Below are 72,089 nucleotides of genomic sequence, written 5' to 3' on the forward strand. Positions count from 1 at the left end.
TTTTTATCAAATTGTCCGTAAGGTAACAGACGAAAATTTATTTTCTTTCATCTGTAGAATATTGGGCTCCTCATTAATATTATTGAGAACATTTTTTAAATGCTTTGAAGTGTAAGAGATCTCTAGTTAAATAAATTTATAGAACATTAGCGTTGTTTTTGATTATCCACAATTTTGATAATGATTATAGACGATAAAATGTAAAAAAAAAAATGAAGACTGATCGGTGTTAAAAATATTCTCTTTTTGCACACACTTATTAAAATTCTTCCAATTATTAGATCCTTTTATCTACTTTGTTATTTATAATTTTTAGTTTTTTTCCAAAAACTAGGTGGCAACATTAAAATTATTCATTGGTTTATATTTAAATAAAATTTTATAAAATGATGGGATATTTTGCAATTTTATGCAAATTTAATTTATCTTCGATTTAAAAAATGTCACATTGCCAAACCGAGTCCACTTTACACAATGACACGTTTTTGATTTGATATTGATACTTTTCGAAAATATATAAAAGTCCGAATAAAATTAATTTTGCGGTGTTGATTCACAGATTTGTGCCGAGTCTTGCTATTGAAACATAAAAATGAGCAACAAAAATTTACAAGGAAAAATTTCCAAAAATTCCAAAATTTATTTGAAATAAAGGAACTTGAAATATAAATATTTGAAATAAAAGAATTTTTAAAATTGTTTTCACTCATTACAATGTCGTTTTTATTAAAAATATTTTTCTTTCTAAACTTAAATATAAAATTACTAAAACTAATTCAGTACAATTGGCTGTGATGCTTATGTTCCTTAACTGTTATTGGCAATTTACAAAACACTAAAAATTTAAAAAAACATAAATTTTCAATTCCTAACTTAAACTTTTATGGTGAAGTGCGATTTTAAAAAGTGTGAAATTAAAACTAATCTAACCCTGAAATGTTAAATATCTAATTCACGCGAACAACACTTTTTCTTCCATTGCAATCGAAATTTTGCACTTAAAATTTAATACAATAAAATATTTGAACTGTTAATTGTTGGCCCCCACATTAAAAGCTCGTAGTACCCCCCTGACTGTTTAGCTGTATATTTTATGGTATGAAGCCGTGATCTTGTTTAATCATATCTGCTGCCTTTTCTGCTATCATAAAAACTGGTCCATTCGGATGTCCTGACATAATTTCTGGCATTATGCTCGCATCAGCCACACGTAAATTCTTAATGCCATGCACACGTAAACGTGGATCTACTACTGCTGCGCGATCACTTCTTGGACCCATTTTAGCTGTGCCAGAATAATGATAAATAGTGAACGTAAAATGTTTAACATAGCACTCCCAGTAAGCTTGCGTTTTGTAGGGATATTTTTTGCATGTCGGTACTTTACGATCCCATAGTTTTGCATTAATTTTCTTGAAGCCTGGCTGGTCCATAAGACTAACTGCTTTTAATAAACCACGCACTGAGATATCAACATCGTATGGATGTGCAAAGTAGTTGGCAAAAATCAGTGGATACTTAAAAGGATCTGAACTCTTTAACATAATGCGACCACGACTTTTTGGACGTAAAATCATAGGAAAGATCATAAAAGCATCCAAATTTTTCTCCTCAATTTCGGCAAACATTGAATCATAAATAGATTTTTTCAAACCAAAAGCACGAGAAATTGCTGGATTCGAGGACATAGAGCCGCCAACTAAGAACAATTCAATATCAGGCCAGCCATCTTCTAAATGTGGATGGTCTAAGTCCCAGAATGCAATAGCTTCACAGCCACCAGGTGAACCGTAAGGACCTTCCTGACGATTGAAACGATTAACCCAAGTAGGTTCGGCAAAATCTTCAAAGTGCAAAGAGGTAGCATTTGTAGTAAAACTTACAGCGGGTGCTGTGTGATCTTGAAGATTGTAACCAACTGCTAAATCTATAATAGGCTTGATACCAACTTCACGCAAATGTTTTGCTGGTCCCACACCCGATAACATCAGTAGTTGTGGTGTGTTTATAGCGCCCGCTGTAACAATAACTTCACGTCTGGCTAAAATTTTATGTTCGCTACCATCAGTATTAACGATGATGCCATAAGCAGATTTTGTTGTGGGATCAATAAGCACTTTAGTCACTAAAGCATTTTTCTTAACATGCAAATTTGGACGTTTGCCTTTTAATGGATACAAGTATGCGCGATTGGAGCTCCAACGTGTAGAATTTCTTGTTGTAGTATGTAAGTAAGCAACACCATTTTGTATATGTCCATTGTAATCGCGATATTTCAAGCCATCCTGTTGTGCTGCTTCTATGAAAGCTTCTGCAATTTTTGATCGCCAATTTACATAAGATACTTTAACTGGTCCATTACGACCAACAAAATCAGCCTCAGCATCAGGTACACTAGAACCTTCATACTTTTTAAAGTATGGCAAAACATCTTTGAAACTCCAACCTTCATTTCCTAAAGCCGCCCAACGATCATAATCTTTACGATTGCCACGTGTGTACATCATATAATTGAGTACTGACGAACCACCCATAACTTTACCGCGCGGCCAATTACAACGATTATTGTTCATGGCGAGACAAGCGTGATCAGAGGGTTGTGTACGATATTTCCAATTCATTTCACCGAGTTGCAAGAAATGCGCTACAATTGGTATATCCATAATCAGTCGTTCAGGACCACCAGCTTCGAGTAGCAACACTTGCCATTTTGGATTTTCGGACAAACGGGCTGCCAATGTGCAACCTGCTGTACCAGCTCCTACGACAATGAAATCATACTCCCCTTCCATTTCGATGTAATTATCAAAGTTTTCTAAATTGACGTCATTTTGACCGCGACGCAAAAAATCCAATGCTTCAAGGATAACATTGCGTTCCTGTGCAAATGCTAAGGTGCATAGACCAAAAATCACTAAAGCGAGTATTTTGTAGTTTATTTGTTTAAATGCAAACATTTTTTTGACAGTTAATTAAAAGTACATAACACACGTTTCTATACACAATTTGATCGTATCTTACTTTGTGTATTTTTTACAACTTCAACTAGTATTTTATTTAAATTTTATTAAGAAATTTATATGCTATACACACTTTTTATTTGTCGTTATAAAACTTTTTTAATAAATTTTTTTTTCAAATTCGATTTTTTAATATTAAATTCAAATTAATTTTTTTTAACGCTGCCGCGATATAAAGTTCTTTAACGCGAGCCCGTCCGTTAGTTCGTCTTGACTAATCGAATACGTAACTATAAATGCTGACTTTTGGTCTATTCAAGTTCACTTTAATATTAAGTAAAAACGTATTGCCTAGCGCTTGTGTCATTCTCCTTCTTTGCCGATTTGCTAGTATCTTTATACTTGATAGTTCATGCGAATAAGTATCTCAGAGATCACGCTTACAATCAAACAGGTTGTTTTGAGTGTCTGCTCATAGTTTAATTTTTGTCTCTGCTGTGTTTGTTGTTGTGCCGTCTATGAAGCAGCGGTTTTTGGTAACGGCGATAAAGTGTTGATGACGACGTTCACGCTGAACTTGCAGATATTTTTTCGCTTTTGTTTTGCTACTTAAGTTAGTTTTTCAGTTACTAATTTTATTGCTTGTAGATGCAATGTTTTAGTGTTGGCGTTGGCAAGGGGGTAGCTTAGAATAGAGTTAGTAAATTTTGTATAAAATAAAATAAAAATAATGCGAATAACTTTGATATTCTACTTCACTGAAAATTGTTTGAATTTTCTGCTTATAGTCTTGCATGTCAATAACCACGTAAACCACAATTTAATGTCAGCAACGATCAATGCAACACAATATATTGTTTTTAACTTCGATTACTATGCGCCATCCATATCAAAAATTTGGCATTGGCATGGCTCTTGAACTATACACACGCAGTACTTAAGCATAACTTCCCTAAATAAAAAATTTAAATTCGCGAATTTTTTAACCTGCTATGTAATTGTGATCCTGTTTGATCATGTCAGCCGCCTTCTCTGCTATCATAAACACCGGACCATTTGGATGACCTGCTATTAATTCTGGCATTATACTAGCATCAGCTACTCTTAGATTTTTTATACCATAAACGCGCAGTCTTGGATCCACTACTGCTGAACGATCTGTGTAAGGCCCCATTTTAGCTGTTCCCGAGTAATGATAAATAGTTAAAGTGAAATGACGTGCATAACATTCCCAATAAGCTCTTGTTTTATAACCATATTTTTTACAAGTCGGTAATACTTTCTCTAGTAATCTCCCATTGATTGCCTTAAATGCTGGTTGATCCATTAAACTTATAGCTTTTAACATACCACGCACAGCTATATCCAAATCGTAAGGATGTGCAAAATAATTTGCATATATAAGTGGATATTTTAATGGGTCTTTACTCTTGAGCATTATACGTCCACGACTTTTTGGTCTAAGTATCATTGGAAATATCATAAACGCATCCAAATTATCACGCTCAATATCCTCATATAAAGCGTGATACAAATTTTGTTTTAAACCAAATGCATTCATTATAGCAGGATTAGAATTTAAAGCTCCACCAACAAAAAATAACTCAATATCAGCCCAACCATCTTGTTTTGTGGGATGATCGAGATCCCAAAAAGCAATTGCTTCACATCCGCCAGGTAATCCAAAAGGACCCTCACCGCTCATAAATTGATTTATTCTTCTACTTTCGAAAAAAGCCTCAAAATGCAATGATGTAGCATTCGTTAGAAAAGTCAGTGCTGGTGCTATGTGATCTTGTAAATTATAACCAACAGCTAAATCTGCTAATGGTTTTATACCCATTTCCCGTAAATGTTTTGCAGGTCCTACACCCGATAACATTAACAATTGTGGTGTATTAATAGCACCAGCGCTTAAAATAACTTCACGTTTTGCTAACACTTTGTACGACCTTCCACCAGTACTCATTATAATGCCATAAGCAGTTTTTGTATCTGGATCGATTAAAACTTTAGTGACTAAAGCAAATTTTTTTATATGCAAATTTGGACGTTTTCCTTTTAATGGATATAAATATGCACGGTTTGAACTCCAACGTAAAGCATTATATGTTGTTGTTTGTAAGTAGGACACTCCCGTTTGTATATGTCCATTATAGTCACGATATTTCAAACCATCTTGTTGTGCTGCCGCAACGAAAGCATCTGCTATAGCGGTACGCCATTTAAGATAGGAAATTTTGACTGGACCATTGCGGCCAACATAATCTGGTTCCGCATCTGGTACCGTTGAGCCTTCATATTTTTGAAAATATGGTAACACATCTCGATAACTCCAACCTTCATTACCTAATTCCGCCCAACGATCATAATCCTTACGATTACCACGTGTGTACATCATATAATTGAGTACCGACGATCCACCCATAACCTTACCGCGCGGCCAGTTACAACGATTATTATTCATGGCGAGACAAGCCGTATTTGTCGCTTGTGTACGATACTTCCAATTCATTTCACCGAGTTGTAAGAAATGCGCTACGATGGGCACATCCATAACTAGATTTTCGGGACCGCCCGCTTCTAACAATAGAACACGCCATTTTGGATTTTCGGACAAACGTGCGGCTATTGTACAACCTGCCGTACCTGCACCCACTACTATAAAATCATATTCTGCTAATAAATTGTAAATGTTATCACGATTTTCGAGATTAACTTCAGTCTGACCGCGTTGTAGAAATTCCAGAAATGAAAGTATAACGTTACGTTCTTGTGCTTTGATAGCACAAAATATTTGTGTTAACAATAAAATAATTAAAACGAATTTTTTTCTGTTAAATTGCATTTTGTTTTTAATTTCCAAACACTTGTAGAATATTTTTATACATATAGATTTTGCATATATTTATAAAAATATAAATTTTTTTATTGGAAATGCTATCTCCGCCGTTTTGTTATGAGATCATTTCAGAACCGCGCTTTCAACTGAACTGTTTGTTCTGTGGAAATTATATTCAGTCTGATCCTATCTCAAAGCGATGTATTTACAAATTTTTTATAGTTCTAAAACAATTAAAAAAGTCATAACAATAACACACAATAGCATTTTAATTTTATTAGACACGGTGCGTCCTCTCTCTCACACACAGATTCTAGTTCTGCTTCATTGACTGCTGGTTCTGTTGGACAGCGAATAAAGATGCTTACAGTCGCTGTTGCTTGTAAGGTGCTAATATGTGTAAAATGCAAATTTCGTTGTAAAAAGCTTTTTTGCAAAATTATCGCCTCGAAGAGAAAATTATTTATATCACGAGAGAGAGAGGAAAGCGTTAGTGCTTAAGAAAGCTCTTGCGTCAACACCGGGAGGGTATTGAACCTTTCATCTGTAAAAATTTACACAGGATTTTATATTTTCATGTGTAACAGTTTTTTTGATATATTTTAATTTATTTATTATTTAAGAATGTATAGTCCACACATATTCTCATAAGCTCTTTCTCTATTTCTCTTTCTTAAAATTTCTCTTGATCTCATTTCAAGTTTGTTGCTTAAGTCTTTAGATTTTTAATTTCTCAAGCAAAATCATATTGTTCAGATACAATTAAAAAATTTAAGCACATTTTTAAGATTGTGTTTTCTTTGGGTTTACTTTGCTTTTGAATTTGAATATTCAAAGTCAATGTCATTGTCGTTGTCGTTGTCGTTGTCGTTGTCTTGACTGAAAATGATTTAAGTATTAAGTATAGTATATGCTTAGTTCGCTTTAAATTAAGCAAAACTATCTTGAAATTTGTCGTGTCAAATGCTAATCCATTTAACGCATTTTAAGTTAAGGAAGTTAAATTTGTTTAGGCCAAATACACACAAATTTGTTCTCGCCAAATGCCATTCGCAAATAAACATTTTTTAAACAAATGTGTTCATAATTGCTTCATTGCGATCGCTTTATGGGCAATTATTTAACTAATTTAAATATTCTATGGGTTAAAAGGTTTTTATACTAATTAAACTTTAATTTTTTTATAAATACTGGTTTATTGTAAACAGTGAAATATAATTATTGTGAGGTACTACTGTCAGAGGTGTAATGAGTTGTTATATTTGTTTATACTGAATTGGAACGCCATTTTCATTATTTCCTTATTTTACTAATTTTAAAAAAAAAAAACAAATTTTCATATACTATGAAAATTGAGATATAAAATCTTTTTAATTATTATTGCTTTAAGTAAAAGATATTTGGCGTTTTTTGCGTGTGTTAAACTTTAAACTGTTATAATTTTGATATGGCTATCTGGCAACTGACTTATCTGAAAAAGCAAATATCAGTACTTTTCTTATTATTCTTTAATAAATGATAGCTTATTATGGAAAAATATATTACAGCAAAATGATTCCCATTTAAAGTTATTACACAGTAAATATAAGTGCTTCAATAATAAAATACAAATTGTAGCATTTCCTAATGCAATAACTACTCTGCGTTATTGAATACATATCACCAAAAAATTCAACGAAATTATAGTCCTTCTCTATATCCTATACATTTTTCTAATAACCATTTGAAATTTTGTAATAATCATATAAAATTTTTTTTTCTCCTTCTTTGTTAAGTCCTTTGAACGCACTAGTAATTCTGATTAACAGATCTTATAATGAATTACAACAACCTTAACTATATAAAATAATAAGAATAAGATTTAAAAAAATCTGCATAATAGTTGTTAAGATATGGATAACAAACTCAAAGTCTAACAAACAAAAAACACAGTTCCGAACAGTTCAGTTGGTTATAAGAGAAATTTATATATACCAGTATTTTAAGAACTTGCATGAAGAGGCGCGGCTTCAATAATGATAGGTACAGAAGCTTTTTGCGATGTAGGCAAAGGAACTCTATCTCTTCTAATGAACAGCGAAGAGGAAAGGAAAAGAGAACTATATTGAGAAGAACTGCCAAGACTATCACAATCTAAAATGCTTTAAGATACTTACAACCTAAAACGGTAGTCCTTGAACAAAGAACTAACAAAGAACAGCCTAAGAATTATTACCAGAATACTAACCGGTAACTGTAGATTGAATAATCACCTAACAAAGTTAGGAATCCAGACCAACTTAAACTGCAGATACTGCAAAGAAGAGAGAGTGAGAGAAACCGCATACTATGTGCTAAGAGAATGCTTGATACTGGTGCACAAGTGGAAGAAACAGCTAGAAAGGTCTTTCATGAAACATAAGGATTCAAGGCTAGAAAATATAGGCTCTATACATACTATATTTCATTACAAAAATCAGACTTGGAGAAACAATAAGACTTGGGGCACAATAAATATGTTAGGTCTCAGTGTCCCTTTTTCTAATAATGAAATTGTATTAATAAAAACTTAAGAATTTCTATATTAAAAATAAATTTATATGATTTTAATAATTAGTTATAGAAAAAAATGTGATATTTTGATGCATCGTGAATTGTACCAAATTTCTATATGTAAATAGCTATCATTACAAAAGTGTGAAATAACATAATAACATAATATAGATTACATATAATGTTGGAAGATAATAATATTTGACAAAAAAGTCTATTTTCATGTATAATAGGAAACTATTACCTACAGGGTATATATTCCACAAAGCTGTATATATTTTAAAGCGTCTAAAATAAAAGATATGTAACACTTCTTTAACATTTAAATGCTTGATTTAAGTTGCCAAATAAATAACTTTATCTAAAACTTACACAATAACGTTGGGACACAATAAATCGTTAGTAAAGTATGTCTTTTCTTTCATTTGAATCTATGGTGAAAGTCCATTGAAATTATCTATGCAGTTAATTAATAGTTTCTGTACAGCTTAATACCAATAGGAAAGCTTCAACCTTTATTTATAGTATTGTTGGTCGATATAGTTGATGTGATTAAACGGCATGAATAGAGAAAAATGAGCACAATATTAAATGTTTTATCTTAGATAAAATCAAAAATTTTAATTATGTATGAAAACTATATTTTTTATTATTACTTTATAAAAATCTGTCTCAGTTTTATTTTGCTAAAACTAAGCAAATCTATTTGATATTTGATACTACAATAATAATTTAGTAAGTGTTTTGATGATATTTTGTCATATAATATCCTTAATATAATATTTACTATTTAGTGTTAAAAAAAATGTTGAAAATAGCATAAGTGTTGAACTCTACAAAAGCAGTACGAAACCATTATTTTCTTGTCCAAACCTATTCAAAAACTTAACTTGCTACATATTTATAGTCCTCTTTGATCATGTCAGCCGCCTTCTCTGCTATCATAAACACCGGACCATTTATATGACCTGCTATTATTTCTGGCATTATACTAGCATCAGCTATTCTTAGATTTTTTATACCATAAACGCGTAGTCTTGGATTCACTACTGCCGAACGATCTGTATGTGGTCCCATTTTAGCTGTTCCGGAGTAATGATATATATTATAAGTAAAATGTCGTGCATAACATTCCCAGTAAGCTCTTGTTTTATAACCGTATTTTTTACAAGTCGGCAGTACTTTCTCCAGTAATCTACCATTAACTACCTTAAATGCTGGTTGATCCACTAAACTTATAGCTTTTAAAATACCCCGCACAGCGATATCCAAATCGTAAGGATGTGCTAAATAATTTGCATATATAAGTGGATATTTTAATGGGTCTTTACTCTTGAGCATTATACGTCCACGACTTTTTGGTCTAAGAATCATTGGAAATATCATAAACGCATTTAAATTATCACGCTCAATATCCTCATATAAAGCGTGATACAAATTTTGTTTCACACCAAAAACATTTACTAAAACTGGAAACGCATTTAAAGCTCCACCAACCAAAAATAATTCAATATCAGGCCAACCATCTTGTTTCGTTGGATGATCGAGATCCCAAAAAGCAATTGCTTGAGATCCGCCAGGTAATCCTAAAGGACCCTCACCGCTCATAAATTGATTTATTATTTTAATATCAAAGAAAGCCTTAAAATACAATGATGTAGAATTTGTTAGAAAAGTTAGTGCTGGTGCTATATGATCTTGTAAATTATAACCAACAGCTAAATCTGCTAATGGTTTTATACCCATTTCCCGTAAATGTTTTGCAGGTCCTACACCCGATAACATTAACAATTGTGGTGTATTAATAGCACCAGCGCTTAAAATAACTTCACGTTTTGCTAACACTTTGTACGACCTTCCACCAGTACTCATTATAACGCCATAAGCAGTTTTTGTATCTGGATCGATTAAAACTTTAGTGACTAAAGCAAATTTTTTTATATGCAAATTTGGACGTTTTCCTTTTAATGGATATAAATATGCACGGTTTGAACTCCAACGTATAGCATTATGTATTGTTGTTTGTAAGTAGGATACTCCCGTTTGTATATGTCCATTATAGTCACGATATTTTAAACCATCTTGTTGTGCAGCTGCAACGAAAGCATCTGCTATAGCGGATCGCCATTTAACGTACGAAATTTTTACCGGACCTTTTCGCCCAACATATTCTGGTTCCGCATCTGGTACCGTTGAGCCTTCATACTTTTGAAAATATGGTAACACATCTCGATAACTCCAGCCTTCATTACCTAACTCTGCCCAACGATCATAATCCTTACGATTGCCACGTGTATACATCATATAATTGAGTACCGATGAACCACCCATAACCTTACCGCGCGGCCAGTTACAACGATTATTGTTCATGGCGAGACAAGCCGTATTCGATGGTTGTGTACGATACTTCCAGTTAATTTCACTAAGTTGTAAAAAATGCGCTAACATTGGCACATCCATTGCTAAATTTTCAGGACCGCCCGCTTCTAACAATAGAACACGCCATTTTGGATTTTCAGATAAACGTGCGGCTATTGTACAACCTGCCGTACCTGCACCAACGACTATAAAATCATATTCTGTCAATAAATTGTAAATGTTATCACGATTTTCGAGATTAACTTCAGTCTGACCACGTTGTAGAAATTCCAGGAATGAAAGTATAACGTTACGTTCCTGTGCTTTGAGAGCACAAAATATTTGTGTTAACAATAATATAACTATGACGAATTTATTTTTCTGAAACAGCATAGTTTTTAATTTATATATTTAACCAAATATATATTAAAAATTTTGTGTGTTTAGTAATATTATATCTAGGTATAACATATTTATCAGTTTTAATTTTGTTTTCGTTTTTGAGCTGTTCTATCTTTACGACATTTTAGCACCGATCTTTCAACTATACTGTTTGTGCTATGAGAATTGTGTTCTATATGATTCTTACTTTATAGGGATATATATTTTTTAGCTCTAAAAGGTAAAAAAATTAATAGCACTAAATTGTTTAATTGCTGTACGTTTTTATATGCCTTGAAATATCAATTAAGTGAGGTATAGTTGAATATTTCATTAAACTATATTACAACCAATACCATTTAATTTTTTATATTTTATTTTTTTTTTTAAATGGTTGGAATTTTTAATAGTGGCAATTTATGTTAATTGTATTGAGATGACAATTTATGTGTAATATTTCACTGCTATTAAGAGATAGTAATTCAATTGATCAACATTAATAGAATTATGGTTCAATGTCCCACTAAGGAAAACGGACACTAAGAAGAAGAATGGACTATATATTTGTCAAATTTCAAAAAAATGAAAAAAATGAATTTCTAGTGAAAGTATAGTTGAATATATTTAGATACTAATTGTGTGACTTTAGGTAGTTTTTGGGGTCTATATTAACCTCAAATTATATTATATAGAGAGTTTGCAATTGGGAAACGATGAAGTTAGCGCTAGGCGCTATAAGCAAATAGATGCGACATCTTCCCAAGTTTGTAAAATCTGCCGTATACTAACCCCATGCAGTACCAATAAATAAATATATATAACATGCCAAATTTCTTTCTAATATACAGATAAATACTAAAGTTGAACAAATACAAATACAATAATATCACACCTACAAAAATTTTCATACTTACAAAAATTTACAGAGTAATTTGATTATTTTATTTTATTTTCAATAAATTTATTATCTTGAAATATGCGGAAAAATTCCTGAAGCAATTTATTCATACATATAGCTGTGGATTGTATCTATTTTTATAAATCAATATTAATTAAATAATAATTAAACTAATTAAACTTTTAATTTAATTAAAAGTTCTAACTTTTAATTATAATTGTTCAAAAATACTGCCTATAAACTGATCTCAATTAAGTGATTAAGTGATTCCAATCGAATAGTTTAAATTATATTCACTTACAAATGTATAAATGTAAACTTTTTATCAAATTCCATTAGTTAAAGTTATTAACATAATTAATATACGTTAAAAGCAAAATTTTTATTTATAATATGATGAATATATTATATATAAGTACAATGAGTACTCATTTGAAGTCGGTACTCATTTGAAAGTAATAACTTTTCCATACCAAGTTTCTCTATATCAAACTCACGTAAACTTATGGCAAACAGCGACATTATATACTTAAACGTCATACCTACCTATTATAATTTCTAGTCATCGTAATCTTTGTTTCTTGTTAAATCGATAATTTTGTTGCTCTGTAGAGTTCCGGTTGGTACATCTTATGACTAGCGTCTCATTAGGTGCTGTAATTTATTTTTTGTGAGTTTTATAAAATTTACACAACAAAACATCTTCAAGTAGTTGCATTATCTCATATTTATACTATTTTTTTTCTGTTGATATTCCTATAGTTTTCCAATTAAATTCTGCATAATTCGGAAGCTAGCATTAACACTGTGTTATATTAATGTCGTACCTTCTTATGTTATTCATAGAGCACATTAAATTGAATATATCGTATCAGATATAACAATGAAGTTAACCAACTATACAGATATACGGCATACAAAGAACACAGTCGGAGTAGAATATAGGTATATACAAAAAACACACTTTGAATAAACTATATTATACTTATGCCTAATGACAGGGCGATATAAAGATTATTGGGAGGCAAATTTAGAACAAAAAGAAAGAGAGGGAAGATATTAGAAAATATTATAGAATGTATTATACTTATGTCTAATGATAGGGCAATATTAAGATTATTGAAGGGTAAATTTAGAACAAAAAGAAAGAGAGAGAGAAGAGATCAAGAAAAATATGGGGTGACATTATGTGGCAAGAGCTTAGAGAGATCAGCAACTGAAAAGCAGAGGCAAAAAGCAGAAGAATGAGAGAAACTTTAGAAATAGGTTTATATTCTAAATGGATTGTAAGGTTATAATAATTATGATAATAGCATAGGTATAACATGTTCCATTTCTACAGAAATTATGTTATATTTTTCTATTATTTTCTATTATTGTATAGTTTCTACACTCTGTCATGTGTCGGTATAAAAGACTTAGCTTAATATAACAAATAGATCTCCGTTATTCATATTGTTGACAGTGAAACTAATCTTCACAATGTAAGTTATATATAACATAAATGATTTCATAATTATGTTCTTCAATTCGAGAATTGGCTGTCAAATCACTTACCATATTCAATTAGGTTAAAAATTATTTTATTTTTGAATAAACTTCTTAATGTATTTACCGTACAGTTTTCTTTAATAATGTTCTCCATTCATATTAACTTGATGTGAATTGAATGGAGCAATTAATTTTTAGTATGTATATTTAGAATAAATAATCTAGAAGTAAATAATTGTGCTTTAACGAATTTAATTATGAACCAACTTAGAATCTATAGACAGTATTAATACCTATAATAATGAATGTGTACTGAACTTTAAAGCTAATCACTTAAGTGTTAAATTCATTAAATTTTTTTTTAATAGTTTATAGTAATTAAATATTTTATAATATTTCTGTTTTTTTTTTTTAATTTTCTTCTTATCTGTACATGTACTATATACATGTACCTATAATTTAAGAATCATGATGATATACCAATCAATATGATTCGATGTTAGTACCAGGAAACTCTTGTGGAAACCTGAGTATATATATCACGTAGATTATACGTTATTATAAAACTGGTTTTCTCAACGTTCGTATAAAATTGTAGTTCTCATAAATTGCTAGTTAATTAATTGAAATGAACTATATATTATTTTTATTGATTGGCTAGACGAGTGAACTTTAAAGGTTTTTACATTAATATTAATTTTTATCTCCTCATATATAATAATCTAATCTAAACCAATTTATACCGTTTATACTATATTATGACAATAAAATTGTGACTAAATACGAGTATAAACGCTGTTTACATTTATATTCTTTTCTTTGATAAACTTTTTATCCATTTTTTCACTTTAACAAACTTGTTATCCTCAGTATTATTCTTTCATTAAAAATAATCTGTTGCCTCTCGCATAGAATGGACGTGTGGCGTATTAATACACGGAAATGCGGCGTTACAAAGACTCATAATATCGCAAGTCATGCAACAGGCAATAATACTCCTTTCTGTTTTTCCATATTTCAGTTAATTTATCAACATCAAATATTCTCTTATTTACTTAATGCAAATGTGTCAAAACTTATATCGAAAAAAAATTCGAAGACGAAGAAGAAATGTTATGAATTAAAGCGAAATGAATTATTTATGAAGAAGTCAATTTTAGACAACAAGATACATATAAGTATATTCTGTTTTATTATATTACATAGTCCTCTTTAAGCTATAAAAAGCATCAAAAATAATAATATAAAGAGTTTATAAAAAGAGGTTTAAAAGGTGTACATAAAATAGGTTGTCAAAATTGTTTTCTTGTAGTTTTTTCAATAAGTCCAATAATAAGTATTATGTTCTTCTCAGTACTTTAAAAGTTTTAATACAGCAGACGTATGTCCATTTTATTAAATGCTCAAGTTGACAGCATAATTTTAATATTTAATTATTTAATTTTAAATTAAAAAAGAATTTAAAACTAAAATAAAAAGGGTGAACTGCTTTAAGTAGTAAAAAGTTTCGGTAACGGTGATAATATGGTTACGCTACCATAGGTTACTATAGTAAGTAACATTCACATAGCCAGGTTACTTCCCCAGCAGCAAAAACCCATAATAAAAACTTTGTTCTACTGAAGAAATTAATAAAGAACTTAAAGTTACCCCTAGACAAACTTTACTTTGTCTATGCCTATGTATAGTACCTATAGTATATTAATAAGAGTTATTTGAGCTATGGGTACTTAAAATTTGTCTGATAGTTTTTGGAAACTAAATATTTTTGGTTGTTTTTTTATAACATTTTTGTTATAATTATTTTATTTACTATTAATTTATTAATTTTATTTACTATTAATTTTAATAGTAATAAGGTAATGTAATTAGTTTAAATGCTAAGTAATAATAGATACGTTAGCTTAAAATTTGTGTAAATGTTTTTAGAAATAAAATTAATTTGTTTTGTCTTTTTTCAAAGCATATAATTAAATACAACTTAAATATTTAATATAATAAGTTTAACATACTGAATACATAATTCAACGATCAGATATACTATAAGAGTTCTTATACTAAAATATTATTACCTTTCACGCTTCACTGTACATTGTTCTGGTGTTTCATTTTCAATATGCCTTACTCTTTCAATTTTAATTCGTTTATATAGATATATAGATTTTTGTTTATAGATTTATTTGTAGCTAATTGAATTGAATACGACTTGAATTATACCGCTATCTAAATGTTTAAATCTTTGTTCTTCAATATTAATTTCCCTTTACAAAAAATTTTCTCAACAGAAAATTTATTCTTAATAATAAATGGAGAGGTTTCGAAAAGTAAATAATTAATGCTTCTACAAAAAAAGAATATTCAGGCCTATTCTGAATCGCAAGGGAATGGGAGTTTGTTCCCTGTTCCCAATTCCCCTATTCTGAATAAATTTGGTATGTTCCCTGTTCCCAATTCCCCTATTCTGAATCGCATGGGAATGGGAGTTTTTTCCTAATTTTGCACAATTGTTGTTGTTCACGAAACTGCTGTCTCCCTAGCGATTCAGAATAAGGGAGCTGTGTGTTCGGGAACAGCGTGGGAATAGGGAGTTTTTTCTCTGGGAGTATTCAGAATAGGCCTGATTATTAAAAATAAACCATTAAAAAATATATATAATTAATTAACTCAATTATATAAGTGAATTTGTTAATGAACTTTCACAGCAAATTAACAAAACTCAACGTTGAAACATATAGTTCAAGTACGGTTTTGAGTCAGTTCACTAATGAACACTAAATCTGAGCTTCACGAGTTACTTGGTACTTGCAGTGTCGAATAATTATTTACGAATAACTAAATACAAGAAATAATTCCAAGACCACTGATGATGGGTATTTGGCAATATTCGAAACAGTTGTATGGTGAGTTAAGAATTCAATTAATTAAAATAATATAAAAAAAATTTGTTGTTATAGTTCATTACTTTTGAAAACCTCTCTATAAAATGCCACATTTTCTATTAAAGTAAAAATAGTCATTACTGTCTTATTAACGTTAAGATTAAATTTTATTTATCATAAATAATAATAATAAATTATTCACAAAAGTTGATACGTTGCTCAACCCCGCCCTAACAAACCTAAAGTCCATCTCAGGACGCACAGGAAGATATGCTGATCTACGGTCCTTCGTCAGTAAAGAGATAAAAAAAATGATAATGATTCTAGTATAGTTAAAGTTTAGTGTGGGCAGGGATAAGAAAATTTAAATTAACTGTTATTAATATTTTAAATTTACGATATCTATCTTAAGTCGCATTTTGCAATATTTCTACAAATTACTAAAACTGGTATTATTTATATACCAATTCGTATGTGCTTACGACATTATTTCTAATTTAACTATAAAAAAAATATATATAAAGTGCACATTTGCATAATATACAATAAATCTTATAATACATGGAATTTTATTTATAATCAATTACCAAATTTTTTAATAGGCATGAAATAAAATCTCAAGTAAAAAATTAGCAATTACAACACACCACAAAAAGTCAAAATTTTTGTAAACGAACTTCTCTGAAACTCGGTCAAAGACAACAGCTTTGCATTTAAATAATTTTCAAATAAACTTCTATTAGAATTTTATATCCCATACACTAGAAGCCAATAAACCCACAAGCTACAAAAGTAGTATGAAAAACTAATTACTATTTTAATTCAGCAAAATGCCGTTAATAAATTTAGTTAGTTACAGCGAACGACTGGCTCAACAGCGCTCAGACAACATTATAAAATGCAGTCAAAATCATATGAATAATGTTCTAAAAATCACTTACTAACCAAAAAGTAGAAACCTACAAAATTTTGCAATTTATTCAAGTAGCTGTGAAGCCGAAGCCTTGGCAACTGTTGTAATTAACTATATGGAAGTTTCTTTTGTAGCTTAAGCTTAAGATACGGCTCTGAGTCAGTGAACGCCAAATAGTCATGGTTAAATTGCCATTTGAAAAAAACACTACGAGAATGAAAAGATTACAATTATGTCATTCAAATTGTAGATTTATCTGAAGTTAATGTTCTCAAGTTACACAAAAACAAAAACAAAAAAATATCTAAACATATTAAATACTTCCCCGATTTCGTTCGGAAGCCGTTCACTGAACTGATGCCAAAGTTGTTTATTTTATTTGTAAATGTTCTAGTTTTGCCTTTCCTATACAACTTTTAATTTTTTATATTTATATGTTTATATTTTTTTTTTATTAAATAGCTTTGAATATCAGAAATCTTGTCTACACTTTTCCGATTCTATCCGTCCTTGGAATTCAGTTACACATATGTTGGTTTTATTTAGTTCGTTAGTATGTACCTTTCACACATTTTGCTCAGAATTCGGATTAAAAAGCATAATAAAAATTTGTAATCAAGGAATTTTAATGAATCAAGTCATTGTTAATTTGTGGCGCAAAGAAGGTTCTTCTTTTTTTCTTATTTAAGAATTATTTTTACGAAGTTATTAAAATGTAAACACGCAATAACTTATTGGCATAATTGAATTTACACTGAGAAAAATAATGCTTAAATTATTTCATTATTTTAAAAATTTAATTATTGAGAATTTTAAAAATTGCAAAAACAATATTTTTTTTAGTAAAAATGAATAAATGAATGTTAATGAAAATTCTTTATTGATTTACTGAAGTAATTAAGTTGGTATTTAAATACTTGATTTAAGTATTAAAGTAATTAAACGTTCCTATAATGAAATAAACTTACTACCATGTAAATATATTTATTCTTATATATGTAACTTATGATATGTAACGTAAGAAAAAATAATCTTAAAAAAGAAAGATAGAATAAAATAAAAAAAAATTAAATAATAAAATTTAATTACTCGTAATAGGATATCGAAATTGGATAAAAATTCGACAAAGCATTAAAAGTGGTCTCAGATAAGAATGCCATCTAAAACTTTATAGTAAATACTTTATTTTTAGTTTTATTTTGTAATTATTTTTTAAATTAATTTTTTATTTATTTTTTATTTATTTTTTTATTTATTTGCTTTTTTTTTTATTTATTTGTTTTTTTATTTATTTATTTTTGATTTATTTATTTAGTAATTATTTTTTATGTATTTTTTATTTATTTTTTATTTATTTTTTTATTAATTTTTTTATTTTATAAAGAGGTTTTTCGAAGCGTAGTGAACTATAACAACAAAAATTAATTTTATATTATTTTAATTAATTGAAATTTTGACTGACCATACCGCTGTTTCGAGTATTACCCATCATCAGTGGTCTTGGAAAAAATTGTTGTATTTAATTATTCGTAAATAATTTTTTAAGACTGCAAGTACCAGGAATGAAAGTCGGGTTCTGCCAAATTTGTAGCTCAGAGTCAGCGCATCTGACCCAACTGACCCAAAAAATCATAAACCAGCATTATTCTACATAATTGAATTAATTAATTATATTTTTAGTTTTAATTGTTAAATTTCAATATTATTCTGTATTTGTTGCATGATTTATATATTCTTTCTTATGTATAGAAACTAATCTAGGAACGTAATACTGAGAAGTCCATGCTAATGTTACTCAAACCGTCGCACGGACGAGATCAATATTTTGTGAATATAAGTTGTAATTAAATGTCAAATTTTTCAGAAAGAAGTGACTATTATATTTAATAGAAATTTAGTATATTTCATAAAGAGGTTTCTCGAACAGTAGCTACAGCTATATACAGCTGTATGGGGTAAGCCAAAAATTCAGTTAATTCAATTAATATAAAATAAATTTTTATTGTTGCAGTTCACTATTGTTTGAAAAATGACTTTATGAAATATACTAAGTTTCTATTTAATATAATAGAAACTTTATTAATTTATTTTTTAATTATTTAATTCTTTTACTTAACTTAAAAAATATTAAAATAAAAAGCTTATAAAAATCATAAGTAAAATTATATTAAATAATATATCTATATATATATACTAATATAATAATAGGGAGATTAATATAAAAGCAATGAATTTTGAATAGTAGCTCTACTGGGAGATGGGGATGACAGAGAAAAAGTTAATTAATGCCCAATCCATACTATCTACTTAAGGTTTCTTATGGAAAGAATCTTAAATTATGCATTCACATTACATTCAATGACAAATTAAAAATTATATCTGTTATAGATAAGATGTAGATAAGATCTTTGGCTCGACTTGGTAAAGCAAAGTCAGCATTCGGACAGGTAAACAATGTGTGGAAATCAAACCTAGTAAGTACCGGTAATAAGCATTGAATATTTAACTCAAACGTCAATTTAACGTTGTTTTCGGGTGCCAAACGTCGACAAAACATGGATTCTATACAATCTCGCATCCAAGTATTTATAAACAAATGCTTAAGAAGAATACTAAAAATATGGTGACCGGAGCGCATATCCAATGGCGATCGAAAGAAAAGTACGCAACAAATACAAGATGCTACTAAGATCAAAGGAAGAAAATAGAAGTGGATTACCTACACGCTTAGAAAATCAGCATCCTGTACAATAAGTCCTATACTGGAATCACAAGAACACCGCCGGCTTGCAGCGTAAATTAAGACATAGCGAAAAATCGTGGACCAAGAGCTTAAAGACGCCCGGTACTCCTGAAATCAAATTACGAAAGAAACAAGCGTAAACAAGAGTAAGATTTGGAGGAATTGTTGAAGCCTTATGCTCCACTAGGAGAGAAGGACTGCAGTAAGTAAATTAGTAAGATAATAAAAAAAAACGTATGAGAACACGCGAATTTTTGTAAAAATTCTACTATAGTATGAGTTATTGAATAATCATGAAACTTATGAGGAATACATAAATTAGTCAGTGAGATGGGTGGAACTCTGCGAAAACCCCCCAGCTATCAGAGACGAAAAGTGCCCAGATACACTAACTCGGAAAAGGCTCAACATAATAATAACAGAGGGAAAAAAAAACAAGAGGGATACCGGATTCCAAGTCATCAAAAAGTCAAGTCATCGAGAATGACATCATAAGGACTCAGTACTGTAAGATGTTTCGTGAAGGACACTTAGAATATGTTATATTTCAAATCTAATTTCAAGATCCAACCGATTTATAAATATAAAAATTGCATGGTTAACTAAATTATAAGTGTATTTTTATTTACTTTCGCTTTCCGAATTACCAAGTGGATATCCCTCTATAGTTTTATAATTATTCGGATTTATATGGAATTTAAATAATTGTGACAATTCAATAGAATTTTTTGATTTTATTGGTCTAACAAAAGTCCAGTAATGAGTAAAACCTGAAATATCTTCAATATATCAGAGACAGCATTACACCATACCTGTCTTTATAAGTTGGTAATGAAGTTTGTGATGTCAGATTATATTCCGGCAAGTCAGATTATATTATGAAAAAACATTTACAGCTGCTGAAATAGTTTTCTCCTTTTTTATACTATTTTAAACTTATTGTTATCCAACTAAAATTTCTATAGATGAAGTACAGAAATTCTCTGAAATTATTCTAGTGTATTATAGCATTGAATAGATTGCAATGTGAAATTTTAATGATTTTATGTTATAATAATAACCAAACTGCCTCTAAGTTTTACAATATCATTTATCTGATAAAAAAAAACTTACATTTATTTCATTAACAATAAGGTTTAAAGCCGGTTTTTGATATTTTTTATTTGATGGCAAATAACTCGTCTCATAATGACTAGTTACACATTTTATTGAAACTAAAGTTTATTTTTAGTACAATATAAAGTTTAAAGCTTATAAAAAATTAATTTTTATTATTATTATATTTTCTTACTAATATTTGCCTCACACTTAATATTGAATTTCTGTTAGCGCTAAAATCAATTTTAAAATAATTACTTTCAATGTGAAGCATTACTTTAAAACGACAAGTGTTAATTAAATAATTTATTTAATATTTTAAATAGTTTTCAACCAAGTAAATTACTGAATAAAATATTTTAATATACATAAAAAATACTATGAAATTGGTTAAAAAATCATAAACATTTAACGACCATAAAAAAGCACCCACTACAAATTTAATTTATTGAAAAAGCACTGAAAAGTGATAATAATATATTGTAATTATACAATATTGCATTTTTTATAAAAAATTGTTTAAAATAATAAACAAAAGTTTTTTTTATTTAATTTTAAATTGTATTATTTAGATTTTACTATGTACGAAAGTTCATTAACTTTTTAAGTAACACGTTTATGCTTAATTAGGTAAATATTGTCTTTTCACTATTAAATATTTAATAAATTTTATTAAAAATTTATGAAAATAAATTATAATTTTTTAACATACAACTTAATATAAAGAAAAAATTGTATTTTATCTTTTAAGATAAATACTTAAATCGTAATTGTTATTATAATAAATAATTGCACAAGGAAGTAAAATGTTCTAAGCAATAATTTAATTAGAGATTGTGTTGTGTATAAAGAAGATGCAGAATTATTTTTTTAATATATGCAATTATTTAATTATATACACATACATTATAGACAAAAATATTTTTACTTCAATAGTAGTTTGGCTTTAATGGCCTCAAGCCAATGATATTGACATTAACCGATGCTCTTTGACTACTGAATATGCGATTAAATAATATAAGTATTTTAACTAAAATATTTCAGCAGATTACTGCTGTATATACAGCAGTATATACTATATATTCCACAAACTGTTGACGTCACCTAATGAAAATACGTGCTTCTCGACAGTTGCATTAGTTGTTCATGTTTTTATATTACAATTACGTTTCGGTTCATTGATTTTGTTAAAAATATTTTTTTTTCAAAGTAATATCAACAGAAGGCAGAAAGTGCTATAAACAAATTGCGACAAACATTTAAAATATACTATATATATAAGGGGACTTTTCATAGCTTTAGACAATAAATTAAAAAAACCTGTAGTTTTGCTCTTTCTGTTACTTATTTGAGTTGTTCTTATATTATAGAATAATTACTAATACTATCCGTAAGTGATTACTTAATAAATAACCGCAATGACACAAATTTAGAGAATTCAAAGGCCTTTGGAAAAAAACAATAGCATTTAAAAATTTAGCAGAATTCTGTACTCTGTATTGCCATTACAATAGCCTTTAGAACGGCCTAGATTTAACTACATTTCTTTCATTAACTTTGCTATACATATAACTAAGAGAATATATTCTTAGAAATATAATTAAATAAATTTTAAAGCGTAAGAAGTAAGAAATATTAAGGTAATAGTTGTACTTATATTGCAATATTTATTGAATATTTTTATATTTTATTTTGGAGAGCCGCCAATATCGTCCAAGCAACTAAGTAAAATTTTTCAACGCCTGTTTATAAAGGTTTTCTTATTGTAGGGCTGTGAAACATGGCATATAAAAAAAATGCCATAACTAAATGCAATTATTTAAACGATGTTAACATCACTTTTAATATATTCTGGCCCGTACTATCACTGATAATAGGAGTACCCGAATCTAAGAAAAGATAAACGCAGCATATCTCTTTCAGCCTTAGAATGGAACCCGGTTGGATGAGGAAGAAGAGAACGATGTCTCTTCTTCCTGTTCTTCCTGATCTTTTCTTCTTCCTCTTGATGTCAAGGGGAGAAAAAATGTATGGCTCGGGCACATCCTAAGGCAAGATAAACGCAGCATACCTCTTTCAGCCTAAGAATGCAGCCCGGTTGGATCAAAAAGAAGAGGACGTCCAAAGACAACATGGCGACGAACATTATTCACCGAAACATTCGAATTGTTTAACAAGCTCAGATATATGACACGGAATAGAGAAAACTGGAAACTTTTTGTAGAAAGACAATTTCTAATTGTATGTACTTTTTGAGCATGTCATAATAATAATAATGAGTATATTTATTAGGTACATATAAGTAATTGATAGTGAATAGTGAATCTCTTTCATTTTATTTTAAATAATAAGTTTCTTGTCAACATCTTTAATAAATGGAATAGTAAAATATTGTTTCTATTGCTTATATATATTATATAAAGCAATGTCTATAATAAAATTTAAAATTGGATATTCAATTTTTTTCGTGACACAAACATAGGTACAAATTTATTTATTATTTCAAACTTTTCCATAATAAAAATTATTTAAATTATGGAGAAAGAATATTTTTTCGTCAATACTGCAATTTGTATCAAGTGCATGATACACTATTAATTATATGAAACCAGGTAATTACTTTTATTTTCAAATAAATCCAATGGAAATTTATTTAATTACTAACTGCAGTTAATTGTTTTATTTTTTGATAGCATATTTTGATTTGTTGACTATACACTATACATTATAAAGGAAACATTTGTGCATTGGAATATATGTGAAAAATTTGTGAAATAATTAGAATGCATGTATTTACGTGTAGTTCTGCCATAAAATAAGTGTACTTTTTATAAATGCACTTAGCAAATAAAGTTAAAATCGATTAAAATGAACTTTATATCCTATTTGCACACGCAAATATAATGTTTTTCCTTTTTAAAATGTCAACAGTGTACTGTCATGTCATGGTAAATATTACCTATATTATACATTATATTTAAAAAGGAGTAGGAGTTATTAAATAGAATAACACGAACCATTTTAAGTGAATCATCAATATTTACTTGAAGCCCCATCTAATGAAACTTACATGTGTCGATATATTTCCTAGTCAACAAAACTATTTTATTGATTTTATTCCGACTTTTCATAGATTTGTTTTATCAGTTCTATGTGATATCACTACACAACTATGGAAAAACTAATATTTTTACCACATTTAACCAGTTTTTGCTTTTGTTCCTAACATAAAATTTAATTTGGTATTTTCGGACACTGGTTTTACCTCAATTATGAACAGGCAATTAAACCTAAGGCCACTGATAGTGAACATACAGTTCCCGAAACAGTTGTATGCTCAACCCAAAAATTCTTTAAGTTAAGAAATTTTAAATTTAAAAATATACAATATTTTTTATTATCATATAACTAAGTTTACAATCTATTAGCGCTAGATATTTAATAAATCGACTCAGTTATCATTTTACAAAACCAGTCATGTATGTATGATTAGCTATGTAATATGATACCCCAATGATACTACTTATAATGTTTATCTTATCTATAAAAAATATATAAAAACTGGATAAGAAAAATGAATTAAGAAGTAAAAAAATTATTTTAGACATATTCAGCTAGCAAAGAAAAGACAAGAACAAAAATTTAGTTAATGTATTGAAATTTTCGTTCTTAGTTTTTCTTTACTATTTAAATCCGTCTAACTTTTAAATAGTTTCTTTTCGTCAAAAAAACATCATTCCCGACAAGAAAATTAACATTAAAATTATTTTATTTAAATTACTTTATATTAGTGTGCTAAATCTTAGTGTGTTATAGAATATGTACCATAGATATGTGGCATATACTGAATTAAAGTTAAAACCAAAGCGATTAAAATAAACTCCACAAGTAACACAGACTGTGCAATAGGAAACAACATGGTTGAAACAATGGATTCTTTTTCCTATCTGGGTAATATTATATTCGGAGAGGATAGCACCAAAAAGAATATACTTGGTCGCATAAACAAAGCGAAGAGCAGGGCGCATAGACACACCCGAAACACAGAATTTTCAAAGCAAACGTCATCTCAGTGCTAGTATATAGTTGTGAAACATGTTTCACAACAGAAACAATAATACAAAAAATACAAATTATTAGAATTATAACAGTTTGGTGGTCAAATGTTATAACCAATGAAGAACCCAACTGATAATGCAACATCGAACCAATCGCAAACTTTATAAAAAGACGTAAATTACGCTAGATTGGCTATACGTTTCGTAAGGATTCAATCGAAATATGTCGTCAAGCACTGGATTGGAATCCGAAGATAGATAAAAGATATGACATGCCAAAATTTGTTCAGCGTTAGTGAAATTAGACACTTCGGTTGATAAACGTACTCGTATCTAATCATTTTCAAAATTTAACTAAATAATTTCTCTTAAGTATGTTCTCATGCATTCTGTATTTTGTTAGTAAAATTATATTATAGTAATTTTATTATTAAAAAAATAATCCATATAAAAAATTTTTAATTCATTCAATATATATATATATATATACATGCAATATATTACGTCAACTACAATGAATGTAATTAGCTTAATAATTCATGTCTACAAAGAACGTATCAAGAATAAAAACATTAAATAATTGCTTACACAAAACAATTAATAAAGACCTTTAACGTTAGCAGTAATTAACCTATAAGAAAATTTAACATTTTATAAAATAAATTTAAAATTATAAAATTTAATTAATTAAAAAATTTGAAATATTAAAATATAACTTAATAGCTTATTGTATGACATTAAGTGCACTATAGTTTAATATTCATTATAGTAATGGCACTGCATATATAATTACTTAAGAGCATTGTGTATTTATTTGATAAATATTTTATTTTATAACTTCAACACATTTACCTAATTATTATGTGAATGCAATTTTATAAATAATTTAATCGATTTTTAGAGCAGTAAGTATTCTAACATAAAATCAGAGAAGTTGATGAATTATCCATGACTTCGAAATTGGCCCCAATAGCTTTACAAGTATTGGAAAAGAAAATTATTAATTAAAATATAATTATTTTGTCAGTTATATGTTTAAAATATGTTTTTCAAAAGCTATACTTTAATTTTAAACTTATTTAATTATATACTACTAAACTATATGATTTTCATTTTAATGCTTAGAATTCATTATATATGCGTTAACCTTGTCAATACTCATGTGTACTGAATTTTTTACAAGCAATTTTTAAAGTATTTTTATTATTAAAATAAATTAATTTACCTATAACCTTTAACAAAACAATCATTTTTACATGCATTACGAATAACTTAATTACGTTTGTATTATTAAGTAAATATTAAGAAAAATAAAAAAATGTCATATATTATTAAGATTATTTAATTTTTATTAATTAATTTTTATCTCCCACATAAATTAATATTTATTTTAACTATTTGTTATTTAAACACTATATCTGTATTATAATAGAACCATGAAAGTTCTAAATTCTCTACAAAAAAGTAGTAGTGATTTTAGTCAGTAGTTCTACTTTAATATATTATATATATTAATATATTATATTTGATAAAAGAAACGGTAATATCTATTTAACAGAATTTTCTTAGTAAAAATAACAGCTATTAGTTAATAAATTTAGTTTTAAAATATAAGTACAATATTTTTACCTTACTATCGAAATGGAGTATCTAAAATCTTCCCGCTGCATGTAAAATCGACAGGTCATATATAGACGAGAAAAAAAGAGAACCAGAATAAAAAGAAATACTGGCATAATATCCCAGGATTAACACAATTCAAATCACTTCTTAGTACCTATAACTATAACAGATACCAGGATTGTATGAACTTATCAAAAGAAAAACTTAGAATCATCACAGGAATCCTAACAAGGCACTGTAAACTAAAATACCATCTTACAGGATTGCGTATACTTAAGGATGCAAACTGTAGATTCTGTGAAGATAATGAGGAGTCACCACACATGTGCTGTTAGAATGCCCTGCGCTAATGCAGGAATAGGCTCCTCAAAATGTATATTCTTACGGAAGAGGCAATAAAACTCCGTAAATTACGTTCTATACTACTTTTTATTGGCGCAACAGGGCTTATAAACCTACTCTAAACAATAGACCCGACGGTTGCAGTGCCTTAACAATAATAGTAATATTTGGACGAGTGTAGTATGTAAGATTAAAAGGCTTTGCCAAATTCTTAGCTTTTAAATGGAAAAATGTCAAATGTTCTTTTCAGAATGTTATGTAAAAACTTTATTCACGCAATTTAAGATATGCAAAAAAATTATATATAAAAAAAATTATAAACTTACATATGATTCTAATTTAGCTAGCAATACAGAGAGTAAGGTAATTGTTTAAATATGCAGATAGATGTTTTAAAAAATTAAAGTAAATCTTGATGCTGATCTTAATACATATAAACCTATAATATAACTACAAACCTATAAAACTATACCTAATATAAAATACTTTATAGTTATGATCAAGTACAATCTGATGTATAAGCATAAAATTACTTAGTTAAATAAATAAATAAATTCAATGCAATATAACTATCCATTTGCGCTAATAATTGGATTAAAAATATTAATAATTATTTAACAGAATTTACGCTGAACATTTAATTTCTGAAAAAGGTTCCAGACATTGCTAATAATAAACTTCGTCCTATCTTTCATAACAAAAATTGCTAATTTAACACCACCTACTTCACTATAGTGCGGTTCTAGTTCTGATATTGTCAATAATACACATTATTTACGCATACAATTATAAGAGTAGATATATGTATATTTCAATATTATTTATATATAATATATATAACTGAAACTTGTTTAAAGCAAAAAATAAGATTTTTAATCCCGCTTATAAAATAGAATAGCATGTGATTCACTTTTAGTAAAATTTTAAAATTTCCACTTAACTTATTTTTTAACTTATTTTCATTATGAAATTTAAATTAGACAGACTTTAGACGGAAGCAAACTCTATAAAATAGGCATAGTGGTTTTTTAACCTAACACCCATTATTACTGGAATTAAGCATTTTGCATTAATCAAAGAAAAAGTTACAAGTCAGCACTACAAGACAAGATTTGTCTCCAAGTCACTCTGCATAATGGATTTTTTTTATTATTCTAATACGACCTTAAATTTTCTTAGTCATTATGCAAATCCATTCAAGTTATTTAGAACTTAATTGTGTCAAATTGTTGTTGTTTAATTTTTTTTAAGCTAAAATATACTTCACAGTTTGTGAATTAATTAATAATTTTTTTAAGAATAGAAGAATAGAAATTATTATTTTGAATATCTAAATATTTTTAAGAATTTTATAATAAAATTTATTTGCGAAATATTTTTCTAGCTGGGAGCGTATATGTATTTGGCTATGGTATTTAAAATTATATCAACTCGACATCAAAGACGGTATTGAGACTGTCAAAGTAAATTGATCAAAATACATTTATATATATTTATTTATAAATTTTTATCTAATATACATTAAATGTGCTTCTACAGAACATACAGTACTTGCACAGTATATCCACTATACGACTATCTCTATATCTACTACCACTCTACATCTCAAATATGTCCACTGTACATCTCATGTAAATCTAGTGTGCATTCAATGTACATTCAATATGGAATCAATATTTATCCGCTGTAAATCTAATGTACATCCTCCACTGGAAATTCGATTTTCGTCTACTATACATTTCCAGTACATCTACTATATATCTACTATACATCTGTATACATCTATGTTACTATACATCCACCGTAGATCTACTAGAAATCATCGCTGTACATCATTGTGAATATGTACTATATACCAAGTACATATTTTAAAACAGTAATATATATAATATCCATAATACATAATATCAATAATGTATAATATATATACCATAATATCAATAATATATAATTTATATATAACATCAATAATATGTATATTTATAAAGTATATATATATAGTTAAACTGCGTTTACTAATAGTTAATAACTTTATTTCTAATATCATTGTTTTTAATTTATTTTAGTTAAATGAATCCGTTATATTCAAATCAGCATTTTTATATTATATATTTTTGATTTAATTTTTATTAAAATTCCCCTTTTAAGTTGTCTATAATGAAAGAATATATCACATTCTAGCATGCGATAATTTCATGCTTATTAAATACATTTAACTTTTTCGGAAATTGTCGCATGTTATATATTTTTATGAACTCATTCTCATTATCATATATATGTATGCAAATACTTACCGCAGTTTTAAAGTAAAATATATAAATTCTGCATAACTAATAGTTTTATAAACAATTTATTTTGAAACAGCATAAATCAAGATATTTATTAGTTCTAAATAAAAGTATAATCAGAATTTTAAATAAATTTAAAATAATATTTACAATATTTGCTTTGATTGCATGAAATCATCCAATCACGCATAGCATTTTAAATACATTTTTAATGTTTAAATGACTTAACTATATATGTATATATAATATATATGCACAATAAATAAAAATGTGGAAATTTTATATTCTAAAGCACTTAAAAATAAAATAACGAAAACTTAATACAATTAATAATGACTCGAATTTGTAACATTTTGCTGAATACAAAATATTTTTTTTTATTTAAAACTAACGTAGCGAATTTGTTGATGCCTCATTTATATTTGTGTAAATCCCATTGTTAGATAAATAAATTCTAATATATATTTATTTTCAACAAAATTAATATATTTCATACGCTTTCGTAATTTAGGGAATTTTTTATAAGGCTTAGAATGATGGCACCAATTTTATTTTTATTTTCTCACTAATAAAGCTTACAGTCCTGACTTTTTATATATACATATGATTTATGATTTACATATTTCAATATATGATTTATAAATTATATGTTATACTATATGATTTATAAATTATTTATTTTATTATATGATTTATGATATATTCGATTTTCTATTATATACTGCTAACTTGTATTTTTAACTTGATATTCTGGATTTTTAAGCCAATCTTCTTTAATTAAATCGGCTCCCTTTTCAGCTATCATAATAACAGGCGCATTCGTATTACCACTACTAATAGTTGGCATTATACTAGCATCAATTACACGCAAACCACGTATGCCATACACGCGTAATCTTGGATCGACAACGGCTTCAGGATCCCAAGCAGGTCCCATTTTTGTTGTACCGCAAGGATGATATATTGTCATTGATATCGTGCGTACCTGACATTCTAAATAAGCATCCGATAAGAATTTGTGCTTTTTACAATTTGGTAGCGGTTTACGATGAACACGTGATCCAAATTGTTTAAAAACTTTTGCAGCTGCAACTCTTAGCGCAATTTTTGCACCTTCAACAAGTACTTTTGCATCGATTGGATCATCAAAATAATTTGCATTAATTATTGGATAATGAAATGGGTTTGCGGAGCGTAAACGCACCCAGCCACGTGAACGTGGTCTTAGAAGTAAAGGCATAATAGTCCAAGTATCTTTATTTGCAATAGGTTTATATACTTCTTGAAATACCGATTCTTTTAAGCCGAGTACCTTCTTCACACGTGCACCGTTATCGGAATTTATCGACGCTGGTGCCATATGGAATTGTATATCAGGCCAATCTATACTACTATTTGAATATGGTGTGTGCACAAATGCTAAGCCTTCAACACCACCTAAAGTCGTCATAGGCCCACGTTCGCGTAGGACATATTGAAATGTGATTGCAGTAGGATTGAAACGATCTTGTACTATAGCCACAGGTTTATCGACTAGAAAAGACATGCCACCCATGCCAACATGATCTTGCATATTTTCGCCAACTGGCAAGTCTTGCATAACTCGTATGCCATGTTTTTCTAAGTGTTGTTTCGGTCCAATACCGGAAAGCATCATAATTTGTGGCGTGTTAATAGCACCAGCTGATAGTATTATCTCTCGGCGTGCTTTTATGCGTATTACTTTGCCATTTTTAACAAACTCCACCGATTTGGCGCGCATTGTATCTGGTTCTATATGAATTTTAGTAACATGAGAATTCATTGATAAATGAAAATTTTTACGCAATCTAATTGGACGTAAAAAAGCCTTAGCTGTGCTACATCTAGAACCACGTCTAATGGTACCTTGCGCTATCATAAAACCAGCCTGTTTTTCTCCATTAATATCACGATTCTCATAACCAATTTCAGTACCTGCTTCTACAAAAGCGGCTACTAATGGTGAGTGCCATGGTGATTCTTGTACTGTGAGTAAACCGCCACGTCCATGATATTGATTTTTTGCTAAATAAGGATTACGATTGTCTTCAGACTTTTTGAAGTAATGCAAAACATTATCATAACCCCAACCTGGATTACCTAAAGACTCCCAATGATCATAATCATATCTATTGCCACGTACATACAACATATAGTTTAGTACACTTGATCCGCCTAGCACTTTACCACGTGGCCAATTGCAACGATTATTTACCATACCCAAACATGCTTTATTTGATGGTTCAGTTTTATATTGCCAATCCAGTTTACTTAATTGCAAGTAAGCTGCTAATGATGGCACATCAGAAATTTCATTCTCATCAGGTCCTGCTTCAATTAATAACACTTTCCATTTTCTAATTTCGGTTAAGCGATTTGCCACTACTGCACCGGCTGACCCACCACCTATTATTATAAAATCATATTCAGGATAAAATTGTTGTTGATCGATGGGCCTAGATTCGGGATCTACGGCATCATATTTATAATATGTAATTGCTGCTAACATTAATGGTATAAGCCAAAGTCCTGTTGTTACCACACCAAATGTGGATTTTATCACAGTAGTTATGAAAAGAAGATTAAGTACCATGTTCTTTGGTTGCTTTTATGAAATTGATTTTCGTGAAATGATTTAGATTTGTTGGTTCCTTAGTACTTCGGTTTCTCTATGGTCTATAGAAATTTTTTTCGTTTACTCATTGTATGCTTCTACCAGTTACAGCAGTCGATACTGAAATTAAATAAAATTTAATATTAGAATTCTAGCATATATATTAGAATAAATATTATATATTAATAATATTATTTATATTTACTTTGACGGGATTAATATAATATATATAAATGTGGAACATATTTTTTATTAAATTTAATTAATTATTTTTTAAATAATATATTTATATGCTGTAATATTAAATATTAATTAATATTTTTGTACTTTTTCAGGTAAGAACTGTGAACTTTGACTTCTGAATTACAATCAGAGTAATGAGGTAATTCTATCAATCTTTTTCTGGTAATTAATGCATTATATACATATATTGTTTAGTTTGTTTTTGTTTCTTTATATACTTTATTATTTTATTGTATACCTTTATTATTTTAATTTCCATATATATATATTGCTTCCTAATAATATAATGTAAATAAAAAAATATGTCCTTAGAGAAAGAAGGACATATTTGTGGGATTTTATTTTAAATATTAACGTGAAAGGAGGGTTTCATAAAAATATCAAACCCAAAATTATCTGTAGTAAAACACTCTATATCTAAAAAGTACTTCTTGAATTAGTTTATATTAGCTGTAATTTTTTCTTTTAGAGTTGTAAAAAAATAGCATTAACTCTGTTTGAAACAAAGTGACAACATTTTTAAAATATATTAAATGCTTATTTTTGACATATGTTTTTTGTTGTGTATATTTATATGAAATATAAGAAGTGTAAACACTAAAAATGAATTAATTTAAATAAAAAAACAAAATGAATATTTATTTAGAATATTTATTTAAATTTTATATATTTCAATTAATTTATATATTTGAATTTATTAGTAAGTTACTCATATGATTTTAAAGGGTGACTGGAATTTTGCAACGTATTTCCAGTGAACATTCACAATAGAATAAGTTTTGAATTTGGCTGCACTAAAATTTAAAACGTGAAAATTTTTGCGAGTAAAACCTAACTCTGAAGATTTTAAGATCATTGTTGTTGCTTAATATGTTTTCTTTCGTAAGTTGCGAGTATTTTTTTGCTACTCTGAAAGGAAAAATCACGGCTATTATAGATCAGTTTTTAGTTCGTTAAATACTCTTACATTTGACAACTAATATATTTTTATACTTAAATAAGTTTAAAAATTAGTAAGAAATCAGGAAGAAAACTGCATTGATTATTTTTATATCACTATAATGCACCTAACACTGTTAAAGAAACGAAGAACTTCAATTATTATTCGCAAGAGTTGAAGAAATTTTTTCAGCACTATATTCCTTAAACCCAGCACCTTGTATATGTGTACAGGTATATGTGAAAAATAATATTCTTATAATTTTTATCATTCTTACTCTTATTATTTTTTATAATTAATTTTTTTTTTCATTATTATTATCTATTATTATTACTTTCTATCATTATTATTTTTCGTAGTTTTTTTCTAAGTCGAAAAGTTTTTGAATGTTTCTAACATTTTAATTTCTAGTTATTTCTAGAATTTCTAGTTAATATTAGTACTAAACTATAAACACGAATATATATCGGAGTTGTATAGTTTTTTTTTCCAGACTATATTCTCAAGAGTGAATTTATCGACTTGTTCTCTCCTCCTAAATACGCCACTGGCGTTAGGCAACTAAACATAAATTGTCTGAGCTTATAATATAGCAAGTTTTTTATTTTAATTTCACATGTTTTAAAATTAATTGTCATAATATGTATTCACACTAGATTGTGTTTTAAATGTAAAGTGACATGTTTGACATAATATCGTTAAGCAAATTATTTGTTTCTCAAATGATATACTTACAGTACTTATAGCAATTAAACACAATATTTTTTTAATTATTATTTTTATTTAAAACTCGTTTAAATTGCTTTTAAATTACTGCACTTGATTTCATTATAATGAGTTTTTTGAAATTATTAGAAATATTTAAAATGTATACTCAGCAGTACACCACACAGAGTGCAATTAAAATAATCATACGCCCCGTGGCACGATTTAACAATTCAGTAACTGGAATTAAGAAAACTTTTTGAACTCCGAAATTCTAAAGTAACACAAACGTTATTATAAGTAATTATCACCTTTCACTTTTAGCTACATTTTGATTGAATTTAATTCTTGATAATGCAAATTAAATTTGCGTTTCAATGCGAAGTTTTGCTTAAGCCTCATTGCAAAACATTGAAAATTCTGAAATCAAATCATCGAATTCAATTTGAAATTCAAGTTTATTAGGTCTGGGTCAGGTGAATTATAATGCTAACTTATGTATGCAAAGAATTATTTTTATAAATAAAATGTGCAAAAAATCTTTGCGAATTTCAAGAATAAACTTTATGTAAATTTTCTTAATTGGTATTCGAATTGTTGCTAAAATTTTTCAGTTAGACTTAGACCGACATAATAAGTAATTAACTAGCTGAAATCAGAGGCAACGAATCTGACCATGTCAAAAGGCGTCAGCTGTGCGTTGATAGCAAATTTGAATTAATTCAAATAAATTTGAAGTGATTCAAGCATTTTATTAAAGACAAAATTGAGTTTATTCACCTTTTGATTTCTATTGAAATGGAAATCGCAGACCTAACTACAAACTGCTCAAATCAAATTCAACTAAACTCGACTAGTAACTCGTAAGTCGGAAGTGTTAAAGTGACTTTTTGTTCATATGTTAGATTATTTGAAAATTATTTCCGTCAGCCATTGACCCAGTTTATTAAATTATTGTATTTATTTATATAATTGCTCATAGCGAGAAGTTGATTCGTTGTTTCGCATAAAAACGGAATTTTCGTCATTGTACGAAATGTTGTGAATTCCTTTTAATGTTTTGATTTATATTTCGTTTTGATATCAAATTTCGTTGCTAAAATCACGTACGCGTTGATAGATACTTATACCACACTATATATCATACATAATTGATTATTTATAAATAAACTTAATATTTACCCAATAATTTACCCAACAATGATGAAGTACAAATTTTATTACGTTAGCAATGAATCAACACATTTTTATATACTCAAAAGTGCTTTGCTCTTTTGACTTTCATGACTCGAATAAATCATATAAATTATGGTGAATGAATTTTTGGAAATTTTTGGAACAAGAACCTTAATGAATTTTCGCATTCTTTATAAATAAAAAAGTGCTACTACTCAGTACTTTATTTATCAAAACAACACTCCTCAACACTGTTCAGATGAGACTTTATAACTACATAAAATAATAATTTATTATAACAAAAAACCAAAGTTTAAAATATTTAAAAAAATCTATTAACTAAACTATGTATAATTATATTAACTATATAAAAAATAAACATATTAAATAAATATGTGATTCTAGAATTTTTAGTGCTTGGCACGAAATTTATTGTAGACTAGGTCGCGAGAAATAAATTTAAAAAAAAACCAAAAAGACGATTAAGTTAATTTGTGTCCATTCCCGCAACACTAGAAAATATTACTCGTATCTTATATATGAGTGCTTTTTTCCAGCACTATTTAAACATGTGGCACTACGAGTAGAAAACTATTGATATTGGTTTAACTAGTAAAAGTTCATAAAACATTTATACATAATTAAATTATTGAGTGATTTGGGTGGAATATCTTTGTTGAGCCAATAAGTGTTAATCATATTTAAAAGCTAAACAAATTTGAGTTTTTGCCTATATGTTTCTTTAGAAAATTGTAAAAATATTTTTATATCGTTTTTCAAGGGGGACATGGAGTTCATTTAATATATTGTTTCATCGTTTCAAGAAAAATAAAGTTGGTTTATAAAAGTGAAAAATAGTAAAGACATATTTCGCGAATTGAAATAGTCGATGTTATCCGAATTATGCTTTTTGATAATATGAAGCTTTGTCCAAACTTATATTGGACATATTTATTGTTTTGAACAAATTGCCAAACAAATAATAAAAAAAAATTATATTAAAAATGTTATATTATTAAAATTTTACAAAAATGCTTTATGTTATTTTGTAGAGTTAGTTAAATTTATATCCATATCTGATGTTGTTTATGTTTACGTTGTGTATAGCACTTTGTTATTCATGGAATGCAATTTTTTAGTAATACTAAAAATTAACATAGTAATACATACGTAACATAGTAATACTATGTTAATTTCGCACAAATCTTAATTTCATCTTCGTTTCAACGAAATTAAGTTTTTTTCCAAACAAAATTCAGTTTTAAGGTTAGAATGAAATTAAGGAAAATTAATCAAAATTATATTGTAATCAGCTCTTCGTTTTATATAAATAAAAAAAATAAATAAATAAATATATATATATATCAAAATATTTATTGATATAATTGAATAGTTTTGATGGATGGTTTGCAAGTTCAAAAATATAATTATATTTCTTTAGAAAAATCATAGAAATTAACAAACAAATGAGGTACTGTTGAATCTTTTGTATTATAGAAACATTTAAAGCCAATATCTAAAAACTTTTAAAGGCATGTTTTGCATTAATTTTACAATCTTACAGTACATTCAAACTGTCATTATTTTAACACCATAAATCGACAAATCATTATATTTCTGAATTAATATTAAAAATAGACATTTCGATTTATTACGATAAACTCATCGTATAATTTTTTTTGTTTTCTTTTAACTTTGATGTTTTACGTGAACCGATTAAATTTGACATAAAGGAAGTTTGCCATTTATCACAATTAATGGTATTTATTACAATAAATGACATTTATTATAATAAATGCTTCAACTTGAACAGATATTGAGTAATGTATCCTTAATCTTAGGGGACTTTGTACCATTAAACACTGCACTTAATAAAATTACAACAAAAAAAAAATATTAAAAATAAAGTATTAAAAAAAAATGTTTTGTTTTCTATAAATAATGTTAAAACTATTTTGTTTCAAAATATAAAAATACTTTGTATAACATTTTCACAAGTGTCTATATTAAATCTAAGTATTTCAAATGTTTTATTCTGATCGATAAATCAAGAAATACTTAACATTCTTACTATTATATATGAAAATATCGTATTGCGTTTCTTAATTGAATTCATATTAATTTCGAAGTAAACGATTTCAACTCACAATACTCAACTATAGTGCTCAACTATAGACATGAATTTTCGCAACAGTCAAAGTGTTAGTCAACGGCACCAAAAGTAAAAGGATACTAAAAAAAGATATAGTGTAATATTTTTCAATAAATTCTCTTGGGTAACGAGTGTTTAAATACATTAAAGGTAAAAAGTGCTAGCTAACCGCGTTAAAATACGGAATATAAATTCAAAAACAATTTCAATGTAGCAAAAATTTTTTATTTCCTAAACGAAATGAAATCATATATTTATAAATTCCACTTTTTTCTATTAATAATAAAAAAAATGGTTTTGCAATTTATTTATTTTGTTTTTTGTTTTGTTTTTGTTAATATTAGTTTTTTGTATACTTCGTTGTCTTTGTTATTTAATTTGTTATTTAATTTGTTATTTGTCACAAAATGAAACTTTAAACTTTGTGAAGAAACAATTTCTTTAGCAACATCTCAAAATTCGCCACATCATTTTAGTCACGTAGTCAAGCTAATCAGATTATTGATGATAACAAATTTAATTCCATTATAAAGTTAAAAATAAAATAAATAGTTAAGTCCACGATTATCAATGAATTTATATTAAATTTATGTAAATTTACTGTTGAAACTTGTTAGAATTTTTGCAGATCCGCTTTGGCAAAAGTGTAAGTAATTCATAGATAACAACTTTTTTTTTTAGAAGTTGGGGTTTTTTCAGCGATTGCAAGTAAGACATACTACAATCGATCAACTATATAAAGCTTAAATAAACTTATAATATAAATAAAAATTTAAATCTAAATATAAAGTGTATTTTTAAGGTTGATTTTTTTGTCGAACGTTTCGCATCTTAGGACGAAACGAACACTAAAAGGGTTCCAACAGTAATGAAGAAACAACAAAAATTTGATTAATTTATTTAAATTTGACAAATTGAGAAAGTTTCAATGATTTAGTTATGAAATTTATATTTCAATTAAGTTTAGAGTCTAAATGAAGCGTATACAGTATTATATTGAAATTATCAACGAAGAAAAGTAAGCTTTAATTTTATTCAAAATCAATTTTTCAATATAAATTGTGATTCTAAAAAAATGTTAAAATTATTAATTAATTAGAGCAAGATTTTTTTGTGGATTTAATGATGGCCGCTGCATGTGACACATATATTAATATATCTTATATATAATATTATTATATATTTATTATCCATATAAATATCATGTGCAAATTGTTTTAAATCTTTTTCAATAATAATTTTATTCTTGACCTTAACCTTGTCTGCAAATTTAGAACCACTTCGATATAAATAAATTAAAAATCTTGTTCTCGGCGTAAAAACACAAAAAAATTAACAAGTCATCAATAAATAATTCTTGTTTTATAAACCAGTCAGTTTAAGTTAATTAATATACAATCTTACATGATTTGGTTCAATTCGAAATTTATTTCATTATCATTTAATATAATTAATAATAATTAGAATTTTGCAAGTTCAAATACTTGAAATCACTAGTATTAGCTGAAAATATCAAAGAACACGTTTGATTTGGTCTAGGTTTTTTTTTATTTATATCTTTTTATTTTTTTTAATTAATATCTGGTATTGTATATATGCATGCTTACTTCCGTTTCCGTATGCAAGAAAGGTTTTGCCAAGGTTAAATAAGAAACATATCCAAAATCAAAATATAAAAGACTTAATAAAATTAATACATTGTCTTAGATTGACCACGTTTTAGCAACAAATTATTATTTATTAGCCACTTTTTCTAACGGAAAGAAAAAAAATTAACAAATGTTTTTGAAAATTTGCTTATATGATGTATGCTACAATCTGTCGAAAAGGTTTTTAAATTGTTATTTGAAACTATCTACTAATTCTGGATTTTTATATACATTTTAAAATATTTTAATTGAACAAAATTATAAAAAATTGTCCAATATAAAATATTAAATAATAAACTGTAAAAATAATTGTACACAAAATTATTTAGTGTTAATACTGATTTGAATTGACTTATTTATTGATTTTTTAAAAAATCATCTATTTTAAGTACCTAAAATTTATTTCGTATTTATTCAAGAAATCAACAAATAGAAAATTTTAAATTTAAAAATTCACCATAAAAAAAAATTTAAAAAAAATTTTAAAAAATATTTAAAAAAATAATTTAAGAAAAAAATTTGAAAAAATATAATAATTTAAGAAAAATTCGGGGTTAAGATATCAAAAACCTCTTTTTGCGTCAAGTATTATAATATTAAAAAAACAAAAATTATAATTTTGTAATTTTTTTAATTTAAAATGAGTTTCTTGCCCTGTAATATAATAGTTTGCATGACAAGAATAACATTAATTAATTTTGAATAATTTCAAAGTCATCAATATCTCTCATATTCTATTGTGATTCAAAAAAAACAAACTATTACAAATAAACTATTGCAATAAAACTATTACAGTGTAGTATAACATAATTAAATTAATATTGTATGTGTGACAATGTATGAGATTACAAAAACTAGCAATATTCGTTTGACTTCTATGGAACTTATTTTTCTAAATTAATCTCACAAATTCCTCCTAGTCTGCATATCGAATTTAAGCTTCAAAATCGAATTAAAAAAATGTCCTTTCTCAACATTTGACATAATGTATTTAAAGTTTTCACTATAATTTACGTATCCGGTTTCCACCTTTTAATGTTAAATTTATAACGAATTCCGGTCATCAGTGAATAATAAACTGGCTACAAGTCTTTTTCGTGCCGATGTATATGATTAAACTTAAATGAATAGAATATTCGAACATATTCAATTATATATTCCGATACTTTCACATAAATTTTATGGCCATTTTCAACGTCCCGTGTGCGTGAAGTTTAAAGTACTCATACTGTCTGACCCAAAATCCACTATCTTTAATTCTAATTTTTTGAAGCGCAAAATACTTGGAATAGGGTTAAAGTTTTTGTAAAATGTCAAAAAATATAATACTAGCATTGTCCAATACATCCCTAATAGGACTTTCGGGTATTAATTTTCACCGTATTTTGCTCTTTGAATTATTGCGCTGTTCTGTTTGTTACTATTTGAATTCCTTCAATTTTTAAATGTTCATTACGTTGTTCATCAATTTCAGTTCAGTTATATTTTTTCTTATATATATGATCACTGGTGTTTTCCTAGAAAACTGATTTTTTTCTAAATTTAAATTTTTTTTTTTTTTTCAAAAAATTAACCTTCGAACTTATAAAAGTACGAATCCATAAGAGTCACTGAAGGATTATACGTATATCTGAATTGCCAAAACATTTGTAACGTGAAGTGAAAAATTAATTTAAGACAACAGGTTCTTAATCGGTATGGAAATAAAAACCAACTTATCGGTGTCTGTTTGTCAGGCTCTCTATCCAGATCTAGGTCACATAGACTTACTTTAAGATTAATTCAATGAAATTCTACACTGAAACACATATGCAGGCGTGCAAAGTCGAGTAATGAATAAGTTTATATGACATCTGTACACTATAACTTTCTATAATAATTAATTATTTATTAAATGTGACTTAATTATATTCACCAAGAAAAATGCCTTAATTATGTTAATATTATAATATATATATATATATATATATATATATATAAACTTTAAGACGTAGAGTTTAACTAAAGTCTTAAAAGTGTACATAATTTAACTTTAATCAGTTTTGTGATCTTTAAAGACTTTTTAATTGTAGTCATTTCGTCTCGTATTCAAGTTTAAAATCTTTGAAATATTTGTATGGATTTCAAAGCTGTCTTCAGTCGAATGCAAATGATTGTTGTTGAATTTTGAATTCTTTTTTTTTATCAATGAATGATTCAAAGATAACAAAAAAGAAACATTTAAGCAACTTCTATTTTATTTAAGCATTTTAGTTAAGAAGCATATATTCAAACACTTCAACTAAATTTATGCAGTCACACCTATATTTTCTAATTAATTAATTCAAAAATATTTATCAAAAAGAACAAATATCAAAGTTGTGTCATAAATGAGATCAATTTCATACCTCTAATATTTGGCTTCGTTAAAGAATATTTTCAACTGAAGTTATATAAATACTGCAGTATTTCAAAGTTTATTTTATTAAAATTAAGTCAATATATGCAAATAAGTTTCGAGTATAAAAAATAGAATGTCACAACATATTATTTAAAATATTATACAATAAATTAGAATTTATATTTATAATGAATATATGAAAAATAATAAAGAATTATGCATTTTTATATGATTTTATAATTAAATAAAGAATTTGATATATATTTTAATACTTGAAAAATAAGGTAAAAAAATAAATAAATAAATGAATAATGCGTAAAGCTCATATATTATAAATAATTATTTATAAATATTAATGTTGTATTATTGTGATATAAAAACAAAAATGTTGATTGAAATATTGATTTCCTGTGGTTTAAGAAAGTAGTTGCACTGTTGCTTAATTCATTATTACATATAAAAGAAGTATGTTACTTCTCAGATACTATCACTGTTAGACTGTGTAATAATTACTTTTTTAAATTATTTTGTTGTTACTTAAATTTATTATATTAGTTAATTTATTATTTCGTCAAAAGGAGAATATTGTTTTACAGTTTTATCATTTTAATTTATTTTATTTCTTATAGTATTTAATTGTTTTATTATTATATTTAGCACTATATATTTATCTTTTGTTTTTTGTGTATATGGATATCATCATACATCACACAACTATAAATAATATTAAAATATATTTATAAATACTGCATATAATTTTATATTAAATATTCATAATTATTAAAATATTTATGTGTAACATTATTTTATATTATATATTTTATATTAAATATACATAATTAATAAATTGTATATAATATTATTAATTTATTAATAGTATTCGTAAATTATTTATGCACAAGTAATTTATTTTTTTATTGATTTATTTTTGTGTTTTATATAAAGCTTAGCTTTAAATTCATACAAATTAATTTTATTAAAACCTGGCAATGTACTAAAAATCTAATGGCGAAAAAATATGCTTGCATCTTCAGTGATTAGCGCTAACATAAAAATTTTGTTGCATACATTAAGGCACAAGACTTAATGTTGTACTTATGTGTTATTACAGAAAAATACCAAAAACTAAATAAATTACTGACTAGTAATTATTATTTTATTGTGAGGAGATGGAATTTTTAATGCACCGTCAAACGTCGGAATGGTGTATCCGACTCCCTAAAATTAATATGTAGTATACGGACTAAAACACCCCCGCTCCGGCGAGATTTATACCCCCTCGGAACAGCTTTCGCATTCCTATTTATTATTGCATGATTTAGTGTAAAATAATTTTAAATAGATACTTAAATTTATACCAAATCTAAAATTAAATAAATAGCTATAATTTATTTAATTGGATTTTTCAATATTTCGTATAAAGCTTATTCAAAACAGTTGGCCTCAAACACTACTATTCGTCAGCTAGAAATTGCACAAAGCCAGGCTCTGAGAAGACTTTTCAAAGTACTATGGTACATTAGGACGAATAACATCCTCAGGGACCTCAAGATTGATCCATCAAAAAATACATAAGGGATAGAGTCCTGAAATTATTTGCGAAAACTGACAGACTTACCAATACCGCGTTATCAAATCTCAGATGGTTACAGGCTCCTGGGGGGAGATATGCAGATCTGAGGTCAATTATAGCTTAGTCTGATCAAGTGATAAACAATAAAACAGTCAAATCGTAAAGAGGGATTTTAAAAATACCTCGAGTTATGAAAGAGTAAAATTGCTCAAGTGCGCTGGCTCAAATAGCTTCAACATATATTATATTTGTATGTCAATCGTTTGTCTTTTTTAGTTAGTTGAGTTACCCAATATTTTGCTCTATTTTTAAGCATAACGTAATATTTATATGCTTAGGTATATAAAATTTTTTAGGAAGCAGCTCACTAAGAAAAGTATAGTGAGAAAAGTATAAGTTCTCAAATAATTTTGGGGAACTTATAGTATTAATATCTATAAGTCTTAAATTTTAATTGCAGAAACAATACCTTTAAAAAGATTGCTAAACTTGTAAGCATAAATTTGGGTAGTTAAAAGTTTATCCATTGTCAATAAAATTTTTATCTCATAGTTAACCTGAAGTTTTCTATATACGGTCATTTTTAGGTTTAAATATTTTTAATATTTAAACTATAAAATATATACTCATTTTTTTCTTTCACTCGTTAACAGTTTTATCATTAAACATAAAAAAAAATTGTTAAATAAAATGAAAAATTAAACAAAACATAAATAAAAGAAATAAACTTATACCAAATGTAAAAATACTGTTTTTGAAATTTTGCTATTCGAAATAAAGAAGGGCAGAACTAACATTAATTTTATGGGTCGTAATCCTTGGATATTCATTCAAGTGAAATTTTGACTGCATTCTGAAAAGGTTTGTTTATTTATACAAAAAAAATAAATTTTGAAAACTACTTGAAAATCATTAATTAATAATTATTAACTGTTTCAGCCTGTTAAGACTAAATCCTTAAAGCAGGGTTATGTCTGGATCTGACAAAAAAATAAGAATGTACAAATGTTTTAAAAGAGTGTCTTACTGTAACTCATTAAAGTTTTGTTAGGTGTCATTTTTTATATTCTACAGCAACTTTGATTTATAATATATTTTTTCATGGAAAATATATGTTTTTTGTTACTTATAAAAGTAAGTATACAAATTTGCGTATTTTCTGCTTTCCTTTGCAAACTGTTGCAATTTTCACACTCTGTCACACTTAATTCTCTCCCGAAGGTATTATTAAATCTCAAAGAATGCAGTACTTATGCACTTTGTGTTTGTGAAAAGATGCGCTTCTCTAGCAACTGAAATGACTTTTTAAAGTACAGTGAAGCCTCTTTAATATAAATTAGTAATTCTTGTTTTATATAAAATTTAATTTATTGAAATAATTAAATGTAACAACTTAAATAATTTATTGATTCACATGAGTTAATAATCTAAACAAATATAGCGATATGAAAAACAAATATGATTTTTTATAATATAATAAAAATTTATATTTTCATTTACAGTATTTAAAGGACCTGCAAAATTTTCCTTAAATATTATTCTTATATTTTATTTTTGGCTATATAAAAATGGGTTATATAAACCCATTTTAAATGTTTTAACCGTATGAAAATTTTTTAAACAAATGGCTTACTTTCTTGAGCCTGTAAATTATAGCACAAAATGATTTCTCTTAATCTAAATTCTATAGGCATATAAAGTTATTCATATGCTAGATCTGGACGATATAATCTTTGGTCTAAGATATTAAGACCAAAGTGGTCAGCACACTCTAAAGCAACTCTGTCAGATGAGTAAGAATATATGCCCCAAAGATATGAACTGACACATAATGTGAAACGCAATTTTCCTCTCTTCTGTGAAACTATAAGAACCATAACTGTCGTTATAGGATAGAACAAGTATCAGAGCATTGAATTAGTTGACTGCTTCGCTTTTTTCTAGTTCGGACTAAGTAAATTTGGTGTTCTGTCAACAATATTTAACCACTCATACATTTTTAGTTATCGTTAGTATTTATGTTTGATATCCAGCTTAGCCATTACAAATGGGACATCAATATGGGATGATTGTATTTCAGAGAGCAGCGTGTGTTTTTTGGGCAACTCGTCTGCTATGTAACTACTCAAGATGTCCCTATACTCAGGTACCCATATAAGTCCAACTCTAACAAGACTAGCTAACACGTTGGAAAAAGCCGGATATTCTCGTACTGTTAATAGTTGTTGTAGTCGTAAGTTGTAGTGCTAATTACAAATTAAATCGCAGCTTGGTTGTAGGAGAAGATTTTGATATTAACATCAAATCTCCAAATGCGCAGAATAGACTCTTGTTACAGAGTTATTTTAGACGTACTAATCACAAATTTAATTAGAGCCTGGTGGTTGTACAAGAAGGTTACGATATTAACATCGGATCTCTAATTGTGCAGGATAGACTCTTGTTACAATAATTTCCAAGCTAGTAAGTGTCATATTTTATGAATAATTTTTATTCATGTGAACAGTATACATAAATATATAATATATTTTATACAAGAGACACCAAAAAGCTTTTCTAAAGAACATCTACAAATTTCGTGTAATATGTCTCTAATTTCGTGTAATATATGGTATACATATATCTAATATATTAAAACATTCAACATATAAAATGTTTTAGAGTAAATATATCCTTGCTAGCTCCAAATAACTTTCAGGACATTAATTTATCTTAAGGGACCATAAAATTTTTTTTTGTACTGAATATTTTACATAAAAGTTGTCAGATGCATTATGTAAAGTTTTCACTGTATTACTCGTAGATTGCGACACTTGTCATAACTTTTGTTGCCCTGTGATGTTTAATTCAAATTTTATACTTGTATGATATAAAAAGTGCACAATAATACTCACTGTACTTTTCATATTACAACATATAATGAAAGTAAGCATTTGCATTGGCTTGTATGAGCAATTTTTAAACACTCAAACAAAATGGTTAGTTATATATAGTAGTTTACATATTTTTGATATGGATCTTTTTATATATATATATATATATATATATATATATATAAAAATCAATCATATCTGTCGCAGCTGTGGAGAAGACAATGAAAGTGTCTCTCATCTACTTTGTCTTTGCCTAGTTCATGTACGACGGCGACTAAACATTTTAAGAACCCCTTTCTTTAAGGTTCTTGATCAATTACAAGACCTTCCACTAAACAGCATTTTAAGCTTCGTCAAAGATTCTGGTTGGTTTTAAACTATGGCAGAATAATGGGCCAATAAGCTTAAGTGGATCTTCTATAGATTGCCAATGTAACCTTACCTAAATCATGTCATTTTACTTATTTTTTCTTTATATTATATATTATGAATAGAAAGAAACATGTTAATGGGCCAATAAGCTTAAGTGGATCTTCTATAGATCGCCAATGTAACCTTACCTAAATCATGTCATTTTACTTATTTTTTCTTTATATTATATATTATGAATATTTCTAATTACAACGTACGAATTTTTATTATTATAAGATGTACTTGAACATTCATAAATTATCATATAAACATAAATGGCACTAAAATTTAATATGAAGAGAGATCAATTCATTGAGAGATTAAAAAATAAAAACATTGGGTCTTAAGATATCAACATAACATTTATAGTTTTAAAAAACATTTTATTTCATACAGATTGTAATAAAGAATGTTATGGAATACTTTAAGAAATATCTACTACTATCTCAATCAAATAGATTTTAATATTGCCAAGATAAAAATTTAATTTATTCTTCAATAGACGTAATTTTTTCTTTCAGAGTAGCAAAAAAATACACTCAACTTACGAAATAAAACACGTGAAGCAACAACAATGCTCTTGAAATCTTCAAAGTTAGGTTTTACTCGCAAAAATTTTCACGTTTTAAATTTTAGTGCAGCCAAATTTAAAAATTAGTGTCTTGTGAATGTTCACTGAAAATATGTTGCAAAATTCATTGTCATTCTTTAAAATCATATGAGGTTAATTAATAACAAATTGCAATATATCAAAACAATAATATAAAAAACTCTTACCAGTGCATTTCTATTATTCATATTGTTTTCTTTTATTTCAAATTAATTAACTATTAGTATTTATAATATTTAAACTTCATATAAATATAAATGATATATATATCATATACATATATATATCATATATATCAAAACACAACAAAAAACATATGTTAAAAAAAGCATATTTTAAAAGTGATGCCAATTTGTTTCAACCAGACTTAATGCTGTTTTTTTACAACTCCAAAAGAGGAAATTACGGCTAATATGATTTCAAAATCTTGACAGAAATCATTTCATCATTCCTTTCATCTTGATTCATACTGCAGCTTCGATATCTTAAATAGATAACTTAGATGTAGCTTCTTATATTGCAGCTTCCATCTTAGAAGATGTGCAACTAAGTATTCGAGAATAGTCTTCAAATGATGCACAACATAGTACTAAAATTTTCCTTGAGTGTAATGGTATATTAATTACGGTTGCATTGTTTTACAAAACATTTACTTGCGAATGTTTTTTGTTGTTGTTATTTTCCTTGTTATTTTTTAGTTGTGAATATTTGTGCACAAGTATCTGAAGTTGTTTTTGTTTATCTTTGCCGTTGCTGCCGTTGAAGATGGGCGAACTTTTGCTTGTTGCTGCGGGGGCCTACGAGTTGAATAAACTTGTTTCTAGTAACGTGTATACGACTGAAAAGCGACCCAATTTTACCGGATACTTTTTGTAGTTGTCATTTTTATCTTAAATTTGCATTAAAATTATTTAAGCTTTGGATTTTATTTTTTTTATTCATACTTTTATTTTGTTCAATTTTAAGTTTTTATTTCATGAATTTATTGAAGCGTTTTATATTTATCATGTGGATTATACTGAGTTTTGTTTACATATTAAATAATAAATATATTCGTCTCATCGTTCAAGTATCTTTATTTTCATAAAAACTTTAAAAGTTTTATCTGAATTGTAGCTTTGTTTTATGTGCACATACAATATTTAATAATTTATTTTATGGTTTATGTTTCCATAACGTAAAATCGTTCCGTTTCGGTTTCAAATGCTTATTTTTAGCGATTGTTAAATGCAAATTTTGTAATTTGTTAAATATTAAATATGTTTAAGTATTTTATGTAACGGACTTTTTCTTATTTGCCAATTTATTAGCATTTCTTTATACACATTTTTTATGTGTATTTTTTGCTTTTATTCACTCATAAGTTAAACTTCATTGTTATTGATATTGAAATTATTGAAAAATTTAAAATAAAGGAAACTTTTTCATAAATTACTTTTATTAAAAAACGTGAAATATATAAAGCAGAAATAACATTGAAATGCATAGTATTGTTGTTAAATATATTGATACAGATGTAGATTAATATGGAAGATTAACATAGACATAATTACTTAACTAGAAAACCAAAAAAAAATGTTTTGGTTGCTTTATTCAAGATCTAAAGTGTTTCAAGATATGAATCTTAATCTTAATATTAGAATTTTCTTATACAAAGCAATTATAGCATCAATCTGATCATATTTAATACAAGTGTAGAGCTCATATTTAATACAACTAGTGACTCTAATGTAAAAGTTCTGCAGAGATTTTAATCTGAAAAGAATAGATTTGATATTGGTTTGTGACTAACAGTTGTATCCAAAAAAATTAAGCAGTTCCATGTTCATATATGATTTAAAATTTAGCAAATTACAATTCTTATCTATTATGATATTTTACAACAATATATATTCAATCATTTGTACACAATAAAATGTAAATTATAAAATTCATATATACAGCTTATATAGTCGTATAAGTACGCCTATAAAATGTTAGGACAGTACATGTTTCTTTAACATGTTTCTTTAATAAAATGACTTCTGGAATATTTTGTTAATAATATAACACAGTGAGGAAATCGATATGCATCGCAATAATATGATTATTATTATTATTCTAAAAATAATTAACAGTCTCTCGTACTATATGGTTGAAGAACCACATAAATTTGCGAGCTTTGGTTCTGTTAAATGAATCTGAGAATATTTGTTAACTTGAAAAATTTCATATTTTCGAATGTTAATTTAAGTAACCATTTTTTAAACTTATTTATGTATATAATTAAATTATTGTGTATTGTTATTATATAAATAAATTTATAAGACCAGGCAATAATAGCTTTAAATGGCCATTTTTATACAAACAAATAGCAACACAAAATCGGTTATCATATCCTGATAACGCACCTGATTGATGGATGTTGGTTTGCCATTAGCGTCTTCAGAAGGGTATACATCGTAACACACTGCATTTTAGCAGTAAAGTGATGCTTTTTCAATTTTCATTATTTACGGTTCCGTTTAAAAAATGCTCTTTATCACTTAAATTATTGTTTGGCATAAATAATCCTGTCTTTCAGCGTCTTCAAATAGTGTACAATGTTCCAAAGCAAGAATTTTCTAACAATGACGTTTCAAACAGTTCTCACTTTCCTCGATAAAATTAGAATGTACCAGTTGGGTTCAAGTTATGCAATATCTCTAACTCTGTATATCGACTAAATATTTCAATTCTTTTTTAATATCTGTCCTTGTGCAGTGCAAACCCAACTTTTTTTCTGCTTTCTGTGTGTACGTCTATTAATAGTATATGTCAAAGATGTATTGATGCGAAGTAGTGTCTACCTCTTTCTCTCTCTTTCTCTCTCTCTCTCTCTATCCTCTCTCTCTCTCTCCTGCTCTCACTTTTTCTTTTTCTAAATATGATTTTTACGTGTTAATTTTAATTAGTTGCCTGCTTAAAGTGTATAAATTCTTGATAAACTAAATAATAGAAAAAGTTTTAGCGATGGCCACCCGTTTAGATGTATTGGTATAAGCTAGCCTGTACCCTTCTCTCTCTCTCTCACTTTTTCCTCTTTTCACTTTTCCTTTTTTTATATATTATTTTCATGTCTACATCTTTATTGGCCGTTTTCATAAAGTGTATAAAATCTTGAGCGACTTAACTACAGAAAGCGATCTAAGTTCTTAAGTTCAAGCCATGTCTATCCGTTTAGATGTGTTGATGCAAACTATTCTCCACATTTCTCTCTTTCACTCTATCCATGTCTCACCTTTCCTTTTTCTATATATGATTTCCACATGTAAATCAGTGACTGTCTTTATACGTTTCTATTATTTTTATAGTTTGAGTTTTAAATTTATTTAAATTTGTCATTATTATTATTATTATTTCTATGTATGAATTGTTTTCTCAATTTAATTATTTTATGTTGATTGATTGATCCCGTCAAAAAATACATAAAGGATAGAGCCCTGAAATTATTTGCGAAAATTGACAGACTGGTGTTGGTAACACCGCGTTATCAAATCTCAGAATGGTTACAGGCTTCTCGGGAAGGTTTGCAGATCTAAGGTCAATTATTGCTTATTCTGATGAAATGATAAACAATAATCCAGTCAAAGCGTAAGGAGGGTTTTTGAAAATACCTCGAGTTAAGAAAGAGTAAAAGTGCTTAAGTGTACTGGCTCAATAGCTTCAACATAATAATCAATTTAATTATATTAACTTAATTATTTTTCATATTCATTTTGTAAAATGAAGAGTCTTATTACTTTTCTTGTCATGAAGTATTGATAATTACATTTTATATTCGTCATTAATTTTATTATAAACACCATAACCTACTTATGAAGTTCCGTAAAAGTATATCAACCGACTACTTGTAAAAGTTTGATTTAGAAGTCACCTAATGAAAACACTTTTCTGGTTGATGAGTAAACCAACGTGTTTCGCATGTGTCTAAACTGGACATTTTTTTGCTAATAATGATAAAAATTAAATTTATGTTTGACTTAACCTCTTCATTTACCACGCGCCAAACTTGTTTGACTTGACAGTAAAGAAGGTAGTAATACTGGCTAATAACTCGTACACTTATGGCCAAATTCCACATTTTCATTTTTCATACTAAATACTTTTTCACATGTCTTCTCCATTCACTGAACCCAGATGAAGAGTGACTATTGACAAAATTCACGATAGCGTCATCGCCACGGCAGCGGCATTACATCAGCGACTGCGGTTCAAATTAAATTTTGTATTTCGTATTTTTTTGTTTACATTTTGGCCATCATTCAAGGTCGACTTAAAAAATCAGTCTTCGTTTACAGGTAAAAGCTAATGACCAGCGTCAATACAGAAACTGAAAGTGAAATACTCGCACAAGCCGTACTCTTTCTCAGCCATGCTTTTCGATTGTTTTGACCTACTTTTAGGTACTCTTGCCTGGTTACTGCCGCTGATATTGTTAATATATTACTTATACTGTTGTTGTTGTTGTGTATTACAGTACTGCTAGGTTGTTGTGGTTATTATTGTTACGTACCGCACCTTCTTTAAGGATTGGGTTTGGTTTCAAATTACGACCTTTCCAAAAAGTAATATGTTTTGTATTAACAGTTTTTAATCATGCAAAAAGGATTTCTTTTGGTTTGTTCTAACAAATTACAGGAATTAAATGTCTTCCTACCCTAAAATTAGGAATTTAACATTGTATGGTATTAACATTTTACATGTAAAAAAATCGTTCCGAAAGTAATTTACAATCTTAGAAATGTCATGTGGTTTGTTTTTTTATCAAACAAAAAATGTCAAATAGAATAATTGATCGCATGTAAAATTTTTAAAAGAATTTAAAAAACGTTTTTGTGGAGAATTAAAGTTCAAATAGTATTTTATAAAGAATTTATGTAGAATCTGCATATAAAAAATGCAAGTATTTATAATAATTAAAGAAACTGTTAAGACTGTCATTAGAGATAGATTATATACAAATTATTAGCAACACCCACTAAATTTGTAAAAGAAAGCAGACTCAAAAAAAGGCGGGCTTAAAAAGCAGATAAAAGGTCAATAAAATCTAACATCGAAAAAGAAACGGAATGATAACAGATTCAAAGAAAGATAATGAAATATAAAAGATCTAAGAACTTAGAAAATGACCTATTTCATAGCTTATATTTTTGATTTATAATATATAGTTTCTTTCTAGTATAAAAAAAAAAATGTGTGCTGGTGTATTTTTCTTTTATGACGTCGTCATATTCTCTTTCTCTCTCTCTCTCTCTCTTCTTCTCTGTCTCTCCTTCTCTCTCTCTCCTTCTCTCTCTCTCCTTCTCTCTCGCTCCTTCTCTCTCTCCTTCTCTCTCTCTCTCTCCTTCTCTCTCTCTCCTTCTCTCTCTCTCCTTCTCTGTCTCTCTCCTTCTCTCTCTCTCTCCTTCTCTCTCTCTCTCCTCTCTCTCCTTCTCTCTCTCTCTCTCTCTCTCTATCCCCTCTGTCACTCTCTGTGGTAGACCCAAAAGTTGGAGATTTGCATAACAAAATGAGCAATAGGAAAACCAAAAAAAGGAAAATAGCAGAAACAAAAATCTCGAAAACAATATTAAGAGCAGAACCAATGGTAAAATACTGAACATAATAACACCGAATAAAAAAATCACTTGTTACGACACAGCTGATAGCTGCTTTTTGAATAGCAGTTCGTAAATTATTGTAACAGATAATCAATAACAAGAGTAACAATCGATAGTATAAATAGATAATAGTTCCCATTTGCTGCTTTTTAATAACAGTTTAAAAATATTAGTTTATAAAATATTGCTGCCACGAATATCTAATCAAGATCGCGCACAATAACATTTTTACATAAACTTTAATTGAAAATAATTTTTTTAGCGTTTGTTTCATGTGAAATACTTTAAATACTTTATAATCATAGTATACATTAGACTGCTTATTATATGTATATGATATAATAACAGAAACTGAAATTTTCTTACTTATACATAACACCAACAAAAAAAAATCATTAACATTAACATTTGCTGAAGTAATTAAATGACACGTTAAACATGATTTATGCTCAAATAATAATTAAAATTTTTAACAACGAATTAAAAACGTTTAATAAATAGTTGAAAGATATAATTTTATAAAAAAAAAAACGACTGCACTGAAATTTTTCTTGCTATTTTTTTATGTGCTAAAATGAAGTTTAACAATAAATTTACTTCTATGTGGACTTATAATTTACTTATATTAGTACTTGTGCATATTCTTAAATACATCACAAAAAATTAGAAACGATGACTAATCGAAGGCTACTTGTGGCGAAACACATTTAGTCATCGTTTCTAATTTGACAGGTAGGAGTCCCACAAATAACACACGGACTATAAACTGATGAAATAAAAACTCCAATATTTCCTAAGACCACTGATGATGAACACTTAGTAATACTCGAAACAGCGTTGTATGATAAGTCAAAGTTCAATAAATTAACTAAAAATTTTTTTGTTGTCTCTTCATTACTATTCGAACCCTTCCAAATTCTTTTCGTCATAAGACATGTCGTCAGATTAAAAATGTTACAACAAAAAAAAAATTAATTTGTAGAAATAAAAATAAATTGCAACAATTTCGTCTTTTAAAATATTTGCAATGTTAAAAAACTACATTTATCCAATGGTACAATATTTGATATGAAGTTTTTAGAACTGCAATGTATTAATTTAGTACAATATATTCATATCGTCTTAATATATAGTACAGATATCAACCGTTAAAAAAAAAGGAAAAGGGATTCTATCTACCTATTTTTGAACTACATAAAGACCAAAGTAACCAACCGTTGTTTCCTAAATATAATCTCTCTAACTATAGCTTTCAATAAAGCCTAAAATGCACAGATTACAATACTTATAGACAAGTGACTCAATATCTAATGCGGGGACTGTTTGCAACTTTTATCTAAATCAAAAATTTACGACCAAAAAACAGACATACATACACCTATTTTTTTCAGTATGTGAAAGTACTTAATCAAAAAAACTTCTTAGAGTTTAATTGCGTTTTTATAAGAGGCTAATGGACGAAATCCCTTCGCAATAATACAAAAAAAAGGTGGATAGTTGTACTTGTTACTAGAATGGGGGCAAAAGCAAGATAATGACCAGTTAGGTAAGTTGTTAACACATTCTACGTTCGTCTAAAGCCTTTGTGCTAAAACGATTTATCCGGTATCAATTGTGGTACCATTAAGGGTCTATGATTAAATTTCTATTTCAGTAATTAAGGCAAGCAATATAGTTAAATTTGTAAAATAATTAGCAAGCTATATTCATTTTATCTAGATGGGTGCTATTACAATGAACATGATAGATTGATAGTTGTACTTAATGCAAAGATGATTCAAAAACAGGACACTGGACAGTTAGTTAAATTATTTATGGTCTCTAAATGCACCTGAAGTGTTTGTGTCAAAACCATCTCTCAGTTATCAAATATGGTTCCATTATGTGCTAATGGAAGCAATTTCATTATAATAAAGTTTAGCAATATTTAACAAGCTATATTATTCTTATCTACATAACAGACGTAAAAGGAAAAAAGTTTTATGATTGTTCTTCTTCATCAGGGATCAGGCAAATGCAGAGGTCAAAAGGTTGGTCAAGTTATATATACATTATACGATGTTTATCGTTAAGTAGACTTAAAGCTAAATTGAACTTCATCAAGGTTAAGAGCAAGAAATTCTGACAGCTTGTGTCTCATGTATTAAAACAAATCAGAGTTTATTGTCTGATCTGAAGAATTGCTATAAGTATCTTTTTGCAGTGGACTACTTTGGATATGTTAAAGTAGGGTGTGTAATTATAAAGAACCCGGAGAACAAAATCAAAATTATACTCGATATTATTGAAAAAAAAAAATTAATAATTGTTTTAGATTATAATCACCTAGTAAAAACTATACTTTAAATTACTTATTCCTATGTATATAAGGAATTTTCAAAATACTAAAACGTATAGTAAGTGCGACATGATGTTAATAATATTGCCATATGTGAAAAATAGCGGTTTAAACTTCAAAACTTCAAAACTTCAAAATCACAATTAAAACAAATATTTACAGGTATTATCTTTGCAATATTTTCACTGCGGTTTATTACTGTGAAATACAAATAAAAAACCATAATAAACAGTAGATTCATTTATCTGATTCGTGGTGTTAAACTCAGCCGTTTGTGTTTTCATTTGTTGTTTTTAGCTATTATATCTGCGATAAAATATTGCATTACAAAATAATAAAACCCAAACATTTTGTAATAAAATGCATTTTTCATTTGTTTTTCTTGAGTTAATGAGATTTTTAACAAAGGCAAAAAATTAAGAAAATAAGTTTAAAGCTCTATTTTGCAATTAATTGAGCTGCTAAACGTGCATAACGAATGCAATTTCCATTCAAATCAGTCACAATTTTTTTAATTATAGGAAAAATTCAAATAAAAAAATCATCTTTTCACGCAAGTATAGTTTAATTTTACAAGCAAAATCGAATTACTCAATTCGTTTTGTTTTTCATTTTTTATTTTACTTATAATTTATTTAAATGAATTTGGTTTACATTTGATTGGAATATATTTATTTAATTATATAACAATAATAGATTTTGTTTAAAAAAAATATGATCTATAATTCAGTGAAATTAAATCGATGAACCCCTCGACTTATCTTCATATTTTTACTGCTTGTTTTTACTAGTGTTTCTTAAGAGATTTTCCTAATTAGGAGTGTAACAGAATCTTATGTACTTAAACTTAGTCTTTTTACAATGCATTGAAAATATTTATATCATTTGGACATCCAATTAGCATAAACATTTTTCTTTATAGATCAGTTAAACATAAGATGAGAAGGATGCGCTACATGAAGATAACTACAAGCTCGTTTAGATACTCCGTAGTGATATCAGTCTTATTACGTGAATACTCCGAGTCAAAACCGGTTACAAAACCATGTGTGTGACAGAACAACACTACTGTACCGGGTGTTTTTTTCTAATTCTAATAAGAAAAGAAGTTAGTACCTTCTTCCTAACCTTCTAATTCTATTATAAAAAGAAGTCACTAAACTAACATATGAATTGAACTCATTTATCGGGACTTCAAGAAGTCTATAGAAGATAGAACTTTAAACCTATTAAACCTTGATCAGAAATAAAACAAATCTTTCCATCAAAGCTTGGCTAAGAAAATAGTTAATGACCTTATGACCTTAAATTTTTTGAAATCTACTTTGATCAGACAGAGCCTCTTTAGAAAGATTGGCTAAAGAAACAGTTTGTGAGCTTGTACCCGAATTTTTTGGAATCTTCTTTGATCAGAAATAAATTAGAACCTCCCATGAAAACTTCGCTAAAGAAATAGTTTGTAAGCTTTAAGTATTTCAAATCTTAATTTATCAGGGCCTGTTAAGTAAGATTGGCTTAAGAAATAGTTCACAATATTTAGATTCAAATTTTTTGCTTCTTAATTGCTGCTGGTATACACTATTTTATTTCCTTAAATAAAAAATAAATTAAAATAAAAATATGTCGTATAAAAAAACTTGGTTTTTATATAACATTTGTACTTATAAACATTTACAGTTATGTTTTTATTTAATTAGTTTAATTATTTTCTTCTGGCAACTTTCTCTAAGTACAAAGAAATTACTAAGGTCGATTTCCTGAATAATAATTACTAATAATTAATTGATGTAATTAATTACATTATGTTTTTATTAAGATAACTTCCTTTTATGTATTAAGTTTATTATTTTTTGTATTCACTAAAAGTTTGATACAAAATTAAATTCACTTGTCCTCAAATTATATTTATATGTCATCAAAATACATTTTATTTCATGGTTCAAGTTTAAAGTTTACTGTCTTAAAAATGAACACCTACAACATTTTTATTACTTGGATATTTGATTTGTTTTGTGTTATATAATTTTTATAAAAATAATTTAAACTTTTAATAAGCGTAAAATTGGTAGCAATAACCTTGGTAACGTCATCTTAACAGATGCCAAAATTTAATAATACAATTTGAATAAAATTTCAATGGCTATAAAATTACATGGTTGCAAATTTATAAAAGTGAATAAATATTTTAAAAAAGAAAAATCTTGACAAAATAAAAAATTGAAATTTAAGAAAAAAAATACTTCAGACTCTTAGCTTTAAATTTGGCAGGGCACGAATTTGATTCCGGGTATTTGCAGTGTCAAAAAATTATTTACGAATAATTAAATACAAGAATTATTTCCAAGACCACTGATGATGAGTAGCCAGTACTTAAAACAGCTGTATGGTCAGCCAAAAATTCAATTAATTAAAATAATATAAAAACGAAAACTTTTTTATAAAAGAAAATACTGGAAAAAAAATCTACCAAAGTAATGTTAAAATATTTTGGGAATAATTTTCTATATGTTTTTGATTATTACTGGGGTTAGGTCGTTAAAATGGTCTAAACAATTTCTTAGTAATAATTTCCTTCCAAGAGAAATAGATTTTGTATGAAATTTTAAAAAAATTGCAATAATTTAATAAATATACTTTGTAGTGTCAAATTGTAATCTTAATTAATTAATACTATTTAGTTTTCAAGTATTTAACATTTATTTTGTGAGAAGTTGAAGTTGTCGTTACTTTTGATATGTATATGAACTGATTACAGTAGTAGATGATATTGGGGATTTTTTTCTAAAACTGCCCTTTGATATTTCGCTTTACTTCAAGTATATCTTCTGTTTGTTTACCTTCTGCTATATATCTAGTTATTTCTTTTTTTATTTTTATTTGTCGATACAAATCTTGTTGTTCTTTCTTAATATATAGGCAAAGAGTCAATGGCGCTCTTTTAAGGTGACTTAATTACTTTAAATTTATTTACTTAATTTTTCTATTTGATCTAACTCACTGATTAAAAATTCATTGCACTTCATTTTGTTTTTCTAATATGATGATGTATTTTGCCGGTCTCAAATAATCACAAACTAATATTAGTTATTAGTAATTCTTCTTTATTTTTTGTATTAAAATATTTATTTTTATAGTTTTTATATTATTTATAATATTGTATATTGTTATACATAATATAATATTTATAATATACCTTTATTATATTATTATATTTTAATTGTCATAAATGCATCAAGCATTTGGATGATGACTGCATAAAATCTTGTGTATTATATTTTGTATTATAATTTTATATAATATTTTTTGTATATTATCAGTTGTATTAATATATTAAAAATACCTTATGTTTTTATGTATGTATAAAAATAATTGGTATGTGCAAATATTTCTAATAACTTAACATTTTTGTGAAACTTGTTTCAAACAACTGCAATTTTCTATAGCTTAAAAACTTATACAACTAATAAATGAGAGTAGTAATTTTTTTTTGGCTCCCAAATAATCTAAATAAATAAAATCAAAATAAAAATTTATTTCAATTTTCTTCATTTTTCTTGAACCAAATGCAAAATAAACTTCACAAATTTTAAACTGGTTTCCTAATAAATTTACTTTAAAACTTAACTAAAAGCAAAGTTTTCTGAAATTAATCGAAATTGTAGTTTTGTTTTTATTTGTAAAAATAGATAATATGTAAAATATGTAAAATATAATATGTAAAAATATCCATTTGTCCTATATTCGTAAATAAATTTTTACATAACTGAAAATATTTTTTACTTCTCATTTTTTATGAGAAATGAATGTTTTTTATTTAAAATATTATTACATTATTATAAATATTTTTTATTTAAAATATTGCTACATTAATTTAAATATTACATTATTATTATTAATTTTATTAATATTATATTATAAATATTTTTTATTTAAAACATTATCACACTATTATAATTTTTATTTATTTAAAATATCACATTATTATAAACATTTTTTTTTTAAAATATCATCACATTATTATAATTTTTATTTATTTAAAATATCACAATATTATAAACATTTTTTATTCAAGATCTCATATCATTATTATAAATATTATTTATTTTAAATATCACATATTATAAATATTTTTTATTTGAAATATTGTTACATTATTATAAATATTTCTTATTTAAAAAATATTTACTTCAAAAACCTTATATAATATGAATATAAATATTCACGTGTTTATTAAAATTGCAATACAAATATTTAAATAAATTAAATATGACTGAAAGAATATATTTTATTAAATTAAGAATTATTATTACAGTTCAAAGGGGTTTATTTTGTATTATTCAACAATATATACATTTATTTGTTTTTTTATAAAAAGGGTATATCACTATTTTTGTTTCTAACAAAATAATAATTTTTTTCAAAAAAATATGCATTTGACTGTGTAAGAAATTATTGCTTATATTCACATATAATTTTATTTAATTACTTTCTCTAATGAGTTATCAAAAAGTGCGTTTAAGCAATTTTTAAAATTTTTTCTTTCTATTGAATTATTTTTTTTAAAATTTCACTTTTTTATTATTTTTTTTTCAATTCTCAGATAAGAACCAGATGAGAACCAGATACTTTTTCACTTACTTTTCTCTTGCAACTGCCGTTAAATTTAATACACATCAATAACTTTTAACTGTGTATCTTCTAGTATCCGTTACTAAAAAAGTTTAATAAATTGTAATTAATTTAAATTTAAAAAGCGAATTATTTTAGGTCAGACTATCAAGTCGTCTAGTAACAAGATACTTTACGCGTTCGTAGTTAATTTTTTTTAATCAATTTTTATAAACAAGTGTAAAAGTAGACACAATATATCATCACTTTCGGATTCTCTAAGGAGCAGCACGTTTTTGTAATTTTTCAAGCTGGAGCAAACAAGTTTTCAACACATAGATATTGCTCTTGAGATATATTATTTTTTAATAAATAATAATTATCTATTGTAACTTATTTCCTACATTAAAGTTAATATTTTTTTAAAAAAATGTAAAAATATTTTATTAAAAAATAATTTTTATTAAAAGTATTTAAGTTTTTTATATATTAAATTCACTACTCCAACCGTTTACAGTCATCGCGCCACGCCAGTTTGTTTTAAACTAATTCCACAAAACCGTTAAACGTGCAAGTTAAGTCTGACGAGAAGTTGTATTCCAACCTGAGCTTCGAACCTAGTTTGAAGTGTCGTTGTTCAAGTCGAACTTGATTGCAATAATTTGGCGCGCATATTTCTCAAAATATTTAAAACATAAAATAACGTAAAATAAACAAAACAAAAAGAAAATTAAATTAAATTAAATTAAAAATTGAAAAGAAAAAATAAATTAAAAAATATACAAGTGTTAAATGTTGTATGGAATTTTTTTATATTTATAATTCTAATTGCAGTAACGTTAACGTCATCGTTGAGATAAGATTATATACACCGATGACAACGCCATGAGTAGATTTCTGGTATTCGATCCAATTTGGTAACTATGTGAAACAACATTCCATTGAAGATTTCCTTAAAATGACTCGTATATCTTTTCACTAAATTAATTTACTTGCATTGTTGCTTAACACAGCAAATATATCAAATTTTGTGTAATAATCTCAAAATATTTTACAAAATTTTAGTGTGATTTGTGTATTTAATCAACACCTGATATGAAGAACAGGTCTTGAAATGTCAGTGTACCGACTGGAAATTTCTTTAGATTTCGATTCAAATTCATATTCATATTAGTATAACACATATTAATTCTGATAAGGTTATGTAGTCGGAGATGTGTTTAGACACAAATCGGCTATTCCTTTGATATAAATTTCTATACAAAATAATTTCATTGCCGAACCATTTGGAAAACTAAAACGCTACAAGTTAATATCCCGACGTTATGTTATTTGGTTTTTACTTATAAATTGTTATTTTATTTATTTAGTATTGATATTGGATTTTCTATCTTTTTACTTTCTTTCCATGTAATAGATTTTCTATTAGTTAATTTTATTTTAATTTTTTGTGTTTTAAATTCTCTTACCTTTACACTTTCTGTACATGTCACTTTCATTCTTTATGCAACAGTTCATTAAGAACTAAACCTATGCCACGACAGTTTCTTATCCTATTATATACTTTTTCTTTCCAATAGCTGACACCTATTTTCTTTGAGTCATTAATAACTCTGTCTGTTGTTCTATGTGGCAACCATTTGTATTGAAATTGAAATTGTAACACCATTACTCAATTAATGATGCACACTAAATAATACAAACTAATATTTTCTAATTTTTATTTAATTTTAAATTACTATTTATGTCATTATGCTATTTCTAAAAATGAAGAATAAATTAATAATAATTATAACTTAAATAAGCAATTAATTATAAATTAATTATAATTAAATTAATTAACTTAATTAAAAATTAAGATAATTCTGCTAGTAACAAATAAAACTTCTAAAATATAATGTGTATATTTAGGGAAATCGTGGGTAAGCGCAAAATATCCCAACACGTGCTTTTACGTCTCATTCCCTTCCTACAAAACTACTGAAAAATAAGTTTCTCTAGAGCAAGCTACCAGTTTTGTAGGGATGTAGTTCAACCTACAACACTCTCCTGTATTGAACTCCTGTAATAATTTATAAATTATATTCAATTTAATGGAATTCTTTAATCGATTTCGATTGCGAATGCCCTGGTAGACTGTTTCAGTGTAGTATCCTCTATTTCTTGTCTTCTGTTTGAATGATTGAGAAGGAATTATGTATTTTTAAACTATTATATGGTTTCGAAGCTACAAGGATTGCTACAGAGATTGCTCCTCTTCTGCCAAGTTTGTGGTATGGAACCTGCAGGCTTTATATCTAATTATTTTGCTTAAGAATATTTATCTTTTCAGGATAATTTCAGGATCAACAGAATTAATATCGCCTGATAAATATTAAAAGCTTTTATTGCAACATGGTCTTTAGTTAGGATTTTCTGTGGTGTTGAAAGTTACGTATAGGGTTGAAGTAAAACGCAATTGTCTATCGCGTTTATGTAGTCGATTATATACAGTATAACATATCGGTTTCGGGAATGAAAAGTTCCAAAGTTGAATTACAAAAATGCATTTATTTGATTATATTCAAATTTATTTATCAACATGGTGTTCTCAAGAGCAATAAAATCATTTCAGCAGTCTTTTCAACATTTTAATACTCTTGAAGATATCTTAAAGATTTATCTTTATAATATAAATAACATCTATCTTTAGAAAAAAATTAAATTCTTTATTTAAAAATTCTTATATTCTTTAATTCGAATTCTCTATTTATATTTATCTTTTCAGGATAATTTCAGGATCAACAGAATTAATATCGCCTGATAAATATTAAAAGCTTTTACTGCAACATGGCCTTTTGTTAGGATTTTCTGTGGTGTTGAAAGTTACGTATAGGGTTGAAGTAAAACGCAATTGTCTATCGCGTTTATGTAGTCGTTTATATACAGTATAACATATCGGTTTCGGGAATGAAAAGTTCCAAAGTTGAATTACAAAAATGCATTTATTTGATTATATTCAAATTTATTTATCAACATGGTGTTCTCAAGAGCAATAAAATCATTTCAGCAGTCTTTTCAACATTTTAATACTCTTGAAGATATCTTAAAGATTTATCTTTATAATATAAATAACATCTATCTTTAGAAAAAAATTAAATTCTTTATTTAAAAATTCTTATATTCTTTAATTCGAATTCTCTAATTCTTTAGAACGATCGGATATACATTTGATGTCGACAGTAATTATTTTTCTGCAGCATTTTTTTAAGGTATATGGATAGGTAGTAGTTGCTAGGGCCCGTCTGGCGGAAACGGTGAATGCAAAAAACAATTTGTAGTTCAGTTCGTGCAATTTTGCCGTTATAGCTACCGGCCGATATGACGATACATTATCTTAATGAAATATCACTTTTTTTCTTTATATGTTCTACGTCTCTTCTAATATCTATTAAGTACACCTCAATAATAGTAATAAATTACCACATAGTTAAGATAGTACTGTTCATATCAAATATAAGATATAAGATATCTTATAGATATATAAGATACTAGCTGACCCAGCGAACGTTGTTACCCCTTGCAATTTATTTTCCTGGCGTTCGTTGCGTTGCTCTTGACTTTCATTAGCACATGTGATTGTATCCTGGTTTCTTACATTTTCATTGTTTTCTGCCGATCTATTTAACCGCCGGTTCTAGAGTAATTGTGAAATCCGACTCCGTCGACCAATATTTCCTCCTCGTCCACGAAGACGTGGCATTATTTTTTGTACGTTATTTATATCTTTATATATATAATTCTTTTTTTTTGTGTGTGTTTAAGTGAATTCAACGATAATTTAGATTCACAATTTGGTCCACTGGATAACGGTTTTTTAATTATTACACAGTTTTTTGGTGTCCATATACATTTATATTAGACATTTGAAAGTTATTCATGCTTTCTTTGATTTGTTTAAAAAGTTTAAACTCTAAAATGAATCGTTCAACTATCCTGTTGAATTTTTGAATTCGCTGGATTTACCAGGAATAGCACCACATAACTTAAGAATAAAAATTGGCTTAGCTATAATTATGCTTCGGAATTTAAATGCAGTTAAGCTATGCAACGGCAGTTTTACGTTTCATTTTAAAGATTTTAAACTTTTTAAACGAATCAAAGTAAGCATGAATAAATTTTAAATTTCTAATATAAATGTGTATGGATACCAAAAAATAAAAAATTAATCAAAAAGACATTATCCAGTGGGCCAAATTGTGAATCTAAACCTTCCTTGAATCCACTTGAACACACACAAAAAATTTCATCAAAATCGGTTCAGCCGTTTAGGAGGAGTTCACTGTCAACACACGTACAGAAGAATTATATATATAAGATAATATCATATCAAATATAAAATATAAGATATAAGATCTTATATAAGATAAGATATCAACAACAACAAAAAATTTTCGTTTTTAAAGTAGTCGATAAGTGTTATACTAAGTACATCCCAGAACCTGAAAAATCGACTGTTTCGTTTTTGGTTGCTTTGGATAACTTTCTTTGGTTGCTGTGTATTTAGCTGTCCACTTTCGAAATGATGCGAATCCTTATTTCATCCATTGCCGCATATCGACATCATATATTCAATTGATACATTATCGTTAATACTACTTTTTTATTAATGCATAACAAGACAATGCTAACATAATACTCATATAAAAGTAAATAAAGTAATAATAAAATTTTAATATAAATAAATAAATGAATAAATAAATAAAATAAAAAATAAAAAAATAAAATAAAAAATAAAAAAATAAAAAAACAAAAAAAAAATTATTAAAAAAAGAGATAAAAAATAAATAAAATAAAAATAGAAAAAATTATTAGAATCGCTTTAAGTCGCTGAAATAAATAATCGCTTTAAATTTATATCTTAATTTGTATTGAAGCTAATAAGTTAATAAACTTTTGAGAAATAATTGAAGCTGTATTAACCGTAACATTTGAGCTGTAGAGAGTTTTTCCTTAATTAGTCAGTGTATTGTATTTATTGATGCGATATCATATTTATCCGGAAAAATGGAAAACTTGAACTCAACATTCCATTCCAATCTGCCCTAAAAATCAATTTTATTAGCCATTGAAATAATAATTGTACTGTGAGCCAGATGTTTTTAACATTACTTCAGCATTTAGTTTATAAAATTGTTGTGGACTTCTGACCTTAAGTTATGTTAAAATGCAATTTCCTGCACAACTCCACAAATTTTCTGTTTATCACTGCAACACGAAAATCAAATTAAATTTGGCAGCACTGTCGGCGCAATGTCGAAAATTTGTCTTCATTTAAATATTTTCCAAGTGCTGCAAAATTACGCTTTAATGATGGTCTCAAGCGATACCTCGTAGTACTGGCGAGCACCAATTTAAAGTTTAAAATCCGATACGAAGCGGAAGTAGAGTTTGGCGCAGAGCTAATAAGATTAAATATCTTACTAAATTAAACGATTTAATATAAGAAGAGCTGAGCAAAGAAAATAACCGAACATAGTTTAATTAATTGCATTAAATTACATAAAAAATAAAATGAAAAAAATTATTAAAAAAATTATTAAAAATATTAAATACAACTTCAATAAATTATTATTTAATAAGTTACATACAAGTAAACATAAAATTCAATAAAAAAAAATAATGTAATGTCTTCCCTTCGAAGAAGAGTGAAAATTAACGATCCTATGCGAAGGTGTGCCGTGCCTTATGTACAAAACATTTTGATTTGATAAGAGCAAGATTTTTCGCAATTGGTGCATAGATACGTGAAAACCGGCACGTATCAACGATAGCACCTTAAACCTCTCCAAGTCTATTTCAGTGTGAACATAGCAAAGACTCAGTTTGCGTGTAGAGTGCACATTTTTTGACACTTGTGATTTTGTTATGTAAGAGCGTCAAAAAAAAAAAAATAAATAAAAACGATGAAGGCACAGTAAATTAACTTGAAATACTTTGGGCAAGAGCCACTTTGCGTGCGTTAAAAGCCGAGACTCGGTAAAATTATCTTATAAAAAGCAAGTATACAATGAAATATTTAATTCATAAATACACAAAATAAAAATATGATTTACTTTAGCTAAACATTTTTGCATAATTATCTATGCAAATTAGGCAATGGCATTTACGAAAATAATTATGTTTTCAGCTAAGATAAAAATCTTCTGTTTTCTTAGGCTGTGTTTAATTTACACTGGCATGAGCAATGAAATAAGCTACGATTTTATATAATTCATATTTCTTTATTACTTGTAATTATCCTCAGCTTTTTTATTATAACAGTGAAAGATTAAACTGAAGTGATAAAAAAAGTTTTGAAGCTGTGTAAGGTACATAAAAGTTATCATAAGATTCCTATTTTTATATTATTTTATTAACCTAATTGATTTCAAAGGTGGCAATAATTTTAAATATATAAACTTTTTTAAGGAATATGTTTACTTATTTCTATTTCCTATTTTTAGAATCCTATTTTTATATTATTTTATTAATCTAATTGATTTGAAAAATAGCAATAATTTTAAATGTATAAATTTTTTTAAGGAAAATATTTATTTATTTATGGTCTCCTTAACTACTGCAGAAGTATGGGGCGTAAACTATCGATCTAAGTCGGGTTCTATTTGCAACTATTCTTACGCCATCATTTCATGAATAATCGGAACCATTAATTTCGTAATGATTATTGGTTAATATAATTAATTAATATTAACAATTAATAATAATTATAATTAATAATAATTATAATTAATAATAATTATAATTAATAATAAATATAATTAACAATAACTTTAGTTAATAATAATTAATGTTAATAATTATGATATATGGATTATTAATTATGAATAATCATTAATTATTTAACATGCGCAATATTTGTCCAGCTATGTTGTTTACAAGCTCTATTAGCATATGTCCAAACAGCGACCACTCACGCTTTCTAGCTATATATTCTCTTTACGGTTGGTTAATCAGATTTCAGACGTGCTCATTAGAAAGTCCCTTAGCACAGTGTATTTTAAGGATGCAACACAAACATTTTTTAATGAAGACTTACAGAGATTAATTTTTTTTTTTGAGTTTTTCACGTCTCACACAAATAATATAACATCTATATATAATATAGAGTTGAGGTGAACAAGCGCAGGCTTACTCTCAAAGACTAGACCGTCAGATACTCCAAAGCTGAACAAAAGCAACTCTTGCCTTACCTATGGGTGTTAGTACATTTTTGTGCACACCTATTTTTTTTTCGTAAGAATGCTGTTATATTTTTATAGCATTGGAAATAAAATTTGATAAGTTTATTAGGATGAATAATCCTTATGAGGGCGATACAATAAAGCTACTTTTTATAGCTTTGGTTTTTTATCGCATTTATATACAACACAGCCAATGTGGCACTTCTGTTTAAGGTTTCAAGATGGTACTGCAAAATACATAATTCAAATAATAATAATAATTAAAATTAATATTTTTTTTAATATATATGTTTAGTTTGGATTTGTTACAAACACAATAAATTCCATGTGATGGTATTTCATAGTATAAACCCATTTATCTCATGTTCTATCGATTTCGTGAAATCATATGCTAATTTCAATAGTCCTTTCCACTTAGTTTGATTAGTTATTTATGTAAAAAATAAATAAATTATATTACATTTGCTCTTATAACTTAAAAGTAATTTTTTTTATATTTTAATTTAGAAAAAATCCCACAGTTTCAAACCGGAAAAATGTGCACAAAATATTGAGTTTAAAAAATTGACCCAAATATTTATTGAATGCATGCAGACATGCAGACATGCAACCAACTCTCTTAGGCATCCATTTAACAGCAGCTCTTTATTTACAAATTACGCAAACTTAATATTGAGCTGAAGATAAATGAAAGAGATGAAGTTGGAAAAGATGCATTTCATGTTGTTTTCAATGACAATCAAGATATGTTGAAGGTCAGCAACGGTAAACCTGTTGTATCAATTTTAATTATATTTTTCGAATATATTTGCTCATAAAATAAACACTAGCAGCATGCAATCTTATGCATATAGTTGCATAATTTCAAAAATTAATAAATTAAAGCAAAAATACACTACAAATAAAAGTCGCCAACATTGTTTTTGTTATGAGTTACGAACTTACACTTAAGAAAAGTATTTCACGGAACTTTTAAGAAAAAAATTAGGAAAATAGTTTATTTTGTCTACTTCTTGCACATTTCCAGACAATTTACATGTCACTCCCGAGGTGGTTTTGTGCAATTAAACAAGCTTGACATGCATACAGCCACCTACTTGCAGTGACTCTAGTTGCATTCATCACATCATCAACTGCAGTGCCACTTCAACGCTGCACAATTAAGTGCAAAAATGTGAACAAAATTTGTTAAATGTGAAAAAAATTTATATTTATCAACAAAACACTCTTATAACAATAGAAAAAATATTTTATTCGAAATCATTTTTAGTTTATATGACAACAGTTATGATTATCGTCTAGACACTAGAGTATGTTATTTAGCTTTGGTAAATTAACAAATAAAAAGTGCATTGCTTTTTTGAAGGGAATGCATTTTACTATGCATTCAAAACAATGCATTAGGAAGTCATAGAAGAAGTCATGCATTTTTTCCCCTAAATACTTAAATGATTTGTTATTCTCTGTCTATAATTCTATGCTGATTTAAATGCTTAAAAAAATTTTTGAACAATTACAAGCAAAAACAAATTAATTACTAACTGTATTATTAATAATTATTTTTAATTAAAAGCAGCAATTCAATTTTAATTTTCTGTTATTTAATTATGTTTACAGTTTTTCGACGAACTGTGATTTTGTCTCAAACGAACCGCTACAAAAGTCACTTAAACAAACCCTTTTATATATACTCATCGTAAATTTCACATTTAATTTCTTATGTTTATTGTGGATCAATTTACTTTATGACTTTTGTATTTTATTGCCTCAATAATTTTACAGTTCAAACCTCATTTTTGCATTCATAAATCATAAAAAATTCAACATAAAAATTTCACAGAAGACTCAAGCATAAAAGCTTATCTGTATCCTATAAATTTTAATGATCCATAACTTAAATTGAAAAACCGCATTTCGATCGTTCGAGGGTGATGAATTTCATAGTTGTCAATAGGGTTATGCATTTAAACTGCAGCAAAACGATTTTTTAAATACTCAAAAATTTTAAGTTTAACAATTTTGTTTGTAGTAAAAATCTTTTGAAATTTAGCGAACATTCCTACCAATTTCTACTGCCGAAAAAACTGCTGAATATGATGAGTTATTTATTACTATTGAACTAATATATTATATGTAAGATTTTAACATAGTTTTCATTATGTATTATATACTTAAGCTCATAAATATTCAAAATTTAACGACCGCATACTAATCTTAATTGTTTGGCAGAGAGCTTCCTTTGTTTTAAGTGCCGTTTTAGTACCATGCATCTCAAGATAATGTACCAGCACTTATAAAGACGATATGTTCGACTAATAATAAAAACTATTGTTTTAAAATATATATATAGTATGTCTGTCAGATTTGTTATTTTGTAAGATGGTCGATATTAAAATCACCAAATAGACTTATCCATTATACACATTCACCTGACCAAAGAGAAAATATGTAGTAGACACTAGAATCTAACTAAATAAAACCACTACCGTATATTGTTGATCCGAATTCATTTATCTAGTGCCTACCAAGTCAATCCTTTTTTTGGTTAAGAGGTAAACTTATGAAACTAGCAGATGACGAAATTTTTAGACAATAAAGCTTTGATATTCGGGGTATCCTTTTATAATATGTCTAAAGTAATAAATCAGTGTAAAACTACTTAATCAAGTTTAGTCTTCACTAAATCTGTGATAAGCTGGAACTGGCTGATAAGCTGAAACTTAGTGGACGGTCTTTACCGCCACCTACTCCCTGAGACGCTAGAGTACTGTTAAGCTATTCAGACCTTGCCAGCTTGCAAAAAAACAAAGAACTTAACTACAGACTAACTACTACTACAATACTACAAATGCAACAAATTTTTAATTAACTGCTAACAATACAGACATAGATTACAAAACAACACACTCTTAACCTACTTGTAGATCTTGGTTGCACTTCTTGCTCTAATCTCAATCAATATTTCAGTCAGTGACAACAGTGATAACACTGACTTGAACATTCATCAGAATAGCTCAAGTTGTATCTAAGTCCCTACACCACGACAAGGTGCCTACCACGTAGAGGTTTATAGCACCTAATCTACGGACGAACTTGAACTTCTCTATTAATTACAATAGTTTTTATTAATGAAAATAGTCTATTATAACCGCATAGACTGGCATTAAAATGCGAGTTAAAAAATATCTTCAAAACTTTTTCTAAGATTCACACAATATAGTTGATGGGTCAAAGTTAGCATAAGTAACTGTAGGATAGGAGCGCAATGACGTCATGTTGTTTTTATGATATTAACATTGGATCAGGCTTGACTCATTTAGAAGACTAATTACTGACTTCTTCGTTTACATACCTATTGGGTCGGTCATAGTGGGTCTATGTCTGTTTTTTTTTTTGTCGACAATATTAATTTTGACGTAGCTATGAATATCAGCTTTCCTGACATACCACTGTGCATTTACATGCCTCTTACCATATTATTTTAAAAACATTGAGTGACTTAGGTAAATGATGAGCTACCCTTATTCGCTGGCGAAACTCCACAATTACGTATGGTTTAGAATTTATTTATATGGCAATAGTTCATTATACTGGTTTATTTGTTTTTATCTAAAAGAGCGTATCATATTTAATAATTTAAGGTTTAATTAAAAATATATATACAATATATTATATTCATGTATTTTTTTAAGTAATCATTAATAAAGTTACAAAAATTAAGTTTTATTAAATTTTTATATGTGTTATATGTCTATTATTATTTACCACTTTTATTATTTAAAATAAATTAATTTTTTATGTTTAGTAATACATTTGATGTAGAAATATATTGTTAAGCAAAATATCATTTGCTTTCATGTTGGTTTACGTTGTTGTAATCATTTTGTTTATTTTTCGAAATTAGTTTTAGTTTTCAGTAATGTGTAGTGCATGGATTTTATATCGCCTACTTAACAATTTAGACAGAAAAGCTATAAAAATTATTCATGCCACCAATATTTACTCCTTTTAACCGAAGTAGCGATGAGGATGAGTTTTTATTGCAATTACTTAATTTTGCAATACTTAGTGATTTGTGATAGAAAATGATTTTAATAAAAATCAAATTTTTTTTTTTTTTTTGCATTACACAATTAAATTGCGTATATCACTATCTAGATAGTGTTTATATTTTTTTTTATATTATTTTTTTATATTTATTATATATTTTTAATGTTTTCTTTATAACTTATTTAAAGTATATTTGTTAATTATTTGCTGTATTCATTTTTATTATATTATAATTTATATAATTTTTTATATAAATTATATTTTAAATATAATAATTTATTTTTTTATTATATATTGTACTTACATTGATATTATATTTTAGTATATTAATTATATATTTATAATTTATATTTATATTTTATATTTATATTTATATGTTTATATTTATATCTTATATTTATATTTATATTTTAATATTTATATTTATAATTTATATTTATATTTATATTTATATTTATATTATATTTATTATTTATATTTATTTTATATTTATATTTATATTTATACTTTATATTTATATTTTATTTATATTTATAATATTTATGTTATATATTTTAATTATTGTGTTTTTGTTTTGCAAAAACAATTAGTAATATAACTTTTTTTATTATTTTTTATTTATCTTATTATTATTTCTGACATACTTATCTGGTATTTAAATGGTTTTAATTTATAATATATTAATATTTCTGTGTATTTATTGTGTTAATTTATTATACCTATTGTATATAATAAATGAATATTTATATATCTATTCATATGTTATATTTATTTATATAATTATTTACACTTTTTAATATTTTTTTCGCCTTTCTTCTTTTTTCTTTCTAATATTTTGTTGCAAAAATCTTTAATTTTTTTTTGACATTATGTCATTATATATATATTATGAAACATGATATACTAAGTGTGACGGTATCTATTTCAGACAAAAATAAAATAACTAACTGCAATTTAATAAAATCTTACGACAACTTTTACTTCCGACTTTTGACATAACCTGCAAACAATCAACTCCTCTCACGACCATTTTAAAAAAAATCATTGTTAATTAAAGTACGCAGTTTGCGATACTCTTTATTTATAGATACAAATGTATCTACATATATATATTCAGCTGAAAATATTTGAACACCTTACACTTAACGCATAATGAATCTTCATTAAATTTAACTGAGTTCATTTATTTTTTAGTTCACAGCTGTCACCTGGTAAATTTTTCACAACAGATCAAGAGTCACAACTTTTGTCCATTTGCCAAATTAAATAAGATTTTAGATGAAATATTTATTTTTTTGCCGTGGGTAAATAAAAAACGTTACAGTTTTCTTAATTAACTTGGCTATAGTTTGAAAATCATTTAAACCTTTGATGTGAATTAACGTGAACCCGCAAACAACTTACGCATACGAAATAGACGAAATTACCGAAATAATAACAAAGCCATAAAAATAATGAACAAATCCAAAGAAAATAAAAATTATTTGATATATACA

At 27.0% G+C, this 72,089-nt stretch overlaps 4 protein-coding genes across 4 annotated transcripts; all 4 read right to left on the minus strand.

Moving 5' to 3' along the window:
* Window positions 1–727: 727 nt before the first annotated feature.
* On the minus strand, window positions 728–3,107 carry LOC119669920 (glucose dehydrogenase [FAD, quinone]-like). Its single transcript, XM_038079974.1, has one exon. It carries the CDS (start codon window positions 2,955–2,957, stop codon window positions 1,092–1,094), a length of 1,866 nt encoding a protein of 621 aa, XP_037935902.1. The 5' UTR covers window positions 2,958–3,107; the 3' UTR covers window positions 728–1,091.
* Window positions 3,108–5,769, minus strand: LOC119666651 (glucose dehydrogenase [FAD, quinone]-like; the record flags this gene model as incomplete). Its single annotated transcript, XM_038075932.1, has 1 exon — window positions 3,108–5,769. A coding segment is annotated over one exon (1,827 nt), but the record flags the coding sequence as incomplete, so codon positions are not given.
* Window positions 5,770–9,219: 3,450 nt separating this feature from the next.
* Window positions 9,220–12,493, minus strand: LOC119666652 (glucose dehydrogenase [FAD, quinone]-like). The gene is made up of 2 exons (XM_038075933.1): window positions 12,445–12,493; window positions 9,220–11,015 (listed from the first exon to the last, which is right to left on the minus strand). The coding sequence occupies exons 1-2, from the start codon at window positions 12,491–12,493 to the stop codon at window positions 9,220–9,222; spliced, it is 1,845 nt and encodes a 614-aa protein (XP_037931861.1).
* Window positions 12,494–30,123: 17,630 nt separating this feature from the next.
* Window positions 30,124–59,590, minus strand: LOC119669919 (glucose dehydrogenase [FAD, quinone]-like). Its single transcript, XM_038079973.1, has 2 exons — window positions 59,351–59,590; window positions 30,124–32,161 (listed from the first exon to the last, which is right to left on the minus strand). The coding sequence occupies exon 2, from the start codon at window positions 32,018–32,020 to the stop codon at window positions 30,131–30,133; it is 1,890 nt and encodes a 629-aa protein (XP_037935901.1). The 5' UTR covers window positions 32,021–32,161; window positions 59,351–59,590; the 3' UTR covers window positions 30,124–30,130.
* Window positions 59,591–72,089: the final 12,499 nt, after the last annotated feature.

The sequence above is a fragment of the Teleopsis dalmanni genome, chromosome 1, assembly GCF_002237135.1.
Source record: "Teleopsis dalmanni isolate 2A chromosome 1, ASM223713v2, whole genome shotgun sequence".
NCBI classification, from domain to species: Eukaryota; Metazoa; Arthropoda; class Insecta; order Diptera; family Diopsidae; genus Teleopsis; species Teleopsis dalmanni.

Bases quoted from the DNA above. Each gene is read 5' to 3' on its own strand.
- LOC119669920 (XM_038079974.1), bottom strand. From the start codon at position 2,957: ATGTTTGCATTTAAACAAATAAACTACAAAATACTCGCTTTAGTGATT.
- LOC119666652 (XM_038075933.1), bottom strand. From the start codon at position 12,493: ATGTCGCTGTTTGCCATAAGTTTACGTGAGTTTGATATAGAGAAACTT. The intron at 11,016-12,444 runs GTATGGAAAAGT...GTGCTCTCAAAG, and splicing joins GTTTGATATAGAGAAACTTG to CACAGGAACGTAACGTTATA.
- LOC119669919 (XM_038079973.1), bottom strand. From the start codon at position 32,020: ATGGTACTTAATCTTCTTTTCATAACTACTGTGATAAAATCCACATTT.